Source organism: Lissotriton vulgaris, chromosome 4_1 (assembly GCF_964263255.1).
Source record: "Lissotriton vulgaris chromosome 4_1, aLisVul1.2, whole genome shotgun sequence".
NCBI classification, from domain to species: Eukaryota; Metazoa; Chordata; class Amphibia; order Caudata; family Salamandridae; genus Lissotriton; species Lissotriton vulgaris.
This window is the reverse complement of record NC_141691.1, coordinates 1,756,406,835-1,756,478,923: the sequence shown is the minus strand read 5'-3', so window position 1 is coordinate 1,756,478,923 and position 72,089 is coordinate 1,756,406,835.

The window sequence follows — 72,089 nt, the reverse complement described above, 5'->3', positions numbered from 1 at the left end:
ATAAAACATCGTACAAACAGGCACTAAAGACCTATTTTAAACATGTCTTGGAGGCAAAAAAAACTTTCGTAGCTGCCAAAATCGACCGTGCATCGAACAAAAACAAGGACATTTTTTAAATTGTCAGCGATTCCTCCTCTCTGGCAGTAGAAGCTAAGTCATTCACTCCTACTGAGGCATGGAGGAGTCGCACGGCGTCCTATTTCCATGATAAAATCGCAAGCATTCAGGAATCCTTCCTGACCACTCCCCGGGCTCAACATAACAAGGGTGCGCCTAGTCCCCCTCAAAGTCAAGCTAAGGGTCCTTCTCTGGAACAATTCCCATTGATCTCAATGGGACAAACTCTTGAAATCATGAAAGGCCTCAAATCCGGCTCTCCTTCTGATCCTTGCCCAGCGCACACATTGGCATTTATCGCGGATATCATTAATCCAGCATTTAATAAGATCTTAAATCTCTCGTTGCAGATGGGCCAGATCTCTGACAGATGGAAGAGAGCCAAAATCTTGCCCCTCTTAAAGAAACCTACCCTGGGCCCTGAACTAGCTTCTAACTACAGGCCCATATCACTGCTTTCTTTCATGTCCAAAGCCCTGGAAAAGGTGGTGAACAAGGTCACCACAGATTTTATCGTAACCATTCCTTACTCCACCAGAGTCAGTCCGGGTTCAGGGCCAACTTCAGCACTGAGACTGCACTTCTGGAAGTATCTGAAGCTATAAAGGAGGAAGTGGACAGAGGTGGCAAAGCCATACTGATCCTCTGGACTTATCAGCGGCATTTGATACCGTCCCCCACGATCGCCTCCTGCAGAGACTCCGGGAGTGCGGGTTTGGGTGTACGGTACTTAACTGGTTCACCTCCTTTTTAAAGGACCCCCAGCAAACAGTGTGGGCCCCACCTTTTACTGCCTCAATTCCACCACTTGAGGTGGGTGTGCCCCAGGGCTCTACACTGAGCCCCATCCTTTTCAATCTGTACATGACACCCCTCGCAACTCTGGCTGAGAACCACGGCGCAAAAATTGTATTGTACGCCGACGATATGCAGCTGCTCTTTACTAGCGGCAAAAACATGGACTTCAAGGGTGACATGATTAACAGCTGTCTAACAGAAATATTCTCCTGGCTCCAGCTCAACCAGCTTAAATGTAATCCTGGTAAATCAGAGATTATCTTCTTCGGGCACCGCCCCAGTAACCTCTGGCGCAGTTGGTGGCCCGCTGACATGTCCCCCCCCCAGGTGAAATCTCTTCATTGGCTCCCTGTCCGCAAAAGGATTCATTTTAAAGCCATGGTTCTGGCTTTTAAGGCTCTGCACGGTTTAGGAGCTGGGTACATTACAAAAAAAGTCCAATTTTATCATCCACACCGTGCACTCAGGTCAGCAGCGCTGCGACTGGCTCGGTCCCCCAGATACTTTCGGGCACGTATCGGGGGCCGATCTTTCCAGGTGCAAGCAGCCAGGTTGTGGAACAATCTACCAGTCGGTCTAAGATTAACTCAGGATCTCCTGGGGTTCAGGAAATCTCTAAAAAACGTGGCTGTTTCAGCTGTAAACCCCAGAGCTTGGCTTCCTCTCCGGGCTGAGGCTTCATCCTGCTTCAGCAGCGGGACACTCAATTGAGTAGCTGTGCGCTCTATAAATAAACTTTGAAACATATGTTATGTTATTATAAGCTTGTAGAGCGCTATATCACCCAGGGGTATCTAAGCGCTGTCAGCGGATACACAACATCAGTGGGTACATAAGCCAGATCACAGAGGTCCCCACGCCTCCTCAAAAAGCAGTCTTCAGCTTTTTCCTGAACAGCAATAGGTTTGTTTCCTTCCTAAGTTCCGTAGGAAGATGGTTCCATGCCAGGGGGACGGTGCTAGAGAAGGCTCTGCCGCCCTTGGATGTAAGGTTGTATAGAGGACAAAGTAGGTTACATGCCTCAGCCGACCGGAGGGACCTAGTAGGTAGGTACCTGGAGAGCCGATCTTTGATGTATTTAGGGGCTGAGCCGTAGATAGCTTTGTGTGCAATGCAGAGACTTTTAAATTTAGTTCTTTGGGCAATGGGCAGCCAATGTAAGCTGCGGAGTAGGGGCGTAGCACGAGTATGCCTAGGCTTATTAAAGATAAGCCTGGCCGCATCATTCATTACGACCTGTAGTCGGGCCAGAAAGTTGTTTGGGAGGCCATAGTAAAGGGAATTACCATAGTCCAGCCGTGCCAGAATTAAGGCGGAGACCGCCAGCCTTATTGTGGAGAAAGATAGAAATGAGGGGAGTTTCCGCAGCTGGCGAATCAGACTCACACAAATGCCCACCACAGATGATACCTGCTGAGTCATAGATAGTCGGGCATCAATTTTGATGCCAAGACTTTTAACTGCTGGCGCTGGTGCTGGAAGTGGCCCTAATTCAGCCGGCCAAAACTGGTCACACCAAGGATTGGCAGCTGTAGTGATTGCCAGGACTTCAATTTTGTCTGGATTTATTTTTAGGGAGTTATTCGACATCCAGCTGATTGTGAATTTGAGTATGTTCTGCATTCTCAAATGAGCCTGAGCAGTGTTGTCAATCTGAATCAGAATCTGTGTGTCGTCTGCATAATTGTAGACTCTACAGTTCATCCTGTTCAGGACATAACATAACATAACATAACAACATACATGTGTAAATCACTGTATAGGAAATGTTACATAAGACAAAGGACTACAATGTGTAGGAGTGACATGACAACCTTACTAGTAGGCAGTATAGTTTTATAGTGATTGGTCTGGAGAAACACAAACTCCGAATTTAGAATGTAATACCATTGTTGCGAGTTCTCTTCAATAACCACAATTGATTTCTATCCAAATGAACCCTTTTTACAACATTAGGACAATCAAAGACAAGACTCTAATGTATACCTTGCAGTTTGCGTGCAGCTCTAAGATGACAGTTAATAGCTCACTGTCCTATGTTAGGATTTTGACATATAAGTAAGGCTTCCTGTTTTCCGTTTTTACCGATTTTTACAGATAAATACAGACAGCAACCTATTTATTTTCCTGTCTGTATTTATTTTTAAATGTGGATAAAAACGGAAATTGGGTTGTTTTTTGAGTGATTCTAAATTCTGTCAGTCATGACTGCGAAGCGAATAGATATGGAGATTGACAGGCAAGGGTTTAAAAAAAAGAAAGGAATTTTAGTAAAGAGGTATAAATAGCAGCAGATATGCACATAGTTGATACAAAAATGTGTATGTTTTCGTTTAAGTGCATTGATTGTCATCTGTGGGTTTTCCTTTCCTCTCAGGTATTGAAGCATTAGTGCACATTTATTGGTTAAATACATTAGGAAACATACTAGTTTCAGCTTAATTTTTTTCACAAAACCCAAAAATAAATATGGATAAAATTAGCACAAAAAAATATAAATACATACAAACGGAAAAGTAAAAAAAAAATCATAAAACCAGTAACCCTACTTATAAGCTTCAACTAACAAAAGGATCTCACTGACAAAATCAGTAACTCACTGCTCTATTTACAGTATGTGCACTTTGTGATCTGCATTGTACATGTTTTAGCAACAGGCACATTAACCCTATGCGCAACTTTTCCATGAGTCAAAACTTCCACTTGGCAAAGCTCCGGCTCTCTCTAGGAAGAACATTAATCGCCGAAGTTATCATGACATTCTAATTGTTTCCGAAAATTGCTAGAGGCCATCATTTGCTTGAGAAGGCCAGGAAGGAGGCAGCAAATGCTTTAAAAGCCATAATATACTTGCAAACACAATTCCCCCACCCAAAGTCAGGGCCTGGTGCGATCGCACGGGTCGCACCACCTCAGAGCCGCCCTGCTCAAAGGTCCTGTGACCTCAGTGACAGAGTCACTGTTGCTCTAGGGAGTGCAGTTCATAGGCCTGCCTGCAAAACTGTAGGTGAACTTCAGCATGGATTGTGGTCGACAGGCCTTCATGGTTAACACACACTTGCCACCACTAGGGGCCACCTGCTGGTGCTAAGACACCCTGGCTTCTAAGGTCTAGCATGGAAATGTGCTCCCTCAGGAGAGTGGTTTAGTGGACTGGTCATGAAGGCTGAACCTGATCCCCTAGTACCAAATTCGGCAGCTCTGACCATAGTGCCACATCCTCTCCCCCAATAAACACCATTTTGCCTCACTGAGAGAAAAATACAACCCAATTGTGCCCTGCTATAAACACCTGGATGCGATTCAATTCAAATTACGCACCAAAGAAGAGTAATATGCTGCCTAAAGAAAAAAAGTAACAACATCCTGGGAAAAGCAAACACTCAAGGGAATGCAAGATCAAGTAAAGCATGTGAAATGTACGCAGGAACAACATGGTTACCTTAACGCTTTTAAACTCACTATTCAGAAATCAGTGAGTATGTTAGCCTGAAAAGTTAGGGACTTGACTACAGGACCCAGAAGGCACCTGTTTCAATGTCCATTGCTTCTATTTTTTTCCCCATATTTTTATATAGCACGAATTTGGCCCAAAGGTATTGGGTATCAGAGCGCTTCACATGAGCACCAGTTACTTACATAAGGACACATTAATTTTTGTTAGGGACAGGGAGATTAAGTGTATTACCCACAATCACAGGATGTTAGGCGTCATTGCAGAGACTAGAACCCGGTTCCCCAGATTTTAGGTTGACCGCAATATCCTCACAAAAGCTAAGCAGGATTGTTTAATAAGACCACATCCCTGAACACAGAGCCATTGTAAACAATTAGTTTTCCAATCCACCCATCAAGCATGTATTGCAGTACCTCCAGGAATGGAGCACATCCAGGGGTGGCTCCTCCACCAGGGTGGAGGAGCATCGGCCCCAATGCTTTCTAGCAGTGTGAGAAGCAGAAACATAAAATGGTAAAACTACCATTTTATGTTTCTACTTCTCGCACTGCAAGAAAGCAGAAGTGTTTGGTTAGGGGCGGCATGATTGCTCTAGGGCAGGGAAGGAGTGGCTTGCCCACTGTTCTGGGGCCCACCAAAACAGTCATGTGCATGCTGGCCTTTCTCCATGTAGGCTGCAATGAAGTGTACATGGAGAAAATAGCCTCCCTATTGGCGCCTGGATTGTCGGCATCCCGACCAATCACAACGCTGCCATTGCAGCGTTTTGATTGGCTATGGGGAGGGGAGGGAGGCAGCCTGCTTCCTGTTCCTGAGCACTTCCCCTCCAAGGGATAACAATGTTGTTCAAAGAAAGACAGAAAACCAAATTAGCGCTTCACTGGCAAACTCTGTAAATTGGCACTAATGTGTTTGGGTGTGAATAAAATCAATCTGGCCGCTTTGCAAAAATCTCTATCTTGCTTTATTTTGTTATATTGCACATTTTGAAACAATTCTTTCGCTCTGTCTCAAGGCTGCACTTTGGAATAGAAAAATGTCTGAAAAAGGCAACATTTCCTGCAAAAGTATTTTTCTGTTTTTGGATCCATTTCACTGAGGAACAAATAAACGAAAGGAGAGGAAAGAAGGAGTAATCAACCGTTTCTTGAAGTCATGGTTTTCAGTAAGTGAGGAGGAGTGAGACTGAAAGAGAGGGAGGAAGAGTAAGAAAGGGGGGGGGAGGCAGCTGCCAGCGGCAGAGCAGAAGTGGACACTGTCCTTGTCTTCTAGGGGCAAGAAGGAAAAGACGGAGTCCTTTTCCTCATGCAATAAACCACACTCCAAACCATATAGAGTGTAAACGGCCATTTATTAAGACAGGGTTGCAGCATACTAATTAACTTTATTCATCTTAAACAACAGATTAAATCTACATCTTAACATAAACCAGTAATATTTCACACTCTCGTGCCATTCGCAACTCACCATCTCATTTGCTTCACTCTTCCCCATTTCACACTGTGACCTTATTCCATACCCCCAATATATGCCTTTATCCGTCCTCCAATCATCCCATCATCCTCCCTTGAAGTTTCTTCAGCCACCAGGCACCCGTCCACCCTTCCCCCCTCCGAGGGATGGATCTGCCCATCGCGCAAGAAATCACTGTCCACCACTTCTTTCAAGAGCAAGAAAGGCCACTTTATTTAAGACAGATGTGTAAATCAATATCTGTTGAACACATTAATTTATTTAATAAATTCCAATCTTCACAGCATGACTAAACATCCCTACCTAGAAGTAACCCCCCCCCCACCAAGTTAAACCTAACTAAAACCAGAACAACTAACTCTTGAAGAATACCCCCTGATTTTCCCAATAAACTGCCCTTTCAGGATGGCCAACCCGCTCCAGGCTGCCCACCCCCACTAGAAAAACCGCATACTAAAAGAACCAAGACACCTGTCCTAAAGTGGCGAGGCTTGAAGGCCGGAGCAGCGCCTAAAGCACTGCAAAGTATAAAAAAACCTAGCTAGAAAAAAAGGGGGAAGGGTGGGTGGGGCACAACGAACCTCCCTTCCTTGCCTCCCACTACGCACTTCCCTTCCGCCTGCCTCCAGCCCCTTTTAAAACCTCCCCTCCAATTAACCACACCTGCCCTGTCCAGCTCGTGCTCACGCGAACGCACCCAGGGAGAGACCGGCTCGCGCCCGGCTCTCCCTGGGTCCCCCCTCGCGCAAGAAATCACTGTCCACCACTTCTTTCAAGAACAAGAAAGGCCACTTTATTTAAGACAGGTGTGTAAATCAATATCTGTTGAACACATTAATTTATTTAATAAATTCCAATCTTCACAGCATGACTAAACATCCCTACCTAGAAGTAACCCCCCCACCAAGTTAAACCTAACTAAAACCAGAACAACTAACTCTTGAAGAATACCCCCTGATTTTCCCAATAAACTGCCCTTTCAGGATGACCAACCCGCTCCAGGCTGCCCACCCCCACTAGAAAAACCGCCACCCAGGAAAACCTTTAGAGTTTTCCTGCCCCACTCAAAGACAAGGAGGAAGGGAAGGAGAACACCACAATTGCACTTCCAGTACCTTAGCTATCAAGTCACGCAATTCTAAAAGATAAAATGAAAGGCCCAATTGGGACAGGTGAACACCATCCTCACAAAATAAATGCATCTCAGAAACTTGCAAATAATGGTGAGCCAAACTGTAGATGCATAAATGTTTACAAAACAGTCTCATAGCGCGATTCACTTTTCTTCGTGCTTTCTCCATGGCTGAATAATTCTGCGCCCCAGTTCATTGTATTCGTGGCACGAACTCAGTCCAGATCACCATGGTGCTCACCCAGGCGGTCTTGATGACGTCGAGATCCATTTTCATCAACTTGAGCAAAGTCAAACCGGATAAAGAGACTAAATCGTTTTCTCCAAGGTGCAGCACCAGTAAATCAGGTGGGCCCCCCGAAACCAGAGCAGACAAGGCGGGAAAGAGGCCACCTCAACGCATGCCCCCTGTGCCATGCCAGGAAACCTCATGGGTCAGACTGCTTAAACCCAGAGATCTGCCACAAAGCTGACGTGCAGCGGCTACAGCAGCCCTTTCAACAAAAGAATGGCCAAGAATCCACACCCTCCTTTTTGCTCCAGCTACCGCATGCCAAGGACCTAGGAGAAAAACAAATGTTAGGGCAAAACAAAGGCGATCTATTTTCTTACATACTTCTCACAACATCTCGATCGCCAACGCCCAATGCGGCGAATTTGGGACCAATCCCACACCAACCTGGCGGCCTCCGTCGCCGCCCCAATCCGGAAGGAATGAGTACCAAATTGAGAAGGATCCCGCCCCAGACCCAACAAAACCTTTCGAAGAACAGCCAACAACTGAGAAACAACAATTGGACTGCCATCAGCATGACAAAAAATTGCTCCCGAGGCAAAATGAGGGGATGTCAGAAAAACCTCCCATTCCCCTACAGGGCAGCAAGAAGCCACACCGCTCCGCCCCATAAAGACCCACTTACCCCTCCCCAACTGATCAGTCTTGGACATGCGCAAACACAGACGGACCCTGTCATGCTCCACCACCACCTCACTGCTAGTCATACCCACCCTATCCCGCAAACCCAGCAGCTCAGAGGCCCGAAACGCCCCAAAAAATAACCACACAAAACACAAATGAAATTTCTGACACTCAAATGCATCATAACAGCACACATCCAATTGTGACAACAGCAGCTGAAGCAAATCAAAAGTCACCGGCTGCCGCAGCTTCTGAGCACCAGCTTGAAACCTACCCAAACCTTTCAAAACTTTCCGAACCAACACCCCCCAACAGGATTCCTCCCCCACCAAAGCTGACCGTAAAAGGATATCCCCGCCAGCTTACCCGAAATGGTCGTGTGGGAGAGGCCTTAGTCTGCCAAATGCAAAACAAAATGCAACAAAAATTGTTCATCAGACAAAACAGCCTGTGTCGGACCTACCAACTCCTCACCAACGTATGCCCATACGTACTGTGGGATCGCAGTCGGTTCTAGATCTGCCCCAGGAGCCAGTCTGTGGAATTCCAACCACTGAAATCGAGATAAAGCATCAGCGATACAATTAGTGGCTCCTGGAAAAAGTCTAGCTTTAAAGACAATATTCAGTTGTAAACACCGCAACATGAAAGCACGCAACAGCTTCAACACACGCAAATCCCGGGCCCTCTGCTTGTTAACGAGGTCAACCACTGCCATATTGTCCACGTGGAACAACACAGAACGATTCTGGAACTCATCCCCCCAGATGTACAGAGCTGCCAGCAAAGGGAACAATTCCAAAAACGCTATGCTGCGACCTTGCTCCCGCCAATGCACCGGCCAGCCAGCCGCGCACCAACGCCCTTCCCAAAAGATGCCGAAGCCGTTAGCTCCAGATGCATCCGTGAAAAGCTGCACCTGCCAGACGATGTCCTCGTCCGCAAAAAACAAGGACACACCGTTAAAATCCTGTAGGAAACGCAGCCAGATACCCAAATCGGCTCGGACAGCTGTGGTAATGTGCACCCGATGATGAGGAAGGCTGGCGCCAGACATAGAGAGGCCCAGACGTCTACAAAACGTCATACCCACCCGAACAGCTCGACACGCAAAATTCAAGTACCCCAAAAGCTTCTGAACCTTCCGAAGTTCCAATTTGCGTTCGCCCAACACCAACCTGATGAAATCAGATATCTCCCACACCTTGTCAGCAGGCAAGCGCGCCATCATAGCCAGGGTATCGATCTCAATCCCCAAAAAAGGTCAAAGATGTACACGGGCCCTCAGTCTTATCCGGCGCCAAAGGGACACCCAGCTCCGTGAACATAGCTTGGAAAATTTAGATTTTTCACAGCCTGCTGGGCAGAAAATCTGGATTTTATTAAGGACACGGAGGCTAATATTATGCAAATCTCCTTTATTACCACAGCTCAGTAGCAACAATTGAAGAATATAGAACTTCAATGAACATTCTGAGTAAGAATAAAGTTCCTTAGAAACCATCTCTCGTCCTTCTTTGTTCAGAAACTGCGAAGAAAGATCAACATGAGATAAACTTGAGATAAACTTGAGGATCCAAAACTTGAAGATCCAAAACTCCATAGATAAAATCCAGAATCAGGTTATTCTGAAAGAAAAAAGGTACACATCGTAAATTCATACAAATGGGAGGGTATGAAGAAAGAGGTGGGATAATATTAGCCTCCGTGTCCTTAATAAAATCCAGATTTTCTGCCCAGGCTGTGAAAAATCTAAATTTTATGGCACGACACAGAGGTCATATTATGCAAGTTTAAAGTGCATTAAGAACATTATCAATCACATTAGATATTGGTTTGAAATAACATGCTCTAAACATACTATCATTAGACCAATCTGCCGCCCTAAGGATGTCTTGTAATCCTCCTCCTAAACAGAAGGCTTTAGAGGCTGAAGCACCTCTTAAAGAATGAGCACCAAAAACAGAAATATCAACATCACTTTCATGCATGACATTCTTAACCCACCTGGCTAAAGTTGGGGAAGAGACTCCTTTATGAGGAGATCTATAATAATCAGTAGTTGTGATTCATTCATTCTAAGATATTTAGTTCTTTTTTCATATTCCTTTAAACATTTAACCACACAAAGTCTATCATTTTCAGGGAAAAAAGGATAGAAAATTGAAGAGGATAAGGTCTTCGTTCTTTTCTTAAGGAAGAAACAAACTCCTTCGGGTTGAAAAGCCCTACTAGAGATGTCTAAAGCCTTAACGTCAGAAGTTCTACGAAAAGACACCAGACACAATAAGACAGTAATTTTAAAAGAGATGCGTTTGAGCGATAGAGAAGAGTTATCTCCCCATGACGCTAAAGTCCTAAGAACAAGAGCGACGTCCCACAGGGTGGTATATTTAGGGCCAGGAGGGTTTAAAACCCTCATGCTTCTCATTATCTTTTTAGTAAGAAGATTTTGTCCAACTGATGTTTCGTTAATTAAAGAATGACCGGCTGAAATTGCGGATCTATAAACGTTAACAGTTCTGTAAGAAAGACCTGAAGTAAAAAGATCCGAAAGGTAGTTGATAACATTGACTAGATCAGTTGAAACGGGATCATAACGTCGTTGAAGGCACCAGCGAACCCATTTGTTCCATGCCAGTCTATAAGCTTTCCTTGTTCCGGGTGCCCAAGACTCTGAAATGAGTCTGAAAGCATTTGACGAAAGTCCAGGGACATTCCACTGTCTCCTGAAATCTTCCATGCCGTCAGAATTAGAAGGCCCTGCTCTATCAGGGGATGTGTATGACCTTCTGGATCTAGAAGGATTTCCGTGAAGGAAGGAATTAAGATTGGGAAATCTATGCTCATTTCTAGGATGATAGGAAACCATGCTTGGGATCTCCAGAGAGGGGCTATCACTACCATGCTCTGACTGTAACGTCGAGCGTGAAGAAGGAGACGAGGGAGCATTGAAAAAGGGGGGAAGGCATAAGGTGCTAGGTTTGTCCAGTCTTGTAGAAAGGCATCTACTTTCATGGCTTGAGGGTCCGGCCTCCAACTGAAGAATTGTTTCAGTTGGGTGTTTATACGGTCTGCAAATAGATCTGTTTTGAATGGACCCCATTTCGATTGGATGGACAGAAATACATCTCTGTTCAATTTCCAGTTGCTGGAATCCTTGAAATTCCTGGAACACCAATCTGCAACTCCGTTTTTCAGTCCGGGAATGTGTTCCGCTACAACTGAAATACCTTTGTTCAAACAGTAGTTCCATAGGCCTTTCGCCAAGTCTGTCAAGTCTTTGGAGTGAGGGCCGCCCAGTTTGCTGACATAGCGAACTGCAGACACATTGTCCATTCGTAAAGTTACGCAGCATTTCATTGAGTCTTGAGTAAAACAGCGAACCGCAAATGAGCCTGCTAGTAACTCTAAGCAATTGATATGCAATTCTTTTTCTTGTTGGGTCCAGCGACCCCCTGTGGATAAGTTCCCGCATCTTGCACCCCAGCCTTCTAAACTCGCATCGGATTCTATTATTAGATCTGGCAGATCTCCGAAAATGGCTCTGCCATTCCAGGCTTCTAAATTTTTGAGCCACCAGAGTAGCTCGGTTTTGGATTCTTGATCTAGTGAAATTAGTTGGGAGTACGAGCCGTTGGCTCTCAGATGTCTCGATTTCAGTCTCTGTAGAGCCCGATAATGGAGGGGACCTGGGAATATAGCTTGAATTGTGGAGGAAAGAAGGCCCAGGATTTTGGCTAGGTATCTCAGGGGAAAAACTTTCATAAGAAGTGTTTTCCTCAGTTCTTTTCTGACTTTCCTCACTTTGTCGCTGGGGAGACGGAGTTCTGTCTTTACAGTATCTACTGAGAACCCTAGGAATTGGGTCTGTTGAGAAGGAATTATACAAGACTTTTTTAGGTTTATGATAAAACCCAGGTGTTGTAGAAGACGTATCGTGAGATCTGTATGAGAGGAGACAGTCTTTCTTGATTGTGCCATTATAAGGATATCGTCGAGATAAATGATCATCCTCACTCCCCTTTGCCTCAACCAAGACGCAATGGGACGGATTACTTTGGTGAAGCACCAGGGGGATGACGAAAGGCCGAAAGGCAGGCTGCAAAACTGGTATAGATGGCCTTGCCATGTAAATTGTAGAAACCTTTGATGAGGTTCCCAAATAGGTATCGTTAGGTAGGCGTCTTTTAGGTCGAGTCTCGTCAACCAGTCTCCTTTCCTTAACACGTCCCTTAGGAGGTGAATTCCCTCCATTTTGAAGTGTTGATAAATCACCCACTGATTTAGTTCCTTCAGATTTATCACTGGTCTTTGCTCTTTGTTTTTCTTTTCTACCAGGAATATATTGCTGAGGAAACCTGGGGAAAAAGATTCGACTATTGCGCCTTTTTTTAAGAGTTCTTGGACTTCCTGAGAGACTAACATTTTGTCTTTGCCCGAGAATGTTATTTCTCTTGGGGCTTTTCTCTGAAAAGGAGTAGCTATAAAATCTATTTTGTAGCCCTTTACTGTATTGAGTACCCATGGGTCTTTTGTCACCAATTTCCAGTTTCCAGCAAATTGGAGTAGTCTCCCTCCCACCTTTGGAGGGGTATCTGAAGGGTCTGGTAAGGTTCTTACCTGTGGAAAAGGAGCGTTGTCTCCTCTCGTCTCTGAAGTTTCTTCCACGGGGTCTTTGTCTTTGGGGATAAAATTGTCCAAAGTTGTTGGAGTTGTTAAAGTTGAATCTGCCACCACCACGAGACATGAAGGGTCTTGAGTTTGAGTTTCCTCGGCCGGGAAAACGACCCGCATTCTCCCGGCCCGAGTAAAAACACAGTCTTGGAATACTCTCTTTATATCTTTTTGGGATTTTTGGATTGAGTTAAAGGCTCCTACGTATCTAGCCATATCTTTGATAAATTCCTCCCCGAAGAGGAAACCTTGGGTAGTTTGACCACCATCATTCTTTGCTAGTTCAATTAATTTAGGGTCGATTTTAAAAAGGATTCCCTTTTTTCTTTCGATAGATAAGGCGGTATTGGCATTTCCAATTAAGCATATAGCCCTTTGGACCCATTCCCTCAATTCCTTAGGGTCGACCTGTCGGTCCTCGAGATAAGCTGTCTCTGCCATCTCAAAATCTTTTGTTATAGGGCCAATAGAGTCTAGTAGGCGATCTTGGCAGGATCTGAGGCCCTTATCTAGTCCTTTTCTAGGGTCTCGAGAGGTTTTAGAGATAAAGGCCACCACTTTGGGGTCAAGTTCGGGGGTTGTAGTTATTTTATTAGGTAGGGAGGGTCTAGGGCATTCTTGCCCTGACTTCTTGCGGAATCTCTCTCCGAAGCCAGAAAGTTAAGCAATTTGCATTCGCCCAACACCAACCTGATGAAATCAGATATCTCCCACACCTTGTCAGCAGGCAAGCGCGCCATCATTGCCAGGGTATCGATCTCAATCCCCAAAAAGGTCAAAGATGTACACGGGCCATCAGTCTTATCCGGCGCCAAAGGGACACCCAGCTCCGTGGACATAGCTTGGAAAATCTCTAATGCCAACTGACACTGCCCAGACTGACCCTCACCAATGAAAAGGAAGTCATCCAGATAATGACAAACCAAGGCGTGGCCACTGATGAATGTGAAGCGCCACTGCAGAAATGTACTGAAGGTTTCGAATAGGGCACAGGACACCGAGCAACCCATTGGCAAAACCTTATCCACATAGAAACATCCCCCAAAATACATGCCCAAGAGACCAAAATCCCAGGGATGAATGGGCAGAAGCCGAAAAGCCGATTGAATGTCACTCTTCGCCAGCAAGGCACCAGGACCCGCTGCGCGAACCAGCCACAAGGCGTCATCTACAGAAGCATATGTCACACTAGAATCAGCCGGGTCAATGAAGTCGTTGATAGAGGAACCCTCAGGCCAAGACAGATGGTGGATGAGGCGAAATTCCCCAGCCGCCTTTTTGGGGACAACTCCCAGAGGAGAGACTATCAAATCAGGGAGAGGGCAGCTAAGAAAAGGACCAGCAATCCTGCCCGCCGCAAGCTCTGCATCCAACTTCCTCTGTACAACCTGGGGGCACTCTTTTGCGGACTTTAGGTTATCAGACCACCTGCCCAACCGAGGACCCTGGTACCCAATCCGGAAACCGACTCTGAAACCCCAGGATAAAGTCTTGGCAGCCTCGAAATCAGGATAGTCCACCAACCACAAGTCAAGTACCTCAAGCTTAATAGGAGTAGGAGCCCTTAGATACAAAGTGCGAAGATTGCCCCCTGCCCCCTGGACCCCTCCCTTGGTCTCCAAAACGCTGTCCCGGGAAACACTGGGTGAGGGCATGTCGTCCCCCGCACTGTGCACACTCATGTTTGTATCTGCATGACGGCCTGTTACAAGAACCCCTGTTAAAGTGCCAGCACGCCCCAGAAGTGGAGGACTGCCCTCTGCCCCAAACCCCTGCCCCAGAATGAGCGGGGCGAAATTGAAAGGGCCGATACTGCACCGGCAGGCCGCTAGCCGTGTGGGTCATAGCAGACGCCATCCACTGGAGCCACAACTCCGCATCCACCTCACCCCAGGAACACTCAGGGAAAGCACTCATCCGAGCCCGGAACTCCTCGTCGTAAGACAGCCAGGCAAAACCTCCAAAATAACTATAAGCCTTACGTATGACATCAGCATATTTGAACATTTCAACCGCCTTACTCGGATGACGCTGGCAATAAACACTAGCATAAATCAAGAACGCTGACGTCCAGTTCTCAATAGACTTTGGGACTCGAGGCCGCCGAGCCAACTCCAATTCCTCCTCCTTAGACCCTTCCTTAGCTTGCACATCTCGATGGAGGAGCCTAAACACATCAACAAATTCGCCACTCCAGATTCGAGATTTAGTTTTTTCAGACAGATGAGACTCCAAAGGCATTCCCACTCCAGAATAAGGCAATCGCTTGGGAAGGATACTATCCTCCGCAACTGGTTTTGTAGGAATCGCCGAGTCCCCCCTGGCAGAAACTTCCCCTGCAATTTGGACATTCAAACCCGCCGGCCGCTCAAGCCGCGGTGCCAGAGCGACTGGCTCCTCAATAACCCCATCACCCGTACCAATTGATCTGGTACGCTTAGCCGGGAGACTCTCCCCTGGTTTCCAAACAGACCACCAACCGTCCTTACCTCTTGGCAACTGGGCCAACTTCTGATGAAAAGCGACAGGGTCCCCTTGAGGTGGTCGACTCCCCGCTGCCTCACGTACCGCTGCGTGGTCCGCACATGACTCCTGCAAGATACGAGAAACAGGGAATTGCCCCACCCCACCCTGTTGGGCCCGTGCTGCCAAAAGCCCAACATCCTTTTCCCTTAATTCCCCTTCTTCCAAATCATCCTCCTGTACATCCAACTGTAGCACATCACCAGAAAATGAATCTTGTGCACTGCCACTTGGCAGAGCCCCGTCACCAACTCCCCCATCATAATACTGCCAGTCAATGTCATTAGAGCGCACTGTGCGCAAAGCTGCAGAAGAGAGATCCGCTCCAGATAACTTTCCCGTGACCCCACCACAGGAAACAGCCATATGGACAGCCCCCAAGCCCTTGGAACCAGCCAACAGCCGCCCAGCTGGAGCTGCAACAGGAAAACTATAGCCGCTCAAGCCAGACTGAGAGGAACCAGCGAGAATGCCCCCCCCCCAGCGGAGCCAAGGGGAACACCCACAGAAGACCCAGAACCAGGCACAAACCCTGGGCCACCACCCAAGCCGCCCACCAAACCACCCTGCAAAGCACCGGGCACCCCACGGGAGGTTGGGAAAAGCACCGGGCTGGATGCCGAGTGCGCCCCCCCAAGGCCTAAACCCAACGCACCAGTACCTTGGGACTGCGGCAAACCAGAAGGGGGCCCAACAAAATCAGGAACCGGGGCCCCGGGAACCGGGGGAGGGGGGGTAGAGGACATGTCACTTGGGAGAAACACCTCATTGGCAGAAGGAGCCCCCGACACCGAAAACCCAGACAGCGCAGAGGAAGGATCCCCAATATCTGAGCAGCCCTGTACCACAACACTGGGCATAGGAGAAGGGGCATGTCCCAACATAGGGGTGGCTGGGGACAAAAGGTAATATTGCCCATTGACCATTAAGTAAGGGGAAGCACCATCAGGCACAGCCCTCAAAGGGACAGGGAGAGCCCCCTGCACAGGAGCAGCAAAGGGTGCTTGGGGGAGGCTCTGTGAGTCGAGGCTCCTCCCCCGTTTAGCCCTGGCACACACCAAAGACTTTTTTGCTTTATCAGAAGGGGGCCCGCCTACCCGCTGCACCGGCCGTCCCACAGAACGCCCCCGCCTTCTACCGGGCGACCCACCCAAGCCAGCAGCCCCAGTGGGGGCCAAAGATACCTGCTGCTGGGCGCCCGGTAAAACTAGAGGGGGCGCAGAGGCCGCGGGACCCAGAGCTGCCACCGGCAAAACCGCCGGCATAGCCGCAGCGCCGTCCTCCTCCTCCTCCGTACATGGTGACAGGCAGGCAGTCACCGCCCTCGACACGCCTTCAGCCGCCTTGCGAGGGGGGCGGGCCAACCCCACCCACGCCTCCGCCGGCACTCCGGGACGAAGAAGGTCCTCGCGTCCCACAGCACATAGGGTCTGCACCGCCCGACGGACTTCCGCCGCCTCGTCCATATCCCTGCAGCACAGGTAAGAGCAGCAAAACGAACCTCCCTTCCTTGCCTCCCACTATGCACTTCCCTTCCGCCTGCCTCCAGCCCCTTTTAAAACCTCCCCTCCAATTAACCACACCTGCCCTGTCCAACTCGTGCTCGCGCAAACGCACCCAGGGAGAGACCGGCTCGCGCCCGGCTCTCCCTGGGTCCCCCCTCTCTGACTTACCACCCCTCCAAAGTACCGCCTCCCCTGTGACCTGTCCTAATCTGGCAACGCTGTAAACATCCCTACCCTACCCCTCACTCCTATAGCATCTAGGGTGGGTGGGCAGACAAACTTTATTCCCCAGACACCCAGACAACAGCCCAACCCCAGTGGTGTTCGGTGTCAGGAAGAGGCCAATCCTCCTCTCCTGACACTTATATAGACTACTTGGAACCCTCTCCTTCCCCTACCTACCCCTATCCCTGTCCTGTCATTCCGGTCCGTGCACAACGCACCCTGGGGGAGACTGGTCTGCAACCCTCACTCCCCCTGGGGACCAGCAACCTCTGCCCGCCCCGCCCATCCCCAAACAGCCACCGAGCCTTATCTATAGGCCATGGCTATTTCTGCTGTCCTGGGACGCGTGTTTAAAATAAAAAAGTTGGGGGAACGGAATCTATTAATTCAAAGAAGTAGGTTTGGGCACGCCGTGCCCTGACGATCCCGCCCACTACGACCACTGTTTGGCCCCCTGCACTTTCCCTAATTGAGCAATGATATACTGATCTGTGCTTTTCCAAACAAATCAAGAAAATTCCATGTGTCAAGCAAGTATCAAAGAACGGTGGTATTTGAACGTATGAAACCAGTAGCAAGTGCTATCAAATTGTTGGACTCGTTCAAATGACAAGTGTGTGTTCAGCATTACACCAATCAAAGAGACGCTTTGGGCATAATTTAGATATATTATATTCCTATGCTTTTAATAACCTTTACATTGCAGCGAATGAGGCGAAATGAAGGTTTCTTCTTTGTCGACGGTGCACTTTGTTAATGGATTTTGAAATCCCGGTTTATAATCAGGCGGAGAATCAGGCAGAGACGTGTACGCTTAATTTGAACCCAGGTGCTCCCATTAAAAGGTGTAATCTGTAGAACATGTTCCTGGCTTTCACAAGGATTCCCCCACTGAAGGCTTTCAGAGACCCCTTTGTTTTTAACGGACACGAACACGAGGCTGGGAAGAAAGCTGCCCCGCTGCAATTGGCTAGCACCCAGGCAGATATGCAAATTGAACTTGTCTCACTCCGACGCATCTGTAGCAGCAGCAGACGCATTCTTATTCTCGGAATAGCAGCACCATCCATGAAACATCATGCTCAGCCCAATATTCTTGAAAACGTTCAAAATATTTCCCTATCGTTCTAGAATATTTCCTGCAAGAAACCAGTTGCAGTCGCAAGCAGCAGGTCACCGCATTTTGCTTGCAGCACGTCTGTGTGTCTCTGCTACAAGATAATCAGCAGGTGTAAAAACGTGGGGGCGTCTGTCACAGATTGTTTCCAGGGAAATGCGAATGCGAATACAGCTCTTTTCCCCCCTCCTTTTTGTACAGATCCAGGGTACCTAGCTGTCATTTGCAAACGAGTATATCTCTTTAGCGACAGTCCCTTGCTGCGCTCCTGAAAAATGTTTAAGGCTCCGCTCTCGCCAAAGAGTTTCACTGCTTACTTTCTCCACGCACCTTACTTTCCTTCTGGTTTCTCATAGTCAGGGACGTTTTAAGGATTTGGGGGCCCTGGGTCAAATGTATTTTGGGGGACCCTGATTGGAACAGCTTTTATTTTATGATCCAGTTTCAGTTCTTTCTTGCCTTCTTTGGTCAAATTCTAAACGTGAGTACATCTGATATTCAGGGGCAGTGACATGTGTTTTCAGTATTATAACACAGCAGCAGCTCACTAATATTATTGCAAATAATCTCTGTGCCACCCTCCCATTTCTCATATCTGATGTCCTGTATTGATCTGAAAGAAACTTTTTCTATGGATCTTGCATGGAACATAAACCCATTTTGTCTGCAAAATGTCTGTAATAAACTCGCACACATAAAAAAAACAAGCATTTGCAATGCAATAGGTCTCGCATTAGGAACGTTTGAGCTATTGGCATTGTAAATGACCATTTTTTTAATTTATGTGTTGGTTTTGAAAATAGATACATTAATAGCATTGTCATTTACAATGCCAATAGCTTAAACTTTCGCAAATGTGACACCTATTGCATTTGTAATGCAATAAGTGTTGAGAGTGAGTGAGTGAGTGTGTTTTTTGTGTTTTAGTATGCTATGCTATGTTTTGATGTGTTTTGCTATGCTATGCTATGTTTTGTTATGCTATGCTATATTTTGTTATGCTATGTTTTGTTGTGTTTTGTTATGCTATGCTATGTTTTGTTATGCTATGTTTTGTTTTGTTAAGCTATGCTATGTTTTGTTGTGCTTTGTAAGTAAGTAAGTAAGTATTTTTATTGTTTTTAGGTTAATTAAAACCATTACAAAAGTACATTGAAAGCTCATGCATTCAGATAAAAGATTGTAAGAAAGATATATTATTTTTTTTGTTGTGCTTTGTTATGCTATGCTATGTATTATGTTATGCTATGTTTTATTTTGTTATGCTGTGTTTTGTTATGCTATGCTATGTTTTGTTTTGCTATGGGATGTTTTGTTATGCTATGTTTTGTTGTGTTTTGTTATGCTGTGCTATGTTTTGTTATGCTATGCTATGTTTTGTTGTGTCATGCTATGCTTTGCTTTATTTTGTTATGCTATGCTATGTTTCCTTATGCTATGTTTTGTTATGCTATGCTATGTTTTCTTATGCTATGTTTTGTTATGCTATGCTATGTTTTGTTGTGTTTTGTTATGATATGCCATGCTAGGTTTTGTTTTGTTATGCTAGGTTTTGTTTTGTTATGCTAGGTTTTGTTGTGTTTTCTTATGCTATGCCATGCTTTGTTTTGCTGTGCTTTGTTTTGCTATGCTATGTTATTCTGTGCTATGTTTTGTTGTGCTATGTTTTGTTGTGCTATGCTACGCTCTGTTATGATGCGATATGCTATGCCTTGTAATGCTACGCTATGTTTTGTTGTGTTTTGCTATGCTATGCTATGCTTTGTTATGCTATGCTATATTTTGTTATGCTATGTTTTGTTTTGTTTTGTTATGCTCTGTTTTGTTGTGTTTTGTTATGCTATGCTATGTTTTGTTGTGTTATGCTATGCTTTGCTTGATTTTGTTATGCTATGCTATGTTTTGTTATGCTATGTTTTGTTATGCTAGGCTATGTTTTGTTGTGTTTTGTTATGATATGCCATGCTACGCTTTGTTTTGTTATGCTAGGTTTTGTTTTGTTATGCTAGGTTTTGTTGTGTTTTGTTATGCTATGCTATGTTTTGTTATGCTATGCTTTGTTTTGTTTTGCTATGCTATGCTATGCTATGCTATGTTTTGTTGTGCTATGTTTTGTTGTGCTATGCTACGCTCTGTTTTGTTGCGATATGCTATGCTTTGTTATGCTATGCTATGTTTTGTTATGCTATGTTTTGTTGTGTTTTGTTATGATATGCCATGCTTTGTTTTGTTATGCTATGTTTTGTTGTGTTTTGTTATGCTATGCTATGTTTTGTTTTGTTATGCTATGCTATGTTTTGTTTTGTTATGCTGTGCATTGTTATGCTATGCTATGTTTTGTTGTGCTATTCTATGTTTTGTTATGCTATGTTTCGTGGTGTTTTGTTATGCTATGCTATGTTTTGTTATGTTATGCTATGCTATGTTTTGTTGTGTTATGCTGTGCTTTGCTTTATTTTGTTATGGTATGCTATGTTGTTTTATGCTATGCTATGTTTTGTTATGCTTTGCTATGTTTTGTTTTGTTATGCTATGCTATGTTTTATGTTATGCCATGTTTTGTTTTGTTATGCTGTGCTTTGCTATGCTATGTTCTGTTTTGGTATGCTATGTTTTGTTATGCTATGTTTCATTGTGTTTTGTTATGCTATGCTATGTTTTGTTGTGCTATGCTATCTTTTGTTGTGGTATGCTATGCTTTGCTTTATTTTGTTATGCTATGCTATGTTTTGTTATGCTATGCTATGCTATGTTTTGTTGTGTTTTGTTATGATATGCCATGCTATGTTTTGTTTTGTTGTGCTAGGTTTTGTTTTGTTATGCTATGTTTTGTTGTGTTTTGTTATGCTATGCTATGTTTTGTTATGCTATGCTTTGTTTTTCTATGCTATGTTGTGCTATGCTATGTTTTGTTGTGCTATGTTTTGTTGTGTTTTGTTATGCTATGCTACACTCTGTTTTGTTGTGATATGCTATGCTTTGTTATGCTATGCTATGTTTTGCTATGCTATGTTTTGTTGTGTTTTGTTATGATGTGCCATGCTGTGCTTTGTTTTGTTATGCTATGCTATGTTTTCTTTTGTTATGCTCTGTTTTATTGTGTTTTATTATGCTATGTTTTGTTATGCTATGCTTTGTTTTGCTATGCTATGCTTGGTTTTGCCAGGCTATGTTATGCTATGCTATGTTTTGTTGTGCTATTTTTGTTGTGTTTTGCTATGCTATGCTTTGTTATTCTATTCTATGTTTTGTTATGCTATGTTTTGTTGTGTTATGTTAAGCTATGCTTTCTTATGCTATTTTGTCTTGTTATGCTATGTTATGCTTTGTTTTGTTAGGCTGTGATATGCTTTGTTTTGTTATGCTATGCTATGTTATGCTATGTTTTGTTATGCTATGTTTTGTTATGCTATGCTACCTTCCTCAGAATTTCTCAGTCTTGAGTAGTATTTAACAAATAGAAGGTTAACTACCCCGGGCAGGTTTTTCATACAAAATTCAAGTCTTGGTTGACATAAGGGAAGCTGTTTGAAAGACCAAAAACATATCTGACAGCAAGCAATAGTATTTTTTTTAAATGTTTATGCAATTTTGCTCCATAAACAGGAGAATCATAGGTAGTCACCGTTAGGCATTTTGCTCTGAAAAGTTAAGGAATAAATGTTACAGTTGGGCTGTTTAACTTGGTACACAGTTGCCTAAGTTGAAGTTGCAGATACTGAGCCCTATTTCTCATGGCCTAAAGTTGGTACCTTTTCTTCATATTGCTATTTTGTCCAACACCCATATATTGGTAAGAGTCTATTTGGTCGATCATTTAATCGCCAATCCTACATAAGTAAATGGTCCTGGTCTTACAAATTTCTCAATCTTTTTTTTCCAAGTAAAGCAGTGGTCTTGCGGTAGCCTATCAGTGGGAGGGCTTTCCCAAATCTAGTGCCTGTCAAAGGTACCTAAAAAAAGCACATTTTGAGATAAAAATAACATCGTTTCTTTCTGCAGTACCAGACACCCAATGTCCATCCACTGAATTAATCGAGGGTAATTTCGGAGGATGAAACCTGGAGTAAGGCCATTGAGAAATACAAGTACTAGGCCTTGGAATGCTATTATCTCAAAGCTAAGATTAGAACTCAATTATATAGAGTTCAGGAAACTCTTAAAAATTTAACTTTTTGGGCTTGTTTTTAACCTATATCAACACAGAACAATGGTAGGATCAAAAGAACATTAAGATGGTTAAATATACGTCTATCTGGACATTGATCTCTTTGTATACTTTTGTATTTCTCACATCACTGCTGAGATTTCTGAAATATCCCAAAGGAAATAGCCATACTACTTTATATCACCTCTTAATAAATAGATCAATACATCACTGTGTGTACTCATTTTAATGTGATGTCTGGAGAGATGCATGTGTAAAATGAAGGTAACACGTTCAAATCCTAGTAAAATAGCTCAGACAGTTATGCACTTGCTCCAATTTGGTCAATGCAACTTGCGAAGCATAACTGTGGATACTTGCAGCTTTAACTCAATCTCTCTTTCTTGTAAGGGTGATAAACATGGGTGCCACTGAGTTAGGTGATTTGAATTCCCCCTAAAATTATTTGAGGAGTCTGCTGAATGTGTCTTTTGATAGTGAAGTTCCACACATATCCATACTTACTAATTCAATACCGACAAAGCTTGAGGAAGTAAACCACTCTCAGGATTCAACTTTTGGCTGACTTGTTTTAAAATGAAACAAAAACTGTATTTTATTTCCCCCCTCCCCCTCCACCTCCCCCCAAATGAACAATGTCAGTTTCTAGCAGCGCTCCCTGTCAGGACATAATTCTGAAAAAAGTATCCCCCCATATGCTTCTGCTGTGCTCGGCATATGTTAATGTACTCCAGTGTTGCTACATGTGTCCGAAGACTGTTTTAAGATGAGTATCAAGGGCTGGAACATATCCCTTGTTCTGGCATGAGAATACCCACTAGAATTGAAAACCAGATTTTCCCCACCCTATTTCAGAAGTGCCTTTGGTTCCTCCTGACAATCTGTGTTTCCTGATTGGCATTCCAAAAGTCTCTTTGGCTTCACTGGCCTGTGTTTTGCTCTCAGAATTTGAATTGTGAGGACTGTCCCTGCACAAGGCGTAACTTAGCACTGGAGGGCATCAACGCCATTGCATTATTGTTGTTTTAGATAGTCTTTGATTATTATAATTGAAATGTTTTGTACAATGAAGTATTCATTGTGAAGCATTTTTATAATGGATGCATCGGGATTCACTAGGAATGTAAATCTTTATGTTATGTTATGTTAACATTATTTATACAGCGCACAGCTGCCCCAGCAAAGGGGCGTCCTGGCGCTTGAACAAGTACTAAAACATAACACGCAGGAAGAAGGAAAAGACGGCTAACCAAGTACAGAGAACAGGAAAGTTTTGATAGTACGCCTAAAGACGGACAGATTATCCAGAGCTCGAATGTGCACTGGGAGAGAATTCCATAACCCAGCGGCAAGCACTCGGTAGGAGCGGCCACCCATCCTGCTGAGTTTAAAACGGGGGCAGACCACGAGATGAAGAGCCTCCGATCTCAAGGACCTCGAAGGAACATACGGGGTGAGCAAGTTAGCAAGCGCAGGCGGCGAGGAGAGCTTCATAATTTTAAAGGCCAAACAAAGCGCCTTAAACTTAATTCTTTGCCTAACCGGCAGCCAGTGAAGGGCAGAAATAGTGCTGGAAACAGAGCAATGCCTGGGAAGACCAACAATGGCCCGCGCCGTGGCATTCTGTACCTTTTGTAGCCTAGATGCCTCAGCCTGGTTTGCCCCCAGCATCAGTGCGCTACCGTAGTCCAGCCGAGATAGAACCGAGGCTTGGACCACGAGCTGCCGGGTGGGGGGGTAAAAAAACTTGAGGATTGGTCTTAAGACTCGCAGAATTCCGTAGCAGGTGGCTGCAACCTTCTTCGTATGGCCCGTAAAGGTAAGTGCCGGATCCAGCCAGACCCCTAAGTTCTTTACTTCGGAAGCTGGGACGGGAGTGACGCCCAATTCTGGAGGCCACCACTGATCTCCCCAAAGCTCCGCATGTTTCCCCAAAACCATAACTTCGTTTTTTTTGGCATTCAGTTGTAAACAATTGGTTTTTAACCAATTTGCCACTGCTACAAGTCCTGCTCGGAATCTGGGGGCATCCACTTCAGGGTCTCCACTCAGTGTCACCGCCAGCTGCGTGTCGTCTGCGTATGAGGTCATCGTCAAACCCCACTGTTTGACGATCGCAGCTAGCGGTTTCACGTAGAGGTTGTACAAGGTCGGGCTCAACGAGGAGCCCTGTGGGACCCCCAGGTCTAAAGGATGGAAGGTGGACTGGCAGGGTGGTATAGCCACCTTAAAGAGTCGATCAGAGAGGAAAGAGCGGAACCACTGAAGAGCAGTCCCTGCTACTCCAGCTTCCTCTAGGCGCTGAATCAAAATACGGTGGGACACGTATCGAATGCGGCGCTCAGATCTAATAAAAAGAGCACCGCCGTCCGCCCAGAGTTGAGCACCAGACGCAGATGCTCGGTCATGTAGAGCAGAGCGGTCTCGGTGCTGTGTCCCGGCCGGAAGCCATTCTGACTCGGGTCTAATATATGGTTATGAGCCAGATGATCAGTCAGGATGGAATTGACATGAGCCTCGGTGACTTTGGCAGTCCAGGGAAGAAGAGATATGGGGCGGTAGTTCTCAGGCAGGAGCGGGTCTGCATTTGCCTTCTTTAAAACTGGGGTGACTACCGCCTGCTTCCATGCGGAGGGGACCATTCCGGTAGACAACGACAGGTTGATCAAGGTAAGTATCGGGACCCGACACAGGGGGGAAAGCATCTTAATTTGAGCTGGCTTCAGCGGATCCAGAGGGGAGCCTGATTTAATCCTAAGGCTCAGCTTGTCAAAAGCCTCCATAGACAAGTCAGGCACGGAGGTCAAAGTCTCATAGCCCGAGAAGTTCGGGTCTGTTAGCTCTGGATCAAGCAGAGACAAGTCAAATCCTCGGTAGATAGCCTGCACTTTCTCCAAAAATAAGGAGGCTAGACTCTCGCAATGAGAGTCGGTGCAGATTTCTGCCGAAGTGGCTCTTTTATTCATAAGGTCTTTAAGGACCTTGAAAATTAATTTAGAGGGGTTGGTACTGGTTTGGAATTCCTTAGCATAGAATGCGGCACGAGTTCTGCAAATTGCCCTATGATAGGTCTTCAGTTTGGCAAAATAAGAGGATTTCAGGCTGAGGTCATAAGACTTCCTCCATTCCCTCTCAGCTTTCCGGCAGATTTTTTTAAGCTCGGCAAGAGAGTCGTTATACCCCGGGCTGGGTACCTTGGAATGACATTTCGACCAGCGCATAGGTATAAGGGAGTCAAGGGCATCCGAAATCCATTTGCAAAACAGTTCGTAGCCTCGTTCCACATCCAAAAAAGAGCTCAGGGGTTTCTGCTCCAGAAACCTGTAAAACTCCTCAAGTTTGAGCTTGTGCCAGTGTCTTTTAAGAATCAGCCTATCTACAGATTTGAATGGCATATTATCAATGGGGCAGAAGACTTCCACCAGCAAAAGGTCGGTCCAGCCAACCGGGATCGGGTTGGACACCTTCACCCTGTCCAGAGTGGTAAAGAAGGGATCAAGAATGTGTCCCCCAGTATGAGTAGGAAGTGTTACAAGATGGACAAGTTGCAGTGCTTCAAGATCTGCAAGCAAAGTGTCTATGGCTGTGGACGACACGCGGTCAAAATGAATGTTAAGGTCGCCAGTGATGTTGAAGTTCGCACAGCTAGGTGCTAGAGAACTTACCATGTCGGCAAGGGCGGTCTTGAAGGCTGTGTCGTTGCCTGGATGGCGGTAGATAAGAATACCGCTCAGCGTAAAGTGATGACTGAAGGACACTTTAAAAAGGGCGCTCTCACAGGCTGGCAACCCAAGGACTTTCCATTCCACTGGGAAGCACGATTTATCCGCCATGGCGATGCCACCTCCTCCTTTAAGTCTTGTTAATCAATTCCAGCTGCACATTCCCCTTTAAGAAATGTTTTAAAAAATGTGTTAAAAAGAGCAAAATGGCGACCACTCTTTGTTGTGAGAAAGGGCGCATGGGCAGCCGAAACGTGTTACCTGAACATGCCACAATAAAAGACGTCTTGTGAATGCGAGTGTGCTGGAGCCTATTTCAGATGAATGGGACAGGCATTGGAGTATAGTTGTTCAAATTGCTGGCACAGGAATCTGGCACGCTCTCTCGATTAGGTGCACCACGGTCACTGGCATTTGAGAAGTGTACAGAGTTACATGTCACGGAGCCCCCACTAGTAAAAATCACGAAGATCGGCTGAGCTGCCGTCATCTGGATGTCGGAGAGCGCTCAGAATTACGGTAAGCCCTGCCGCATTAGTGGAGGCAGTGAGGAGAGAGGAGAGCAAAAATGTCCTGCATATCGGGACACGGAGAACGCTTGAGGCGTTGTGGCAACAAGAATCATGGATTAGCTGAGGGAGAGGGAGGCTGCCGCTGAAAATCTATTCAGCACAGAGGAGGTACCTGATGACACCGGCAACCAAGCCTCATGGAGAAGGAGTGATCAGCTCGCTGAGGCTAAACGTTTAATGAGACAGTTGGAAAAGCTACAGAGGAAGGAAATATCCAAAAGGTGGGAGAGTCAGTCTCTCCAGTAGTATCTGTAGGTGGGACGTGCTCCGAGGGTCCTCCATATACTTATAGCACCTACCTACAAAAATCACAATCTGGACAATCTCCGTGAGTGGGCTGATGACAATGCAGAGTTGTCCAAGAGGATGGTGGCAATACTCATCAAGTATGCTGTGAAAGATTGGGAGGCGCTTGTGAAAGAAATAGAAGTGCTCAGGGAAGAACTAAGCAAACAATCTGACCACACGGCAGTTGGAAAAATGGAAACTGATACGAAAGCACAGCTGATTAAGTAAGAACAGACGATTAAGAATCGGAAAGCAACAAAACTTAATCGTGACAAACTCGATTATCAACAAGGGGCAAATCTTTACTTTCTGTTAAAGATTCGATAGTATTCGAAGACAATCTTAAAAACAAGTCGTTCTCACGCAATTCTTTCTGTGCCAAGGAGCCTGCTCACAGTGCCCGGCAGGTGGCAGCACAGCACTTTAATGGCGAGGACTGAGGCACAGAGTTCCGCTGCGATCTTCAGCAGCAGTCAAAAACATGCTTTTGGGCCCTCTGTTGTGCCTCAGCTGATGGATCGTCTCGGAAGGAACCCTGCTGAGTTCCCAACAAATTGACAGTTCTGCTGCCTGGAAAAACAAGCTCTCGGCATTGCGTGGTGGGGGCGGGTTGCGGCTTCCTTTGAAGTCTGATGGTGTGCGATGTGCACGCACCTGGCTCACATGCACTGTAGGCAATCCGCCTAGAAAATCTTTTGGGTACATTTCTTAAAGCCCTACATAATATCTCGCCAACAAGCATTGCTAAAGCAATGCCTTAGGCTCGACCTAAAAATGATAGAAAAACGGTATTTACACCAATCTGTTTAAAAATTATTCAAGGTCATTAGGGCAAGACTCTGCAGAGCATAGTTGGCTCTATCAGGGAACCCCCTGAAAGAGTTGCGCCTTAGGCCAGAGCCCACTTTGCCCATGCCTTATAACGTCTCTGCCCCTAGTGCCGTGAATTAAACAACTTCTTATATATATCTGAACAGAGATGTTGTCAGTGGTTGCAAAGCATGGTTGGGGTTTTGAAATATTAGAAAATACATTTCTGCTCTATATAGATGTAGAGCTTCATCATCCATTTTGGTAGGGGGATGTAACCGCAGGTGTGATAAACCATCTGGATGCATCCTAAGCCCTAATGCAAGAATGCACAGTCCAGGATCCCTTAACCACTAGGCTGTGCTTCAAAGTCCACTAGGCAAAAGTGCCTGCAGAGCCCCTATCCTCTGAAATATGCCCTGTAATCTTCTAAAAGAATTTACCTACAGTATTCCAGAAGTGCCATATAATTCATAACAGCAATGTAGAGGGTATACTATTCACACAAGGACCCTATAGCATATTACACAGGAATCGTAGCTGCAGTGTCACATCTCCTACTGAAGAAATGTAACTGTGTAGTGTAGTTCCTATATCCCTAATAGGCTCTGTGCATTGGCTATAAATCTGACATAGGACTGAGGTCAGTATGTCTCCATCGAGTATATTAAACTTAATTGTGTGTGCCAGCTAACTCAGAGGTCACTAGAAACGTTCTCGAATGAACAAGAAGGGATTAGTCTCTGACAACCGCATAAACATGACAACTTTGTTTCCCTTAGAGTCTGAACAATATCTTCAGAGTTGTGGAAACAATAGATAACTATTTCACTCAGTCAATCGTGCATGCTTCGTTTCTACAGAGCTGCACAGAAATAGAGAGAAGGGCGTTTTAATAAAAAGGGTTTATTGAACAGTCTTCTTTCTCATGCAAGAGATCGTTCCTTACTGGAAGATCTTTTTAGGTCTCTACCCCTCACTTTCAATCCCAAACCTATCCTATTGAACAGGGAGTCCCCCAGGGCTCGGCGTTAAGCCCCACCTTGTTCAATCTCTATGTGCAACCGCTGGCTGCGGTCGCCAAGCAATGGGGTATGGTCTCATATGCTGACGACACGCAGCTAGCGGTTGCCCTCTCGGAGAGCCCAAGCCAGGAGGCCTCCAGGTTCAAGGAGGGTTTGGCCGCAGTGGCAGGATGGATGACAGCAAATTATTTACAGCTGAATGCCAATACAACTGAAGTCCTGATTGTCGGCAAGAACAGTGAACTGTGGTGGGACCCATGGTGGCCAACGATCTTGGGCAAGACACCTATACCTATAACTGAGGTAAAAAATTTAGGGGTCTGGATAGACCCTGCGCTTAGTTTCACTACCCACACTAAAAAAGTGGCGGCCACCTGCTTCGGTATTTTACGTGGCAATAAATCTATTTTAAAATTCTTTGATGCTCCTACCAGGCAGATGATGATTCAGTCTACTATATTGTCCCGTCTGGATTATGCTAGCTCCTTTCTTCTGGGGGCGAATCAAGACCAAAGTCATCCAGATGCAGCACATTCAGAATGCAGCTGCTAGGGCCTTAGTGGACCTTCCGAGGTTTTGCTCGGCCAAGGAGACCATCCGGAAGCTGCACTGGCATCCAATGGCTCAAAGGATACAATTTAAGACGCTGTGTCTTTCCTTTAAAATTCTAAAACAGGCCACCCCCACTATTCCGTATAACCTGTTGACCCCTTATGTTCCATCCCGTAGCCTGTGGTATGAGGGGCAGGGCCTGGTCACTGTGCCCCGTTTTAAACGTTGTAGAGCTGGAGGCCACTCTTTCCGCTATCTGGCGGAAAAATTGTGGAGCTCGTTGCCGACCCACATCCGAGCGCTCAATTACCTTCTTTTATTTAGGAAGGCGATTAAGACCTATCTGTACCCACGCAGGATATAACTGTTTTACTCCGCTTCTGCTGCTCGCTACCTTCTGATGGCCGCTTCGTCTTCTCTGCTAAAGCGCCGGGACGCCCCTTTGCTGAGGCAGCTGTGCGCTACAGAAATTGATCTAACATAACGTAACATAACATGAACTGCAAAAACAACATTTGATGGACAGAATGCAGAACAATGTCATACATTCACCCCAATACAGAGATCTGGGCCTAAATCCATCGTTTTTTTTGCACTCCACACCACCCCAGTTCAGACACGGCCATGTGCAAATCAGCCTTGACCCTGTGTCTCATGGGAACAGTCCAGCCCGAACTGCCAAGCCATGTCTTTCCTGGACCGGAATCAAGCATCCTATTACCGGTTTCTGGCTATCAGCCGTCTTCAGCCAGGATAGCTTGACTCCAGTGGTGTGGAGAGCATGGGACTCACGTCTGAGCATACCCATCCCACTCGGGGTGACAAATGCAAAAACAACAGTTGATTGACAGAATGCAGAAGAATGTTATACATTCACCCCAGTTCAGAGATCTGTGCCTAAATCCATCGTTTTTTTTGCACTCCACACCACCCCAGTTCAGACATGGCCATATGCAAATCAGCCTTGACCCTGTGCCTCATGGGAACAGTCCAGCCCAAACTGCCAAGCCATGTCTTTCCGGGACCGGAATCAAGCATCCTAGGACCGGTTTCTGGCTATCAGCCGTCTTCAGCCAAAATAGCTTGACTCCAGTGGTGTGGAGAGCATGGGACTCACGTCTGAGCATACCCATCCCACTCGGGGTGACAAATGCAAAAATAACAGTTGATGGACAGAATGCAGAACAATGTCATACATTCACCCCAGTACAGAGATCTGGTCCTAAATCCATCATTTTTTTTGCACTCCACACCACCCCAGTTCAGACATGGCTATATGCAAATCAGCCTTGACCCTGTGCCTCATGAGAACAGTCCAGCCTGAACTGCCAAGCCATGTCTTTCCTGGACCGGAATCAAGCATCCTTGGACTGGTTTCTGGCTATCAGCCGTCTTCAGCCAGGATAGCTTGACTCCAGTGGTGTGGAGAGCATGGGACTCACGTCTAAGCATACCCATCCCACTCGGGGTGACAAATGCAAAAACAACAGTTGATGGACAGAATGCAGAACAATGTCATACATTCCCCCCAGAGATATGAACTGCTTCAATCGTAAGACAGAATGCGAAGTATAATGCGTACAGCGTAAACAGTAATATAAAATAATACTGTAATAGCATGGTCTGTTGCTATGACATATATAAAAAATATATACATATATAACACAGGCTAAAATACTCAACTGGTGCTTCTAAAATACGCCTACCCCAATGTACCTAACCTAGGTCTACTACGGATGCAGACAGTGTTTTCCGCACACACCCGTGCTGCCGTAGAGTAAAGCTCCACTACCAGGATGCACCCGTCCTTTACCAGCACCAGCGTTTGTTTTGCTCTCACCCCTACCCGAAGCGAGGATCGCCTCCTTCGGTGTCTCTTTTACCGCACCAAGCTCCACGCTGGCGCGCTTCCACACGAGGCAGCCCCAGTACAGCCCTGATGAGTCACCACCCGTACACGGTATGACGAAACACGTGTCAGCTTTGTGCTCTTGTTTGTACTGATTTTCTACGCAGAACCATTAAAAATGATCGTTCAAAAACACACTGTTGAAGTACATTACTCTTCTTTAAGAACCAATTCTTTCTGGTTCTCATCTGAGAACTACGTAACTTTATCGTGTGCACAGGACACTTGTTACACTAGTACGGAGGAAGAAGTAGGTGCTGGTTTAGCATAGGTTTCGTTTTGCCAAGCATTGCCAAAGGTTTCTCTAGGTTCTAATCAGCTCCATACCTTAGAATGGGAGAGGTTGGTATCTCTTTACCGGGACTCGATTTCCCAACACCGCACAAGGGGAGACAGAAACACTGGAGCTGGATTCTCGGCAGGAGGATGACAACGTCTGGTCAGTGCATTAGCTGGAGAGTTGGCTTCCTTTGGCACTTGCTGTTGGAGCTGCGTCGTGCAAGTAGGTAGTCGAACTGCAACGAACCACACTGTGCTTTGCCATAGCAAGTGAAGGTATATTTATACCTTGAAGGTGTTTAGGAATGCCAGTCTTGACGTAAGAACATCATGAATGAACCTCTAAGAAATAGATGTTCATGCATAATAATGTGTTTCTTGGAAAAATCAATATTCAAGCAAGGGGATGTCCCTAACAGCTTAAAAGTCTGGTTTTCCAGGAAATCGTGGTGACGTAGATGAACTGATGTAAGTAGCCATGCCTGTATTTGGTTAGCATGGGCTATGCCTAGTTAAGGACTGGGTTTCTATGCCTATATAAGGGCAATGTGAATTGTACCTATATAAGGGCATGAATTGAGAAATTCATACAGAATCTAAATCAATACACAACACCCACTCCTCTTTCGTATGTACGATGTTACTACATTGTAAACATGATAACATATCTAAAATGTATCTACACACGAAGTGCGTAAAGCATGTTACAAACACATTGAAAATAATGTATTCAAACTATTGCCTTGGTGCTGTACACATTAAGGCAAGTATTCATTCATATCATATTTTCGACATTTCGAAATGCAAACATGAATGAATCATAAACATATACATTTATGAAATGGCTCGTAAATATAGAAGAAAAAAGGCTGAAACCATTTCATGTCAGATTAGATAAACGTGTTTGTTTGTGGACAAAGTCATATATTGTCTCAGGAAGTATTTAAAGAATTCTTGTTCTCTATGAATAGTTCTACTATAAGTCAATTACTTTGTGCCAAAAAAGGAAAAATACAACTTGAAGAAAAAAATTAATCATAGGAAAAAGTTTTGTAAAAAATAAAGGTCAAATTCAAAGTCTCTCAGAACGCTGTGTGCCAAAATCAAAAGTCAGTGTTAGGGCTGGGAGAAAACATGAAATCCTCTATTTATGTTGACAAAAAGTCATGTACCATTTTAGACGAAAGTTGGATTACCTCGTTTAGAAGACCAACTGCACATACACATGAAGCATCACCTTCAGCATTGGTCGCATCAGCAATAATCGAATTGGATGGTAACTGCGTGCCTATTATTTCCTCTCGTACCTCAGCATCCGCATTTTGCGTCTGTGAGATCTCAATGAATGCCGTCATCAGAATTGTTAGCCGCTGGGGACAACACAGAGCATGGGCCGTTACGGGGTCCAGCAAAGTATCAACATCCGTTGGCATGACTGATGGAAGTGTCAGACAGGAATCTAGCATGCATTCTTCACCGCATAGCAGGCAGCATAGAACAGGTAAGATGCAATCTTGCCAGATTGATCTGAATGACAGAAATCATGTGGTATTTAATTCTCGTAGACGAGGTAAACCCAGAAGAACGATGCGCTCACAACACTTCATCTCCAATAAAGCTCGCTCTATGGTGCTTGGAGTGGCGTTGGAGATTTGGCTTGCCATATCGTAGCAGTAGGAGAAAAAATAGTATCCCTGCAAAAAGTCTAAAAAGCAGTGGCAGTCCGCCAAACACAGAGTGCACGAAGTTGGGAAATATTCCCTTGGACTGCTTGAAAAGTTGCTAACAGTCCATAAAATATGTTCTTAAATAGATGTACAATACTTCTCGTATCAGACATATTTAAGATACGACTTAACATTTCTGAGAAATGTATAAGGCAGTTTGTATTCAAAAAGGCATGTATCTCGGCAGAAGTCCTTGCGACTTGTAGATCATAGGTTTCTTTGGCCTAGGTCAGTGGGACAGTTTTTTGCAAAGGAATGACTTTCATTCTGCTTAGAGTATCAATTCGTTTAGAAGAGATGTTCAATGCAGGCCATAGAGGCGACTCCCTGACTGTCTTGGTTTTTGGAAACAATACTTGCATACATCAAGTGACCCTGGATAATACAGTTACTAGATATGGTATACCTGGCAACATTCCACAACAGCTGTGATCGTTCAACAAGAGGTAACTCCCATTCAAAAGTTGTCCAAAAAGTGGATCAATCACTGCAGCTGGTGAACATTGCAGGTGTCAGGATAAGTTGTTAGAGGAACCATCACAGGCACATGTAAATTAATACCCTGACAAAGGAGAGAACTGCTTAGTGCATTATCACAGTTTGAACTGCTAAGAAACACCTTACGCCCCATACTCCAACATCTATGTGTGTATGGTAAATCCCAGGATGTCTTGATGTATTCTTTACCCAACCTTTCATATTTGCCAGCTGGTATAAGTTTTAGGCAATACTAAAAATGGAAAATTGTAACAGGCAGAGTGATTGTTCCTTGTATAATCCATTCAGTAGCTGGTTTTTCTGCCACTGTGAATGGTAACCTTTCCAGTTTTTCAATGCTCAGCACCGTATAGTCTGCCCCCCTTTGTGCCAGTTTGATCTGTTTATCAGTGAGATTGAATTCTGAAAACAGTGACGTAGTATTGATTAAACGCCAAGGCACATAGCCTGAACGAAGGTTTTGTAACGTCCAGCCTAATAGCATGATAGTACGTAGTTGCGACTGACCATGTTGCAACATGAAGTCCTGTTCCATGATGTCTATGGCAGAAGACACTATGCTGTCCAATAAATATATCCTGGACGACAGAGTCCTTAACCCATTGTCAATTACAGAGAGAGATTTCTCTAAGTTATTGCTTGCGTAATCTTCCATATTTCGCTATATGCAGCATATATACCGGCATATATGAAATGATTTTGACGCAGTTTTCTTGGTCCTAGCAAGAATTCCCTTAGGTCTGCGCCATCTTTAAGTAAAGATTAGTGTTGCTTTACATCCTTAAGTGTAGATCTTTGTAGCCAATCAAGGCAGGGCTTCCCTACACTGTATGTTGTTACTATTCCAGAATGCTGTCTTTGAACATATCTTGTGTCTGTCCTATTGATTTTAAACCCTTGTGTTTTGTTCAGGAATCTATCTTGACAGTTGTTTGTGTCTGGGGGCCAGATCAACCATTTATTCAAATCTGGATCTGTTCTGTTGTGATGCAAAATAGTATGTACATCGACCTCCCCCTCTGAAGTGTTGTCGCTCTCAGTTGTAGGTGTTTGGTATGGACGGATTGTTCATGTCTTTGATCTTGGCTAACCCAAGGCAAGACGTCTGTTGGACAGTGTCATTCAAAAACATCATTTGCTCAGGGATGATACAGGCTCTAAACATAGCTTCTACACCCTGTACCTGCCAATCTTTCGGACCCCAGACAGTTTTTGTCTCAAAGTTGTCTTTCCAAAAGTCGAAACCTATTCTAGACAGTTGTGTAAAAAAGGCTGCAGAATAAATCTGTTTGGTAATGGTCAACATACTTTTCCTTCCTGTTCTGTTCACATTTTTAAAGTAAAATGTTTCTGGATTGGATAGATTGAACCCTGAAAAGTATGGAAATTTCATAGCAAATGTTTTTGAGCTACCCTTTTGTGGCGTAGGACAATGTTCCCATTGGGTATACATTAATACATTTCTAGGACTTGCAGATTTGTGCAAGAAATGATGACCATAATGGTTATAACAATACATTTGTTCATAGTCTGAAAAACCTTCTCAATATTCATGATTTGTGAATACTGCAGACATTTCTAAATCTGACATCATAATATTGACAGTCTCGAAGTCCCAATTATCATAAAAGGTACTTGATGAAACAAAGTCATTCAATGAAATCTTGAATAAGTGTGGAATCTTCGGGGGCGGAGCTAGCCAAGCTACGGAATGGCGGCGCCTTGAGCGAACTCCTCCGGGAGACCAGATTATGCATCCTCATCCTACAAGCGCAACACCGTGCAGACCTCTAAAAACCACTGGAACCAATCACAAAACGTGTCCTCCACCTCCGTTACAATTTTGGGGGCGTTCGGTAGTGGAAAACGTCGACAAACAACACTTCTCCAACAGCGGCCCGAGAGGCGTTAGGCCCGACTGAGCACCGACCCACAGTGAGGATCCTGGCCCGACGCACAGCACGCACGCCGGATCGCGTCTGACCGGCCTGCCGGGGAGACACAGGAAGCAGAAGTTGAGCTGGCGAATTTCAACAACCTGCTCTGACGGAGCTACAACCCGCACATGGCAGAGCTGCTGCAATAAAACAGCGATCAGGTAGTGGAGATTAACACCGGCAGGGCGGAAAGGCATAAGAAGCTGAGAGCGCGAAATACAAGGACGCCGAACGACAGGGGGCCCAACCCTGCAGCAACTGCCCAGATCAGACAGCAGTGAGCACCTGCAATAGGACGGCTGAGTAGACACAACGCCTGGACCTGCTGACCCCATCTTGTATGACATCGGTCTCGATGCGATGAGCGGCGGAAGCAGTACATAATAAGCCCCAGGAACGAGGCCATAAGAGGCGGCGAGAAATACGGGCCATCAGAGTATACTGAGAAGAGATTGCAACTGCGATCAGCATATACTACCGCAGGTGGTCAGTGGGGTGTACGATTGCTGAAAAACTGAGGAGAATTGCCTCTCTGCGCGGAAGACAGTGACAGAGCAGCCATACCGAGCGTCCATTTTGAGAGTCGCATAGACCCCCAGGTGAGGAGCAAACATAGGTGGGTGGCTGTGCGTTGAGCATTGTGAGGAGCGGCCCTCATATCGAAACACTGCCATGCTAGGCCCTAGTGAAAACGGGCTGCTGACGGCTCTGCGCTGTCCACTACTGGCGATACGCTACACTCCAGACCAGGGGGCAGGAATTACCAGCACTGATAGTTGGGATCCCGAGGCCTATTGAGAGGAGCTTGAAGACCAAAGACTTTATAGTTAGAACAGTCCCCTTACCAAGCACCGTAGGTGGTCAGGCATACGCGCACCTCCTTCTGGCCACGAAATTCGACCTTCCACCTGCTGAGTCACAGACAGCCTTGCTCTTTGCGGAGAAATGGGGAAACCGGATAAGAACCAACCAAAAATCAACTTTGACCACTCCAGGAAACAGGCGGAGCAGCCCGGAGAAGAGCACCAAGTTAGCCCACCCACTACCTCCTCGACAAGTGGGGCTGCAGCAGATAATATCCAATATATGTTCCAAACCATTCAAACTGCGTTGACTAACATAGACGGTAAAATAGATACCCTCACACACAGAGTGGACCGTATGTCTGAGAGATTGGACAGGCACACTGAAAGAATAGATATGGCTGAACGCAGTTTATCAGACGTAGAGGACACTAACAACCAGGTGGTAGCTAAACAATCCGGGATAGAGAAACAGTTAGCCGCAATATCCGCGGAAGCCGAGGATTTAGAAGCCAGGTCCAGAAGAAGTAACATCCGCCTAATGGGTATTGCAGAAACCACAAATACAGGCCCTATGGAAAAGTACGTGGAACAGCTTCTAATCACGCTAATGGGCAGAGACACTTTTTCTGACGTCTTCCTGGTTGAGAGGGCGCACCGCTCTCTCGCTCCCAAACCTCCAGTAGGTTCAAGACCGAGACCTGTTATAGCCAAAATCTTGAACTATAGGGACAGAGATGCGGCACTCCGTAAACCACGAGAGATAGGCGCTTTACGACATGAGGGTATGGAGATCGTGATTTACCCGGACTTTACGCAAACAGTGCAGGAAGCACGGAAAAAATATGGCCAGGCGAACCAGAAACTTCGGGACCTACAGATCCCCTACGCCATGCTATATCTGGCCAGACTCAAAATCACAGACGATTGTGCTACCAAGATATTAAACGAACCGAAGGACGCTATGAAATATCTGCAACAGCGGAGGCTGAAAGGAGAATGTAGAAGATCACTGAGGGACCAACACACAGAGCAAGAGGCCTTGTCAGACGTGGAATGATATTCTTCTTCAGAAATGAACAATTGGTAAAAGGAATGAGGGGCTCTAGCTCTCACACTTGCCTTAACATCCTGGGACCCTCGTGGGGGCTAGGGCGGCTGCCCCCCCTGAGAGCCATAAAGGTCGACGAACTATCTACTGCCTTACCACCGTAAACACTACAGATGCAGCATCTTGACTGGAGAGCAGAAGAGCCACGCAGATAAGTGTACACTGAGGGGAATGTCTTTATTTGAAGAACCTGGGTAAACCTGAGATAATGTACTGGATACGATTGTGTTTTCACATATTTTATTAAGATTTGGTGAATAATCTAGTAGACGATATGAGGTCAGTATCGGATGCGATGTACAATCATGACTTCAGGGGATCTCCCCCTTTGCTCTAGTCAGCGAAGGGTCAGTGCAAGGCAGCTCCCGCCCACTTGTGCACACCACACTTGATTACTTTCTTGGGGTTTGTTACTTGCTAAATGGGGGGAGGGAGTTGGGGATATGGGAAGGGTAATGGGAAATGTCTCCATTGGTACAGATCGGACGGAGTGGGAGGGGGAGGGACAGGGGGGGATATTCAGAAAATCACCGGACAGCTGCAGCTGGGAACATGTAACATGTTCATGCTCCTCATTTACGAATCTCATGTTAACACGTATGTTTCATTTGAATGCATTGTTATGATAGATGGCGTCAGAATTACGCCAAGTTAGAACAATAACTTTACTGACCTGGAATGTCCGGGCCTACACAACCCTAAAAAAATACGCAAAGTAATTGCCTATCTCGACAGACACAAAATAGATGTGGCATGTCTCCAGGAAACGCATCTAACGCGCCAGCGAGAGACAAGAATAGGATATAGGTGGGCACAATACCAGCTGGCATCCACTTACTCAAATTATGCACGAGGGGTTCTGGTGCTGGTGAAGCGCACTACACCGTTCACACTTACATATGCTGGAACTGATGCTCAGGGAAGATATGCCATTCTGCGGGGGTCATTTGCGGGCACAGATCTCACAATTATTTCTGTATATTGACCTAATGTAGATGACCTGCTCTTCTTTGATGATATTTGGTCCAAAATCAGGGAAATTCAGCCCACAGCCCTTGTATGGGGCGGGGACTTTAATACATGCTTAGACCCAGCACTGATCAAAAATACATCACGTAAACTGCTTATGGGTATGAGTAGGGATAGTAGGGATAGCTAGCTCTAGTTTAACTGGGGAATGATCCGATAACGTTTTCGGCAAGTGTTCCACTTTCGTGGCCCAAGTACTACATCCAATTCTTTTTAAACATCATCATTGTCCCAACCAGAAAATGTATTTGAAAAGCATATGTCTATTTATTATTTTTTATAAATTTTCTGGTTGGGACAATGATGATGTTTAAAAAGAATTGGAGTTAGTACCTAAATGTATATTATTTTCTAGGGGAGGTTCACTTGTTCTTGATTCTAGACCCAGCACTGGACAGATCATCGGGTACGGATAGATATGGTCGGCGAGCAGCTACCTCCTTGTTAGAAGGCATAAAGGACTGGTCATTAGTCGATGTGTGGAGGGAGAGACACCCTGGGCACAAGGAAGGAACATGTACCTCAATGACACATAATACATGGTCGCAAATAGATTATTGGCTGACCACACTGGAGATTAGTACTTGGGCCACGAAAGTGGAGCACTTGCCGAAAACGTTATCGGATCATTCCCCTGTTAGACACGAGCTAGCTATTCCTACTATCCCTACTCATACCCATAAGCAGTTTACATGGTGACTCCAACCCTCTGTCTTTAAAGACCAAGTCTTTCGTAGTGAATTGCGACAAGCAATAGTGGAATTCTTTCAAATTAATGAGGGGTCTGTTGAAAGCACTAGGACTCTGTGAGAAGCCTTTAAAGTCACTATACGGGGCCACTGCATCAGCAAACATGCGGTATCCTGAAGGATGTCCAACAACAATTCTGCATGTTAGAACGAGACCTTAAGACCCTAGAATTAGAATACGCTGATACATTGAATACGTCCCTACTAGCAGATATAAGGAGTAAGGTGGACGCATACCATGAGTTCACGGACTCAGTAATAAAATACCTTTCAAAACGGCACACAGCTAGAACGTACTGAAAGAGGGCAAGCCCGGTAGGGCCCTGTCCAGTAAAATAATGCCTTTACACGCAGCAGCACATGTAACACAAATCGCGAATGCACAGGGCGAACTGATGTATGACACCCCCAGTATTCTAGATAACTTTCTGACATACTACTCTACACTATATACCATGCAAACGGTAAATTCCTCGTCGGCCATACATGAATATTTGGATGATTTCGGACTGGCATGGCTCTCCGACACACATAGGGAATATCTAGGTCATCATATCACTGAAGACGAATTCAGGAAAGCGATTAACTCGCTTCCAAATAATAAGGCCCCGGGAATTGATGGGCTGCCGGGAGAATTCTACAAGGAATTCAGGGACTTGTTGATACCACACCTGGCTCAGATGTACGAAGAAGCGTACGAGGAAGGACTTCTTCCAGCGACACTACGAGAAGCGCTTCTAATAGCTCTCCCTAAGCCGGGTAAAGATCCTCAAAAGTGCAAGTCCTATCGGCCCTTGTCACTCATAAATATAGATGTAAAAATCTTGGCGAAGATAATAGCGGCTAGGATACAACCACTATTGGGCTCACTGGTCCTCCCAGATCAGGCGGGCTTTATACCCACTAGATCCACGACACAGATCATACGCACTTTGCTCTATACCACAGCCTTAACCCAGATTTACCCGCTGCAGCTGCACTGTTAGACGCGGCTAAGGCGTTTGACTCCATGGAGTGAAATTTCATGATCAAGGTCCTGGCACGTATGGGGTTCCCACCCCCATTTATGAGATGCATAGCCCTACTATATAATGAACCCAGAGCCAGAGTGCGTGTAAATGGCATGACATCGGCATCGTTTGAGATCAGTAGGGGAACACGTCAGGGGTGTCCTCTATCCCCTATCCTATCTGCGCTCACTCTAGAGCCCCTAGCATGTAAAATCAGACAACGAAAACTGCACTGCAATTCAACCTTCGCCCCGTAGGCATTTCGCTATACCGTGACGATATGGTGCTATTGTAAGGAAACGCTAAACACATATACAGAAGATATACCCAGAGCATCCAGACCCAAAGACTTTTGGCAACCACTGGTAGATTTTTGACAACGAAATGAACACGACTCATGAATACTATGCAGACTATGAAGCACTGCTGGGGAGGAGGACTGTTACAACAGGAGGCATCACTGGTATACTAACATAGAACTGACGGGGTGCATTGTAATAGAATGGTTCAGGAGAGATAAAAATGTATGCTTATTTGATAGTACCTGTACTTCTACAAAACTAATGTTAAGTGCCAAATAGTTATTTGTGCTTGCATTGTTTGACCGCGCTGATTATGGAAGATTTTGTCGATGTGATTTTATGAATGTATGCATATCTTTATACTATGAGGTATATATTTTTGCCCTGTAATGCTGTCTGGTGAATAATAAAAACAAATTAAAAAAAAGTGTAGAATCTTCAACAGCTCCGACGGGCCAAAAATGTCATATTCTGTTTTGTCCCAGGCTATATCATCAGGTATAGGCACGGCTGTGATGTTTACTGCTGCCAAGTCTCCTCGTTCACGATGGGATGATTTGCGTGGCTTGAGGAATAAGTTGAGGTTCTTACTTGCTGTGTCCATTTTGACATATCTTCAATTTATCAGCATACCCAGGGTTATTACTAGAGTCAACCAAAGTAGAAGAAAAAATATTCCCAACACAATCCAAAGTTCATTCCATGGTGAAACCAGAAAAGTCTTTTCCAGGTGATGAAAAAGTTCAGTTGCTTGTTCTTTGAAAGTTCTTTTCGCTGGCGTTGTTTCAGGTTCGCTGGGATCCTCAGAAAGCGTATCAAAGTTAATGAAATTGCCAGAGGCAGTTTTGACAATAGTTGGGATAGCATCCGGATTTGTTGAAATCACTGGAGCCACTTGATCACTTGTCGTGACGAACTGTTATTTGGGTCTCAAGAGGAACAAGTTCCATAGCTTTATTGCTTAGTCCTTCTTTTCTCACTGCAGTTTCTCCAATGGTGATTAGTCTCTCAGTTTGAACCTCTTGGAGTGTAGCTAGAAGAGTGCGTCTGCTACTTGGTTGGAGTCCAGATGGCCTACTGCTTAGTATTGGCCACATAGTGTGGTTTGATCAGGTCTATAGACACAAACCTGTTCTCTTTTTTAACAGAAACGGGCGGCAGCAAAACTGTTCTTGATCTGTGGATTGCTAGGACAGGTACTGGTTGTCTGTAAGAAGGCCCACATTCTTTCTTGTCCTCGATCTTTTATCTGACTAGATCACCAAGCTTTGGGATCCAGAAAGGCCTTGCTGGGACGGTTGGTTTTCCCCAGTAGTGGTTGGCTTCAGGAACACGTTGCTTTGTTTCGTTTTTAGTTCATTTAAGTACTGTAAAACAGCCAAGCGATCTTTGATATCAAATTTCTTTTGCTCCACCACTGATGTGTGACAATAAAGGTCCAAGACCAACATTCTTGTCCCATAAAGGGCCTCATACAGAGTTATAGCCCCTAGAGAAATTCTTGGCAAGTTGTTAAGACTACGTTGGACACTTATTAGATGTTTGACCCACCCGTCACCCGAATCTAATACCCTAGCTGTTATAGATTGATTTATGTCCCGGTTTTTTCTCTCCACAACCGAATTTCCCTCAGAATGGAATGGACTAGAATACCGCAATGCAACGCCCAAACTGGCCATGGCCTCTTTGTAAGCTCGAGGGCTAAACGCAGGACCCTGGTCAGAATGTAGCGTGCCAATTGCTTATGTGCCGATAAAGACTCGCAAATCTTTTATAACAGTTTGAGCCTCAGCCGAGCATTGAGGCCACATCCAAAGGAACCTTGAACACAAATCCACTGCGACCATGAGATATTTATAGTTGCCATCCCTTTGTAAGGGACCGCAGTGGTCCAGGTAAACACACGCTAATGGTTTATCTGAGATTAACAGGGGCGTCTCCGCAGGACATTTCACAGTAGAGACTTTCATCTTTTGACATATTTTACAATCCAAAACATAGTTACTGGTTTGTTTCCTAATGCCTGGCCACCAGTACCGTTGTTTGAATAATGATACAGTGGCGGAAAAACCTGCATGAGCAGAGGCGAGCCCTTCATGTGCTGCAAGGTTTAGTCCTAATCTATGTTCCATGTTTGGAATTACCCTATCCCCCACCCCAGAGATTCAAGCAAACTGAACATTGTTTGTATCAGTTATATATGAGTATTTAAGTGGAAACCCTTTAGGTAACACTGCACCGCTGCCTTTGCTTGTAGCATTGACAGCCAGCATTATTTCACTGTGTATTTTTGTTTTTAAACGAGTGATTGCAGCTACGGAAGCCGTTTGCACAGCTGCCTTTGCGAATTTATCAGCCAATGAATTCCCTTCAGCGTGAACGCCATCACGTTGATGACTCAGCGTGTGTATCACGTGAGTGTTTTGTAGTCCTTCTTGTAACTGAACTACTTGTTCCCAAAGCGTTTTATGCTTGATTGTGCCACCTTTTGCATCTTTGAAACCGTTTTGAAGCCAATTCTGTAAATATGCATGATAAGATTGGACACAATAGAAAGAATTGCAAACTATGAGTGTGGGGAATTTGCGGTCGGTATTTTCAAGTGCCATTTGGAATGCTTGTAGTTCACCTCGCTGAGCTGTACAATCTCCTAGAGATTGCGTTTTTGTGACCATAGGTCTGAATTTGCCATCGCGCATATGACCTTTAACGATCACGCCTGCAGCACTATAAGCTTGTTTACCCCCTGTAGCGGGTTTTCCTGATCCGTCAGTATACATTATACATTCATACTGGTCTAGAGGCAGAATTTCAGTAGACAGAACACATTCTTGTTCGTGTGGTAGAAATGCTTGTGTTTTCAAATAAGGATCAAAAATGTATTCAACATAAGTTGCAGTAAGAGAGTAAACCCATTGTATCCATCTCGGATGTAAAGCTTTAGCATTTGGAATGCTTGCTTTTGTCACTGCCTTTAAGGCAGGTACGTGAGTTACGACTATAATGCGTTTCCCTTGTGCTAGAGCTCTTTCTCTTGCTACAGCACTTTGAACAGCTGTCAGAATTTTTTCTGTAGAACTGAATTTCATTTCTGCTTGTGTGTACAAATGGGATTTGTATGCTATTGGTACCTTTTCACCTTTGTTAAAAGTTAAGTAGGTGAATCCACATTGACCCGGAATTATTCGGATCACTAGATTGCGCATGTTTACTCGTGTTTGTAAATGTTTGGTTGCTAACATGTCTGTTTGGAATGAACACAAAATTTCTGTGTGTTCTTTTTCCAATGACTGGTTTTGAAATCAGGGTTGATTAATTTGTAGAGAGGTTTAACCCTTTCTGCGTAGTTCAGAATGTAAGTTCTTCCGAAATTCAGGAAACGTAGAATCGACTGTAAGTTTTTCAGCATTTTTGGAGGTTGGAGCAGCGCACACTTTTCTAAAAAGTTGGCTGCCAGGCTTTCCCCTTCACTTGATAGTTCATATCCTAGAAAGAGGATGTTGAGATGGGCAATTCTCGATTTTTTTAAAATGGAATTGATAGCCTTCAGAGGAGAAACCAAGTATAATGGTGTTCACCCTGTACAAGTGCCTATCCAGGTCATCGTCTGTCAGATATAAATCATCGACATATGATAATGCCTCGTCATGATAAGTTTGTAGTAACTCTGTTACCCTTGCTGAGACTAACCCAGGACTATTCTTGAATCCTTAAGGGAGACGACAGAAGTGACGCTGTGTCCCCATTATTGAGAAAGCGGTCAAATACCTACTTTCTGTTGCAATGTTTTGAGAAAAGAAACCATTTGATATGTCTAATATGGTTTTATATTTTTTATGCACATCCTTTTGCACCGGTAGTGCAAAAGGATATGGACATATGATTGGTTGACACACTGACTATAACTACCCCCTACTAAATACGGCCAGCAACAAGCGCCATCCCAAGAGTGTTCCCAGTTCTATCATCGTCTTCAGTTATAGGAATTTTGTGATTGTGTCAGGGGTTCTAATCGCTATCTGAATGGATCAATGGTGAGGTTAGCTCAGAAAGACAGAACAGGTAGTATGGAATTCCTAGAAGACCCAGCTTTGGAATGGAAGCTGTGATGAAAAAAATAAAAGACAGAGACAAAAGGGAGTCATCTAAGATGATTAACAAGTCTCAATTGCCTCGGAAAGCATGGAATGCCAAAGGGAGGGAGACGAGGCAGGAGCTTGCTGATGAGTTCTTTCTGTGGGTAAAGGCGGTAAGATCCATCCAGCGCAATAAAATATGCAGTTAGGTGGTTTGAGACACTTTAGATTGTTTCTTCTGTTTGAAAGTGGGCTCTTTTGGAAGTACTTGTTCAGGATGTTAAAAAGGGGGCAAAGATACACTGTCCACTCCCCATAAGACCAGATCCCGGGAACTCAGATGTTAATCGAGGGGCATAGATACACCGTCCACTCCCCATAAGTCCAGAGCCCGAACTCGGGAACCCAGAGAGAAACCACCAGCTAATTTTAAAACTCATGCTGTATGTAGGTGCTGGGTATGCCGGGTGATGGGTGGATAGCTCACTTGTTTAAAAGTAATAGGCGGGGCGTGGCCAAGATGGCGGGGTGAGCGGACGCTTCTTTCCGCAGCTCCTCCGGCCTGACTAGGCCCGAGCCCTTTTTCGTTAGCTTCTCTCCCCCCGCTGAAGCTCAGCGGCTGAGAGATGGGCGGCAGAGATCCTGGGGCACACATTGATGCTACTTTGGCCCCGATCGCCCCGGTGGAAGCACGCTAAAAGACCGATTGCCGGACGGAGGAGCGCCTTGGAGGCGGAGCAGAACGGAGCGCTGTCCGGATGCCTCGGCTGGGGCCTGGTGCTGATGTCTAGCGATCTGGAGTGAAGCTCGCCCCGGTGCTCGACGGGGATCGTCAGAGGGGCAGCGGCTGTGTGACTTCGCTGAGCGAGGACCCTGCCGTGTGATCGTGGTGGTGCTTGGACTTGCGGTGGTGGCCTCTCATGTGGCACGGGCCCCGGCCCCTTGGCCAGTGGGCGACAATGCTTAAGATCGGAGCCAGGTCTACCGCTTCTCCTCTCTGGCTGGACGGCCCTGGATAGAACTTTCCTCTGTATACCTGACTAGAGTGGCCCTGGTGGCATCGCCGGGCCTGGTCGATCTACCCGGCCCCACCCAACCGCCATCTTGTCTTCACGGCGACGGTGACGCAGCCCTCCTTCAGTGTCGCTTAAGGTCGTCTCCTACACCTCTGCTTTTGCACAGCTCTCCCTTTCAGCGGGACGCACCAGCCGGGGTTCCCCTAGCGCGGGTCCCTGTTGAAATCTTGGCTGGGCACCGAACGGCTCTCTGTGACTAGACTGGCCCGCCATTTTGTCACCTGTGGCGCAGGTCCCCTATCTGGCCGGGAGTTCCTTCTCGAGGGACTCTACCGAACGTTGGGGGCTCATCGAGGGCCGAGCCTACTGCAGGTGGCCGAAGCCAGTGTTCCTGCTTCAGTTGAGTGCGGCAGCGTACGGGACACGAATGTCCGGGAAAGGAGGATCGAGGAAGGGGGATCGCACCCTGCCGGACATGCTTAGCAGGGCCCAGCAACAGCGGGACAGGGCGCAACCGTCTCCGGGCTCTTCCCGGGCCGCTGCGGACCCGACCGGGGGTGAGCCCCCCGTCACGAGGTCCTTCATGGAGGAACTGTTCAGCTCGCTTAAAGCAGACTTCCAGATGCTGAAGCAGGAGGTGGCCAGTGAAGTACGCGAGGTCCGCAGGGAGGTGGAGGGCCTTGGTGAGCGGATGGCGACGGTGGAGGTGGCGGCCCAACGTCGGGACAACGAAATTGTTCATTTGGCTGCCAGTGAGGCAGAGAGTGGCTTTTAAGGCGCTATGCATTGCGCACCTGGCCTTCTGGAAAACAGGACCAGCAATCTTTGACAACTTTGTCATCCCCTACCATCCAAACAGGAACCTCCGGTCCACGGAGGCTTTCCTAGCAGTTGTTCCTAGAGTAAAGCGAGCCAGGACCGGGGGTAGGCTATTCTCCTGGAACACTGCTAAGCTTTGGAACGCTCTCCCCCTTCCACTTCGGTCCAACCCAGATCTGCTCTCGTTCCGGAAAAAGCTGAAAACGTTACTGTTTGCCAAATCCTTTGAGTGCTAACTCTTCTGCTCCGTCTCTTCTCTGCTTGAACTCAGCGCTTGGACGCCCGTGGGCAGCAACCGCGCTTAATAAATTTATTTACATTTACATTTACATTTGCAACAGGACGTTCTCCGTCTCAGGGAGCAACATGTTGAACTCCAAGCCCATAACAAGGACCTGGAGAACAGGTCGAGGAGGAATAATATACGGGTACGGGGTGTACCGTCTGCAGATGAGGGGACAGACCTGGTGGGCTACTTGCAGGACTTGTTCCGGGAAATTCTGGGAGAGGCCGCGGACTTCCCGATCCGCATCGACAGGGCCCACAGAGTCGGCCGACAGCGACAGTCAGCGGCACCTCCGCCGGACATCTTGGCCTACCTCCCTGACTTTCCGATGAAGGAGCGCATCATGTCCGAGGCCCGCAGGAAACAACCATTGACGTTCCGAGAGCGACCTGTGGCGCTGTATCAGGACCTGTCTGCCATCACGTTGCAGAAGCGCAGGTCCTTCAAGATTGCAACCGACTTCCTGCGCGAGCACGAGACGCCGTACTCCTGGGGGCATCCCTTTCGTTTGATATTCCGTTGGAACGGGGTACTGCACCAGCTGCGCTCCTTGCAGGATGTTTGCGGCGTCTTGGGGCTCACGGCTACCGAAGAGGATGGAGCAACACCGACCTGGAGGCGCTCGGATAGAGGAGGACGACGGCGGTCGGCGAGAAGGAGATCGGCGGCGAGCGCTGGGCGGCCTGACTCGCCCACCATCAGAGCGGACATGGCCAGTGCCCTGAGAGAAGCGGCCAGGGACTCGGCCGCCTCGAACGGTGTGGCCTTGATGGCCTAGATTCACTCCGGGGGGAGATTGACATAGCTTCTTCGTTGCCAGGTTTGGGGGTCGGAGGGAGGGTCGGGGGGAGCGGGGAAGGCGAGTGGCCGGACGTCCACTTTTGGTACTTTCTGCAGACTTGTCCGTTTTGGGACTTGACTGGGACAATGGGTTGTTTGTGTTTGAGTTGGAATTTGGCTGGTTGCCATTGGTTCGTTTGGGGTGGGGTCGGGAGTTGTTCAGGGGTTGGGAAGGAACCGTCCGATATTTCCTGTGTTAACGCTTGGTCCTATTTTGCTTATCCTACGCTGCTGCCCTGCGCCCCTCCCCCGCCGGCTGCCTGCCCGCGACATAGCGTCTCCGGACTCTGAGAGATATGTCGTCCTTGAAGGTGGTAACCCTTAATGTTAAGGGTCTGAATAACCCTGTAAGGCGTAGGGCGATTTTGTCTCTGCTGGAGGGGACTCAAGCTGATATATGCCTCCTGCAAGAAACCCACTTGTTGTCCCGCGACTGTCACAGAATGCGCTCTGCCAAGTTCCCCACCCAGTTTTTCTCATCTGCTGCGTCCAAGACTGCGGGGGTGGCTATTCTGTTGGCGAGCTCCTTCAGGGGGGAAGTGTTGTATAAATTTGCTGAACACAAGGGGAGGCTTTTGGCATACCGCCTCCGCCTAGGTGGCACATCGTTTACTGTTGGCTCCTTATATAGCCCGAATGATCATCAAGAACGCTTTTTAGATTCGGTGCTGGTGGATGTAACTGCCTCCCCCGATCGTCATGTTATGCTAGGGGGTGACTTAAATATAGTTTTCGATTCTGCTTTAGATAGGTCAGTGCAGCGATTCCCGCAGACTGGGGAACTTTCCCTGGCTGGGAAGGCCCGAATCACCGACATGGATTTGCATGACCTTTGGCGCACCCTCCACCCTACAGATAGGGATTATTCCTATTACTCGCATGCGCACCGGACCTACGCACGGTTGGACTACTTTTTGGTTAGTGGACCGATGCGTGCCGCTGCTACGGCGGCGGACATTGGGGTCCTGACATTGTCTGATCATGCGCCGGTCGTGGGTACGTTTGCGTGGCCGGCGACCTCCCCCTCTCGGGGGGTGTGGTGCCTTAGGGACACCCTTCTTCACAAAAAAACAGTTGTAAAACATATTGAGGAGGCCATACGGGAATACCAGGCACACAACAGTAACTCAGACACCTCATTGGTGACACAGTGGGCGGCGCTGAAGGCGGTCCTCAGGGGGGAATTTATCTCCATCTCCTCGGCAGAAAACAGGGAACGGCAGCGGAAGAGGGAGGAGATGACTTCCCAGGTCCGGGAGCTCAAACAGGTCCACCGCCGTACGGGTGCCCCAAGGGTTTGGAGGCAGTTGAAGGCTGCCAGGAATCTCCTGTCGGCGCTGGACATGGACAGGGCGGAATACGCAGCGTTACGTCTGAAACATGCATTCTACACAGGGGGGGATAGGTGTGGCAAACTCTTGGCACACAGGCTCCGTGTCGCGCAACAGCGTAATGTGGTGAAGGAACGCTTGGGTACAGACGGGGTGGCTGTTTCTGGTGATGCGGCGGTCGCAGAAACTTTTTGTAGTTTCTATGAGGCGCTGTACGCCGGGGAGCCCCCCTCGTCGCGGGAAGCCGTGGAATATCTGGAATCTGTGACCCTTCCGGTGCTAGACCCCGCTCAGGCGGAATATCTTGAGAGAGATATCCACGTTGAGGAGGTGATTTCCGCGATAGCCAGACTTAAGCACGGGAAAGCCCCGGGCCCGGACGGTTACACGTCCCTGTTTTACAAAACCTTTTGCCCGGTTGTGGCCCCTATCCTCGCCCAGCTGTTTAACTCCTTTTCCGAATCAGGAGCCATCCCACCAGATCTCCTGAGAGCGACGGTCTCAGTGATCCCGAAGCCTGGGAAGGATCGGGCCTTATGTGGCTCATATAGGCCCATCTCGCTACTGAATGTCGACCTCAAGTTGTACACGGGGATTCTGGCATCCAGGCTGGCCCTGCACCTCCCGGGTCTGGTCGAGGCCGACCAGGCTGGCTTTGTGCCCGGCAGACAGACTGTCGACAATACTAAGCGAGTGACGCACATTCTGGAGAAGGCTTCGCGGATCTCAGGTGAGCGGATGCTGCTGGCGGTGGATGCCGAGAAAGCCTTCGACAGAGTACACTGGCCTTACCTCGAGCAGGTGCTCAAGAAACTGGGCATCGGTGATGAATTCTGCTCGATGGTTTTCAATTGTTACAGGTACCCTTCAGCGACGGTGAGGGTCAATGGGTGCAGCTCCCGTAGTTTTGCAATCGAGCGCGGCACTAGGCAGGGGTGCCCACTTTCCCCACTCCTCTTTGCTCTTTACATGGAGCCGTTTGCCCAGAGGATCCGCCAAAACCCGGATGCAATCGGGATCAAGATGGGGCAATATGTTCACACGGTCAGTCTTTATGCGGATGATGTCCTGCTGACCCTGGACGATCCCAGGAGATCCCTTCCCGCCTTCATCCGCGAGTTGGATGCTTTTTCACGAGTGGCTGGCTTCAAAATGAACATGGGCAAGTCGGTGGCTCTAGATGTGTCTCTGGCTGTGGATACTAGATGGGACCTTCAGCAGCTCTGTCCCATGCAGTGGTCATCTTCCCTGGTGCCATACCTGGGGATTCTGCTGGCGCCGACGCTGCCAGAGATGGTAACGGCTAACTACACCTCTCTTAGTAAGAAGATCAAGGAGGAGCTTGGCCGCTGGAGCAAGGGCCTATTGTCTTGGCTTGGCAGGATTGCTGCGGTCAAGATGACGGTTCTGCCCCAGATCCTATACCTTTTCCGAGCCTTGCCGCTCCAGCCTCCAGTGGGTTGGATCAGGCAGACGCAAGCTGACATCGCACGCTTTGTCTGGCAAGGCCGCAAGCCGCGGATGAAGAGGGTTCTCTCCACGCTTGCCCCGGAGGCGGGGGGCCTTGGTATTCCGGACCTCCGGAAATATTTTCAGGCGGCGCAGTTGCGCTACCTTGTGGAGTGGAGCAGGTGGGAATCCGATAAGCACTGGCTCTTTCAGGACCAGGCGGTGGCAGGGCGTACCCTCCAGGAAGTTCCATTCTTGAGTTCACCGCCCCCCAACCTTTACGCTTCCTTTGTCACGCTGGTTCCCCTGAGGGTGTGGGACACAGTTTGCGAGGCTCGGGAACTTACCACGTTCCCCTCGCCGTTTACGCCCATAGCGGGTAATCCTGATTTCTCCCCGGGGATGGAGCCGGGGGCTTTCTCCCATTGGAGGGCGGCGGGCTGTCGGGCGCTCTTTCAGATTTATGGTTCGGAGGGGGTGGTCCCCTTTCAGCATCTTCAACAGGAGTTCCACCTGCCGGAGTCGGATAGACTGCGATATATGCAGGTCCGGCACTGGGCGCTTCAACCCCAGGTGCGGGACACAGCTGATCGTCAGATAACACCATACGAGCGGTGGCTGGTGACCCGCGCCTCCGATGCTAAACTGATCACTGATCTCTACAAGTTCTTACAGCCCCCTCCGTTTCACTACTATAATCCGGGCAGGGAACGATGGCACAGGGAATTAGGTAGGACACTTAGCCATAAGGAGTGGGACCAGATTGCACACCGTGCGAGACACTCAGCATATCACACTGGCCTCACTGAGACATTCACCAAGGTGTCCACATACTGGTATTACACCCCAGAGAGACTGCACGAGATGAACAGGCATATCGAGAAGGAGTGCTGGAGAGGTTGTGGTCAGGTGGGGACCCTTTCACATATTCTTTGGGATTGTCCCTTGTTGGCTGCGTATTGGAAGGAGGTTCTTGATGAGGTTGATATGCATTTTGAAATTGAATTACAGCGATTTCCGGCGTATGTATTGCTGGGCCTTCCTAATGGCCTGATGTATCCGCTGAAGTCCCGCAGGGGCAGGCAAATCGCGATAGCGCTGGGCTCAGCGGTTCAGAACATCCTAATCCACTGGCGCACCACCACGGTCCCCTCCATCACTGGCTGGTTGCACAGGCTCTGGCATGTGCTGGGTATGGAAAAATTGTCACTCACGGTAGCGGGGGAGATAGACCAATTTGATGAGCTGTGGCAACCCTTTTGTGCGCTTTTAACTACGGAATTTATGGAACTCACCTGTACGAGGTACCTCAGGCTTCTAAGGTTGACGCCACCGGTGATTCCAGCAGACTAGGAGGGGTAGCGGGGCTGGGTTCATGGAGGGGGGGGTGCGGTAGGGGTGCAGGTAGTGTTCTTAGACAGGGGGGGTGGGGGGGAGTTGGGGTGAGTTGGGGTGTTTGGGGGGGGGTTTAGGGGATGGTGGGTTGGGTTTCCTTGTGTTACTGTTTATTATTCTCTGCTCAGACTGATGGTGTTGACTATGCTCAGATTGAAGGTATTGCTTATATTTAGCTCTTTTCAATTGCTGTTGCTTCCTTTTCCACAGCGGACTGGTCCACCGTCACACACGTAGTATCATGCTCATTTCCTTTGCTTAACTGTATGTAACCCTAACCTCCTGTTCCCTCTCCCTATGTTTTTGTCTTAATAAAATGCTTTAAACCTAAAAGTAATAGGCAATTTTTTGCCCTACAATTAATAACCATTAGGTTTTATATTTCCAGAGTTATGTTATGTTAATCTGATTTGTATAGCGCATGGCTACCCCAGCAACGGGGCGTCCCAGCGCTTGCAGACGTGCCTAATGACGAGAACAGCATGAACAGTGAAGACAGAGTGCCAAACCCGAAGGTACCCTAGATGGAGGAAAACAAACAGGTTTTAATTTGTTTTCAAAAGAGCAGGTGGTTTGTGGTAGCACGTGCTCTTAAGGGGATAGAGTTCCAAAGTTTCGGGGCCAGAAACATGAATGAACGGACCCCGGCTCTGCTCCTTTGGATCTTGATGGTATGGGCAAGGTGAAGGACCGCAGAGCGAAGAGCACGCATAGGGACATAGAAGGAACAGAGTCCCTGCAGGATTTGGGGGCCAAGACAATAAAGAGTTATATGAATTAAACAAAGGGTTTTGAATTGAATGCGTTGTTTTACAGGCAGCCAGTGTAAATGACGCAAAATCTGAGAGGTGTAACAGTGTTTTGGTAGTGCGAACAGAATGCGGGCGGCGGCATTCTGAGCCCTTTAAAGTCTGTTTGTAGCTGTCAGGTTAGAACCGAGCATGAGGACATTACAATAGTCTAAGTGGGATAGGACCAAGGCTTGGACAATCATCTGGCGGGTGAGGGAGTTCAACGAAGCCCAGGATGGGCTTGAGGGAGCGTTGGCGACCGTAGCAAGTGCCTGCCACTCTTTTTGCATGGGACTCTAGGGCGAGTAAATTGTCCATAATCACACCCAAATTTTTGACTTCCTTCTTGGCAGTAGGTGGTGGACCCAGTGTAGGGGGCCACCAATGCTCATCCCACTTTTGTGTGTCGCTACCAATTAAAAGTACCTCGGTTTTGGATGAGTTCAACTGCAGACAGTTCTCTGTCATCCAGCTTGAAATGGCCAGGATATCTTCTTGGAATTTGGCTCGGTCCACTACGGTGTCATTAGAAAAGGTGAAGATAAGTTGCGTGTCGTCCGCGCATGAAATTAATTTGATCTTACGTTCTTTGGCCAACATGGCCAGAGGGCGGACATACACGTTAAACAACGTGGGACTGAGAGCAGACCCCTGCGGGACACCACAACCAAGCGGAAACCTGCTGTATGAGTACGGCGGAGCATGGACCTGGAAGGAACGGTCAGATAGAAATGACGCGAACCAATCCAGAGCTCCATCTCCGACTCCGATCTCCCAAAGTCTCCTGAGTAGGATCCCATGGGAGACCGATTCGAACGCCGCACTCAGATCCAGCAGGACCAGAGCCGAAGTGTCGCCCAGATCCTGTGTCGCCCTTAGTTGTTCCTCGGCGGCCAACAGGGCAGATTCCGTGCTGTGTTTCACCCGGAATCCATTTTGAGATTCATCCAGAATCCCGTTGGTCTCCAAGTAGCTGGTCAAGGTGGAATTCACGTGTGCTTCCGCCACCTTGGCCAGGTACGGGAGCAGGGAGATAGGTCTGAAGCTTTCTAGCCTGGAAGGGTCGAGAGGGGTTTTTTTTAACAGAGGGACAACCTTGGCATGTTTCCAAGAGTTGGGGATTGTAGCTAACTGGAATGATCTGTTGATCAACTCCCGCCCTCCATCAGGATAGAGTCCTGGAATAGTCTGAATATTTCTGGTTTAACAGGATCTTCCGGAGACCCCGACTTAACTTTTAAGGCCAGAAGTTCCATGTCGGCCTGCGTGATGGGCGGGAGAGTTAGAAGTGAGATGGGGAGGTCTGGTGAGTCTATGGCTGGGCTAGGAGTCGAGATAAGCCTGCCAGGATTAAATGAGTTGTAAATCCCTTGGACTTTATTAACAAAGAAACAGGCTATCTCTTCGCACTGCAAGTTAGATGTTATCGTGCTGCTGATTCCCTCCGGTGACTTAGTCATATCCTTCACTAGAGAGAAGATAGTTTTAGAGCGATTTGTACTGGAGCTGATCAGATCAGTGTAGTAACTGGCTTTGCTCTTTTTTATAAGTCTATGGTAAGCCTTGGTGGCAGATCTGAAGTTGGTTTTAGCCAGGGGATAGTAAGATCGCCTCCAGATACGCTCTAGTAGCTTGCATTGTTTTTTTTTAATTGCGAGTGCCTCGGAGTACCAAGGGTGGGACTGCTCGCGCTTAGGCCTCAACAATTTCTTGGGGATGAAGTGATCCAATGACTTATTGATCCACTCTCTGTACGCTATGTCGGCCTCCTCCAGGTTGCCAGACCAGTCTGCAGGGGGGGGGGGGAGCTTTTCCCTAGAGCTGGCTGGGATCTTAATGGAGATATGGACCGGGAAATTATCCGACCAGCGGAGGGGGCTAGGATCAAAGACTGTAATTCCCTGAATGTTCGAGAACACTGTGTCTAGCAGGTGGCCCGCCAGATGAGAAGGCCCTTCAACCAACTCAGTTAGCTGGCAAAGTCTGTAGTAGATATTTGACATATATTTTCCTTCCATCATTTTCTTCTCCTCACACTCTTTCTCCTTTCTTTCCTTTTTTGACCTAATATTCAATAACCAGGGGGCATTGCAGTTGGTTACCCCTATGATTTCTGTTTAGTAGCTGTCCTAATCATAGGCAGAGCAGGAGTTTAGGTATTCACACTTCCTTGTCCATCTCCTGCTCAGCTTGGCAGTGCCGCCAATTACTCTCACAAAACGTCAAATGAATGACACATTATATTGAACTAAAGAAAGTCATCTCTTACCTAGTCACCTAATCTCCGGATATAGCTCTAAAACAGGAGACACATCTCTCACAACTAGAATCGAAAAAGGTAAAATGGGATTGGGTTGGTAGAGTCTTCAACAGTAGCATATCAGGTGTCCAGGCAGGCTCTATCGTGACAGCCATCTCACGAGATCTATCAAAAAAAGTTGACTGGCGATTGTATTAAAAAAAGTCACTACAGTATAGTGTGCAGAAAACACAGGAGACATTCTTGCTAAATTCAAAACTCTGAGTACTACATTCATAGTGGGATCCATATATGCACTCAATTTAGGCAGAGCCAACTTATCTTCTCTCTCTAGCCTTTGCATAAAATTTGGGACTACAATAGTGGTGGTGGGTGGATATTGGAAAGGATCCTTATATAGAACCCTTTGGGTCTTGTAGACATGGCCCATGTGAGATACTGCACAATACTAGAAGATGTTACAAAGGATAAGGCACCTTTCTTCAAGATATGAAGGATCAAAGTATAAAACTCTGCAGATAAAGAGACTTCAACATGCCGCTTGCGCACTTACCTTGACTGAAATGAGAATCCGCCTCATCGCCTCAATCGCTGTGGGCGGCCGGGAAGGCCACCATGAGGGATGCAACGATGAGGGGCTCGACCCAGAGGAAACATGAAATCTCAGGAAGACCACTCTAGGTTGAAATCAGAGATTAGGACATTGATGAGAAAATATATCAGACAGCCTAGGCCCCAATTACTCTGACAAATAGAAAAAGCAACGTTAGACTTAAACTCTCATTTTACTTCACAGTCGGAATGCACCTTGACATGTCTGAAATGGAACACTATGAGCAGGGAGGTAAGGCAGGCCAAGTACAGGTGGTGCAGCTGGGCTCAGAGAGGCAGGTGCAGCCATTCTACCAAACATAGATGGAAGGGGCTCCTTAGTCACACACAAGTAGAGCTATTAGATACCTGTGCCCACTTCCTCTGTGAGTTGTATTGATGAAAAGGCCCAGATGATGCTCAAGATGAATCAGCATTTCAGGGAAGGTTGTTAGAGGGAGTAATAACCATTGAAAAAATCTGAATTATCTCAGAACTATCATACAATGAAGCCCCAGATGATGATGGAGTTCCCAATGAGTTTTACAAAGTGAACAAACTGACCATAGCCCCCTTGCTATACACAGTGAGGAACCTGGTGGTGGAAGCGGTTGGATGAGGTCATTTCTTAGGTAAGCACCCGTGGGTTTCTCTGCTATTTGCCCCGTTCTGCTGATATAGTGGCACAACGCTACGGAGAGCTCACAATGATGCTTCTAAATCCTGTTAGTCTTCTTGTTTTTCTGTTCTTCTGTTTTTACATTATGCTGAGTAGCATAATCCTTGATTTTAGCGCATTGAGCCTAAGGCGTGGACCATTGTTTTAACGGGTTTTGAGATATCATTACTTCAAGTTGTCATCTCCAATGCTTTTGGAATATATTAGGGGCATATCAGTACTGACTGACTAAAACTCAAGTGACATCATCCCTGTTTCAACTCATCTCCAATGCTTTTGGGGTGAATACATGAAGGGCATATCAGTACTGACTGAATAATGCTGCTGTGAGCTACTTCAACTGTTCACATCTGGCGTCTCTACTATTACGCCCACAATGGGCTTTTGAGCCTAGTATAACTGCAGTATCCTCATGCATACCGAGAGGGAGATTCATGTACATAATTTCATTCTGAAAGCTGCTGTGATCTCTACTTTGACATGCTGTCCATGCCGCCTGCAAGACAGCTCTCTTCTTTTTCTACTTTCCTAATGTCCAAGTACCTCAGAGATTTATTCTCCATTTCCCACTCCCTCCTACTATTTGTTTTAGGATAGAGAGTTCCCTGAGCCTCACGTCAGGACACTGGAGTTGAGGCACCATACCCAACGGTGGTGGGTAAGCCTTGTTTGGATTTCTTTTCCATGCACACTTGTAGTTGGGTAACAATAAACATCCGTTACCTGACTTATTCTGTGAACTTACCGATGAAGCTTTAATTGAGAACAGTTACTTTATTTTGTGTGAACATGTTGTGTTACCCTTTTATATGTTAATAACATTTGCACTGACTCTCATTATCGCTGCTCCATTTCGACTTTAAGATATTTATATCCTGCCACCATTTGTGTTAAAAAGGTCTACGCATGATTGTTCAATATCGGACTAAATTTATACTTAGGAATAACCCAGGTCACACCTACCATTTGTTGGTATGCCGTATGGAGGATTTGCAATAGTTGTGAAGAACTAAACGTTTTACCCACAGGGAACACAGTTTTTAGTCCATTTGTGAAGATGTGTGCAGGTTGCAGGAAGCCCCTAGAAAGGGATAACCGTGGCATTTGGTGTTTCTCTTTTGTGTGCATTAAACCAATGCATGGGAATGAGCGAAAGCATAAGGCAGAGGATGCCTGGAACAAGATGACCCCTGTTGGCCTGGTATGCTCTAAGTGAGAGATAGTGTGCCCTCATCCTGTACTTCAGTTGGACGGCTTATTGCTTTTTGGGTGTGATGCTGGATTACTGAAAAGAAAGATTCTGGTCCTTTGTTTAGCTGTCCTGTTGTCTCGGTGTCCTCTGTATTGACCCATGTCTTCAATACATATTATGTTCTGTGCAGTGTCTGTCAATTAAAGTGTGTTCCCATTTCCCCTTTGCCCATTACTTGTTGTGGATATGTGTGAAGGAAGGAGATCTGTGCTGGCTGTTCTTGTTGTGCAGTATGTGTCCATCTGGCGTTTTTCTGTTATTTGTTTTGTGGTGGGTAAATGATACTTGTGTAGCATTTTTATGTCTGTCGAGTGTTCTATGTGCTCCTGCTCAGCAGTGCAGTATGTATGTAGGTGGCTGTTGTGATGAACTGAGTTACTGCAGTTGACAAAGGAGGCTGAGTAGGGTACACTCTTACACCTAGTGTTGTGTTTGTTGGTGTTACTTCTGACTTGTATAATTCCTGAATAATGAATCATGCATATGTATAGAGAGAGTCCTGCCTATACCTGTGTTCTGTGGCCAGGTGGCTTCTAGCAAGGTCCATCCTTTCTGTTTTTTGTGCAATTTTATTAGATAGCGCACATTTGAACCTAAGGTATTGGAGTGCTTAACATGGTAACATTCTTTTGTTACCAGAAGACAATAGGGCTGGTATTACCCCCGAATGTTAGTCATGCTCCATAAACAATGGTTCTTTAATACATTTACTATAATATTGTTCTCATGTTAATACATTTTCGGGCTCTATTTAGTCAAAATGTTTACAGATTTTCTATTCCAATATAACACATAGTTTTGAACAGTTCTCTCCTAAACCTTTGTTATTTTATCGTTTTATTGTACTTGCATTTAAAGTTATTCTGTCTTGTTGGAAAGATGTTTCTAAACTTTGTATGTTAACGTGGTGGAATGTTATATGTGATGAACATAGAATGCATACGGTGTTTTCATTGACGTTACATCAGAAGATTAAATTTGATTTATGCTGGTTACCTTTCACCACCCTTCTTTCCCGACACTATTCAGTACCTTAATTTAATCTTTCTCTCTTCTCCTCCCTTCCTCACCTCTTCTCTATTTTCCATTTGATTTTACTCCTCTTTTACTTCTTTTTCCCTTCTCGCTCCTCTTTCTTTTTTATACAAAATAATAATCTTTTTAGTACATCATCTTGTCTTTTGAGATTGCAATACTTGTTGATGTATGCATTTCTTCACAAATTATATTTCTTTTTGGTATTGCTCTTTGAATCCTCAATAAAAATAATTTTTTTAAACAACAAAAAAAAACAAATGAGATTGCACATTTTCAATCATCTTTCAAAATGTGGAGTACATTTTTCACATCCCAGAATGGCCTTGTGATTCCATCTTTAACCTAAACAACTATAGATTTGTTGACACTCTATTCTGTCAACAGGAGAGGACTTCTAACTATCCCCCCATCGTGGAGATTTGCGACCTGAATCCTAAATGTACTGTAGGCAGTGATGACGTTTCAGTATAAGTGAACACCAAGTATCACTTTCTGGGGTCACACATTTAAATACTGGGGCCATTCTGAGAACCCAAAGCCTAATTTACCTTAAGTTCCTTTTCTGTTGGAAAGTGACTCTGTTTTACCACTTGTATATTTGACTTGTAAAGGGGCAAGGTTGTTTCTGCTGCACTTCACAGTCATTCTAAACCATCCAAATTACATCTTCACACATAGAACAATACACTATGACCATGTTTCTTAACATTTTAAAACATTTTTACAGCGGGTCGATAGGTCTCCTTTGCTTAACTGTGAATTCAACCTGACTCCTTCAAGAGATAATTGTTCAATTATGTGAAAATGCCTTAACATTTTGGTGTTGTGTATAAAGCTACCCCCTGGTCTTTCCCTCACAGTGTCTTGCTAACATGCAAAGCTACAAGAGGACCTCAGGCTTTAACATGCTAAGCTCAGCCGTAAATCTTTACTAGCTCCCTATACCTCCTGCGGCCTACTTTCCCTGAGGACAACAGAGGCCTCTCCAGTGCCTAATTTGTTTAAATAAATAAGTGCCGGGGCCCTTGTCAAGAGTCCACTTCCGATTGCACCGCCCATTGCCGCTCTCAGTTCTGCCAATTATGGTAAAAACAAAACTACTATACATTACACTACTACAACTGTGACAATTCGGACTATTCCAGGCCCTGAAAACCTATAAGAATGGCAGGTATTAGTTATTTGTAATGTATATTGAATTAATAAACAACTGTTGTTGTGTTAATCTCAAAATTAGACAGACAGCGCCACCATTTAGCAGACTGTTGTAAGTGCCAGTGTCGAGCCACAGACACCACCGGCTCAAATTAAGCACTGGGCATTTCCCTCTCTCAGAGACTCTTGGTAATTCGAATATATATACAATTTTCATATAAAACAAACCCTACTTTATAACACCAGGTTGATAATGGCGGGTACACTTACTGGGCTCGACTGGAATAACTCAGCCATCATCCAATCATCCTTCACTCATTGACCCTGCATCCAGTTAGCAATGTGGATGCCGGTTGAAGCAGTTGCACCTATTGGGATCCTATAAGCCAACTCAAAGGCGTATGGGTCCTTATACGATAGTAAATCTACGAGTACTTTTACACTTACATTCTTCATTAAGTGTACTACCTTTTCAAAAATGTAGACTTACATGTCCCCACCCCCACCACAAAACAGATGGTGGAGTCAGTCAAAAAAATCATATGCAACAGTAAAGTTACTACCAGTAGTGACTTTACGGCCATATTTAATAATTTGCACACTTGGCAGACACCTTTGCAATCAGGGCAGAGATCTCCCTATAGTAAACCAGTGACATTTTTTAAAGAGTTAATTAATGTTTAAAAAATATATAAAATATGTGTACGTGAATGGTAGTGTAAATTAATTTTGTATATGTACTTTTAATATAGAATCACTTTTAAAAATGCTACAGCCGTATTAACCAAATGTGAAAATTTAAAATGTAAGAAAATTCAAATAAATCAAAATTATTTTTTAAAGATTTATGTTAAATAAAATAATGCCCACCTAAAGTAAAATGCTTACATTTTTTAATAATGTATTGCAAGTTACTAAAAGTTAAGTTGAATTAATTGTATTAAAATATTTTAATAACAAATATGTATTTATAATTTACACTTTATTTCATATAGATGTATTTTTTACAAACTTTTTAAGAATTAATTATTTATTTCCTGTGAGTCTTTATTTAAAGTCCCTACATCATTATTTTCTATCAGAGGTTGTTTCATTATCTATGAATGGCCATGTGTTATGCTGAATTTACTCCAGCTGTGAGCTGCATCACATTTACAACAGTTTTTGGTCCTTTTTGGCTGTAATGAATATAGAAGTAAAGTCTTTCAATAGCAATGGGCTTACTCTTTTGTGGGTGGGTGCATGTCCCTCCCTAAACCCTCTGTACCGTTCCTTAATTCCTCTTTACTTCTCCCAAAACCCCTCTCCTTTAGCAGTAATTATTCCCTATTTCATAGCCACTCCTCCTGTCCCTCCCACATTTACTACTAAAACATATAGCTAGGAGTGCAGAGGTTTCCACAGACGGAGCAGGGATATTTCCACGCACAAACGATAAGGGAGGCTTAGGCGTAGACCGCCCCACAGAGGTTATTAAATAGCATTTTGTAATATGTACTACAAAATGCAGTTTATGAATAGGCCACCTATGAGTCTGGGGTCACACTCTCCCCAATGGTGATTCAGTACCCTGGGGAGGCTGGCCTCGGTCAGACATGACTTCATGAGCCTGGCATCCCTCTCAGACTATAGTTGAGAAGACCCTGGGTAGCACCATAAATCACCAGAAACACCCACTGAGTAATACAGGAGTAAAATAAATAAAGAAGGCCCCAGACCTGCCGCATAAATGAAAAACTAACACCCACTATTGGGCTAGAAATATGTGGTATATTCTGATGGAGGATTCGCTGATTTACCAATGAGCAAGTGAGATATTTTGTATAATGCGTGCAGCCTAGCACTCTCTACCTAGGCTTAATAACGCCCACTCGAAAACTTAAGAAAAACACATGAAAAAAGAAAGAATAGCACAATATAACACAGCAAAGATTTTCTTTTTAAGCTGACTTTTGTGAGATGATAGCATGATGGCATATTTGTCTCACCATCGAAGCATAGAATATCCACATTTGAAATCCCTTGTAATGTTCTTCTTTGGGTGAACACATCACAAAGGAGCTCTAAAGCAGAAACTTGACTTATTACTACAGGGGCTGCTTTACATTTATACAGGCAGACCTTGTAGCTATAATCCAAATGCCACTCTTCAGTAAGACAGAGGTTTACTGCCCGGGAGAATATCATGTGTGAGCCCCTCATCTACATGATCATTCCTCCTCAATGTTGACAGTTGTGCATGGTCTGGCTCATCCACACCTAAGGCAGAAGCTATGTGAAGGCTGCTCTTGGGAAGAAGAACCTCTAGTGCTGGTGCATCGTTGATATCTTTGCAAATCCTCATTGCTGGGAACGCAAAACCAGTGATTTCCGACGACAACTGTATACCACCCACACACGTTGACCACGCACCATCTCAGAAGAGACATGTAGCCGAAACATGTTGGGCAACGCTTGTCCCAAACAAACTGGTTGTTGCTGTCTGATGTAAAAAAGTGGGCTTTGGGGGAAATTATGAGTGCCTTAAGAAAGAGAGATGGGCCCTTTTACACCAAAGGAGTAGGGCGCCAAATAGACCAAAGTCTCAAAAACAATTAGCTTTGGGTAGCTACGATCACATCACATTCATACTCGAAAGAGAATTTTTTTTATCACCAAAAAATAAACAACGTGAATCCCACAAATCCCAGAAATTCAATATGGGTCAATTGAACATTACATATGTATTTTCCATTCATTAAAATATATGTTATACAACAGAATAAATTCCACAATTTTTAAAAAAGCAATTAAAAAAATCGTACAAATGTCAGTACATTGTCCAAATATTACAAGCCACATGAAAATAATTATTTAAGCAGAAACCAAATAATACATTGCGGGGGAACAAGCAAGAACGTTATTTCTAGTCATAAAAGCACCACACCAATCTGACACAAATCACTTATTACACAGATGGATGACTTTTTCTTTTATCATTTGTTTAGTCTAACACTGTAGAGTGAGATCTAGGGTGGGCTTTATCCTGAGAGCATCTGTATTATTTGGTTTCTGCTTAAATAGTCGTTTTATGTGGACCTAGTTTCCATAGGAAATCTGCAACATTCTATTTGGAATAACTTTGGCGCTGGTTGATGAATGTGCGTGAAATTCTCAAAGAAGATGGCCTGCTCCGCTCCTTCCCTGAAAGTTTGGGGGTGATTTGTGAAGCAAGGGCCGAGAAAAAAGGGGGGTCCTAAAACGTGTTTTCCCTATGCAAATTTCCATAGGGACCTTTAAGACGGGGTCTGCTCTGAGCTGGGTGCGCAACCTTTCCTTATTCCTTTAAAAAAATAGCCCCTATCAGAACTTTCTAATATTCCTGGGAATCGTATCCCCGGGTCTTATAAAAAATGTTGGGGACCGTGAGGGGAGCCACTCCACGGTCTGGCCGGCTTCTCGCGTTCTTCGGGAGCCGGCATTGCTTTTACACATGTTGAGATGCTAATTTGCATGTGGAAATGCAATCTTGTTTGGATTTTGAAAGTGAGAACAGATTTCACTGCTCTGTCTTTCAAAATGCAAACTAAGTTTGCTATGGGAGGGCGGGAGCCGCAAGACTTCCGCCTTCTCAAAGTAAACAACAGTGTCCCGGGGGTAGGCACCCTGGGACACTGCAGGAACCGGCTCTGGGCGTGGCGGTTTCCAGGGTTCTCGAGGGCACCAGGCAGAGGGCCACGCAGCCCCCCTCAAACAATACAGAAATTTCGGGGGTGGTTGTTCCCGGGATTTGAGGGGCGTCATTGAGGCCCATACACTTTTAATTTTGTAGGGGGAGGGGCCTTGGACGCGAAAGTGGCGCAAGGGGGTTGTAAATCTGGTATACACTGTTTTGTTTTACTTTGCTTTCCTTTCTGTCTTGTAGAGGATCCAGGGTAAATGTAACGGTTTTTGTACAGCCAGTACCTTTCAACCCTACCTCCAAACCGCTTTCTGCTTGTTACCATAGTACTTCAAATTATAAATATTATTTCTATTGGGGACCGCTAACCCCTAAAAAAAAAGACGGATATACTTTTTTTTAATGAACTTTTATTAAAACAACAATAAATAACTGGAAACTTGACTTAAAGATAACAACACAATAAAGAACTAGAAACATAACTTTAATAAAAACAATATAATAAACAAAATGTAATGTCGACTCCAGTAGACGTACAGTAGGTAATCTGCTAAACAAAAAAGAAAATTAGTGTTTAAAATTAGATCGATGTGACTAAATGAGGTCAAAAATTACAAGTCAAGGTAACACTAGGATTTTACGTGTGCAGTGTGCCTAGTACATTTCACTTGTGTTATAGGCCCGCGTTGAAGCGGCATTTGTATGGAAGTGCCTACTGCGTTAGTGATGCAAAAGTGGCGCAACGGGATTGTAAATAAGTTCTTTTATTTCTAATGCATTTAATCGGAGGCATTGTATATCTAGGCCGCTCTGCTTACCTTTTATAAACACTGTGACCAGCAGAATTCACAACTTCAACTTAGCTTCGGTTCTACACTTCAGAGTAGACAGCAGCGTCCTTAACTTTAAAAGAGGAAGAGAAATGATGTGAGATAGAGAAAGAGAGAGAGAGAAAGCGACATTAAAACTGTGAGAGAAAGTTATAGATGGAGCAGGTAATACTGAAGAAAATACTCAAAGCTCACCTTTTGCCTCCGTTATGTGTCCACGGATGTGGTGCTTCAGAGTGCACCCTTTAGTTTAGTGATCTGAAAGATAGTATAAAGAGTTAGTAATAGCGTAGTCCATACAACTGCACACGTATATTTTTGCTTTATTTTGTTGTACACTCAGGATACTATATTACAACAAGTTCCACTGTAAGGAGGTGTCTGTGTGCTGTTTTTGTTCCAACGTAGTATATCCCATGCACTCCCACTGCATAGCGGTGAGTTCTCAATATTGAGTACCTAGACTGTTGCACCCCATTGACTCGCAGAGTCTGGAAGTGAGTGTTTTTCTTGAGAAGTCAGAGGCAGATTTACAAGATCCTTGCGCCATTTTTCCAATGTTAAAAGTGACACAAAAGTGGCGCAAGAAGCTTTTAGATCTGTTCCTCAGATTGTTGTGGTAGACAGTCAAAATATCGAGTTGTTAATGTCGATGTACCATAATATCGAGTCCAAAATATCGATGGTAAGAAATTTCGAAATCAAAAATATTGTGGTAGAAAATATCGATTAATGTGTGTGTAAAAAATATCGAAGACATGAATTTCGAAATCAGTAATATCGATGCTGAAAATATCGATTGTCAAAAATATCGATATGTAAAAGTGATGTTTTAAAGTATGTTAAGTAATGATCTAGTTAAATGTTGTGTATATATAAGGTAATTTTTACATATAATTTTATTATTTTTAGTTAGAAGTGTAGGAGCGGGATGTAGAGTTTATAGGGGATAAGGGTGGGTAGTGTATTAAAAAAGTATAGTGTAAATATGGAATAATAAATTTTGCATTTGAAGTAAAATTTTAAATTTGCGAAATTTAATTCAAATTATTTAAAAAAGCGAAATTTTAAATAAATTTATTGAGTATTGTTAAATTATTTTTTATTTGCTTTTGGATATATATTATTAAATTGTGTTAATATATCTAAATATTTCATTTTTTACTAAATAATTGTATATTAATGTTAGGAGCGGGATGTAGAGTTTATAGGGGATAAGGGTGGGTAGTGTTTTAAAAAAGTATAGTGAAATTGTACAATTTTAAATTTCGCATTTCCTTTAGATTTCAAAATTTCGATAGTTGAAAAAAAAATTTGTAGTAGTCGAAATTTGTTTGAAATTTAGGGAGTACATAAAACATTATGATTAATTTTTGTGCATGTACAAAAAAGAATTATAAATATTAAAATATTACATTATATTTTTATAATATTTGTACAATAAATTTAGGAGCGGGATGTAGAGTTTATAGGGGATAAGGGTGGGTAGTGTTTTAAAAATATATAGGGTAAATATATAAAATAAAAATTCGCAATTTCATATAAATTTGCGAAATTTCTAAAATTTAAATTAATATTTCGAATTATGCGAAATGATATCGATTTTAATCGAATATAGTAATTATTTTTTAAGTTTGCTGTTGTGTATGTACTAAAATAGATTTGTAATTAAAATATTTTTATATATTTTCTAAAAATATTTGTCTAATTATTTTATGAGTGGGATGTATAGTTTCAAGGGGATAAGGGTGGGTAGTGTATAAACAAAGTATACTCTAATCATAGAAGTAAAAATTTCGCATTGTATTTAATTTTAGTTTCGAATCGAAATTTTATATACATATTATTTAAATACGAAATTATGAACACTATTATGTTGTTGTTCTAAATTGAGGTATTTTGTGTATGTAGTAAAAAGAATAAAAAATATATAATGTAGTAGATATTAAATAAATACATGTATCATATTTTTAGGAGTGGGATGTAGACTTTATAGTGGATCAGGGTGGGTAGTTTTATCAAAGGTACATTTTGTGCGTTTAGGGTCTGTTTTTTGTGTATGTGCGAAGGGGTATTTTAAGTGTTCAGGGTCAGTTTTTGGTTTGTGGGTGAAGGCGTTTTGTAAGATTTAAGGTTCAGTTTTTAGTTTGTGGGTAATGGGGTATTTTTAGGTTTCAGGGTCAGTTTTTAGTTTGTGGGTGAAGGTGTTTTGTAAGGTTTCAGGGTCAGTTTTTAGTTTGTGGGTAAAGGAGTTTTGTAAGGTTTCAGGGTCAGTTTTTAGTTTGTGGGTAAAGGGGTATTTTTAGGTTTCAGGGTCAGTTTTTAGTTTGTGGGTGAAGGAGTTTTGTAATGTTTCAGTGTTAGTTTTTAGTTTGTGGGTGAAGGAGTTTTGTAAGGTTTCTGGGTCAGTTTTTAGTTTGTGGGTAAAGGTGTTTTGTAAGGTTTCAAGGTCAGTTTTTAGTTTGTGGGTAAAGGGATTTTGTGAGGTTTCAGAGTCAGTTTTTAGTTTGTGGGTAAAGGGGTATTTTTAGGTTTCTGGGTCAGTTTTTAGTGTGTGGGTAAAGGGGTATTTTTAGGTTTCAGGGTCAGTTTTTGGTTTGTGTGTAAAGGGGTATTTTTAGGTTTCTGGGTCAGTTTTTAGTTTGTGGGTGAAGGGTTTTGTCAGGTTTCAGGGTCTGTTTTTAGTTTGTGGGTGAAGGGGTATTTTTAGGTTTCAGGGTCAGTTTTTAGTTTGTGGGTAAAGGTGTTTTGTAAGGTTTCAGGGTCAGTTTTTAGTTTGTGGGTAAAGGGGTTTTGTGAGGTTTCAGAGTCAGTTTTCAGTTTGTGGGTAAAGGGGTATTTTTAGTTTTCTACGTCAGTTTTTAGTTTGTGGGTAAAGGAGTTTTGTGAGGTTTCAGAGTCAGTTTTCAGTTTGTGGGTAAAGGGGTATTTTTAGGTTTCTGGGTCAGTTTTTAGTTTGTTGGTGAAGGGTTTTTGTCAGGTTTCAGGGTCTGTTTTTAGTTTGTGGGTGAAGGGGTATTTTTAGGTTTCAGGGTCAGTTTTTAGTTATAGGGGTACAGGGAACACATAAATTAAGATTCTATTTAAATTAAATTTATTATATTAAATTTAAATTAATGATATTACATTATTCATTTTTTAACATTTGATTTTTTATAGTAATTAATTATTATTTTATGTCCTGCAGTTACTTAAATTAATTGTTAATTGTAGTTGGAAGAGTAAATTTAATATGTTCTGTGTCCTGCACTTACTCTAATTAAATGGTGATTGCAGTTCTAATAGTAAATTAATCACGGTTTTTGAGAAGCAATTACCTAAAGTAAATTTATTTATTTATTTATTTTATTTTGCGGGTTTGTAGAGCGCTTGAATAGACTCCCGAGGGAGTATCTCCGCGCTATTTGACTGCTGAACCTGCAGGAGATCGAATTCCAATGGTTATTGGAGTCGGAATATTTAAAAATGTAATTATGTGTCTTTCAAATATTGATATTATATGTATATGGGTGTATGAATAATAATTGTTATAACTTCAGTGTATAGTATGTTATTTATTTACATGTGGTGTATAGAAATAGATAGAACATTACAGTTATAATACATTTGCAAAAATACTTAAAAATGATTTTGTCATAGGTAATACAAAATAATGACACCAGTTTTCTTTCCTGTAAATTTTTTTATTCAACACTTGAAATATACGATCACATATACATTTTATTAAGCTTTCTTTGGTATACATATAAACAAAAATGGAGGACAATGTTCTTTTAATAATCACATTTTACAGTAATTTTCTTGACAAGTACTTTAAATTTGTAGAGAAAAAAAGGTTAGTTCACATAATGCAATGTATGATATTATACATACATAATACAATTATTGTTTCTTAATAAAACATCAAACATGTGTAATGAAAAACATAAGTCAAAATTTTTTAATACATATAGTGATATACTGATGATGATATTAACATATGAACACTTTTAAATTTATAATATAATATAAATATCCTAATTAGAACATGTACATCATCATCAATGATTCTTTTAACATTACAATATTCTTATGTATGATTATTATTATTAATACATACGTTTTAATAATAACAATTTTCACATATTAGTCATATTGTAAAAAATTAAATCTGATAAACAAATACAATATTACACATTTTGTTATATAATAATTTTAATAAATATTACATTAAATATTTTTATATTTTCATACTTAATGTAATAAATATTAAAAGTATGTAATATATAATTAATATACAGGCAAAAACATTTTCTATTCACAATATACTATACAATTTTTTTAACATTACACATAATTTCGAGCCATATATATAACAATAATGGACATTTATAGTAGTACTTTTCACAGTTACATATAATTTGGATCGTTTATTTTATAACCACTCTTTGTCTTTTTGCGTTATTTTGGTAAAGGGAAAGTCGCGGTTGCAAGCAGGTTCACGTTTGAGTAGGTACGATTCTACTTTTATCTTTTTAAAGTATTGTAACTAAAAATTAAAGGTTATATTTTGTTATTTTGGGGTTGGTAATTAAAGTATGACTATTTACATATAATGGAGTGGAATCAATACGTATTTTCGTTCACGACTTTTTGAGCCATTTAAAATAGTTGGAGTTAATGAGTATGTGGTATAATTTAATTAAATTAAAAATAAATAGGAATGTTATGTTTATATATTATGGGATACTCGTTAGTGTTATGTCGGTGGGATTGTTTAGCTGTTTTTTTTTCTCGTATTTTGAAACAGCTATTTCCGTTTCCGATTATTTTTTTTTTGGGGAAAGGAAGTGTGTTTCAGTTGTTAGAACGGAGATGATTTACATTCTTCCTTTATATTTTGAGTTCTGTGAAATATTTTTCACACTTTAAGATAACAGTCGTTATTTTAAATGGCATTTAAATAGTCGTTTAATTTGGATGATGGATAGTTTTTGCAGAGTTAAAGAAAACATAATTAATGATTTGTTGGATTAAGTCTTTGATATTTACACATTGTATTGTCGGTAAAGGATTATCTTTATGATGTTCTATTTAAAGGTAAGTTATAAATTTATGTTATTTTATTTGGATGGAAGCAGTTTTTAAAAACAAATATTGTGATATAATAATATATTTATTTAGTCTTTTTAGAATAGTGTTAAAAAATAAATTAGACTAAATAAATATTTTTTTATTATATTAAAATATGTGTTTTTTTAGATTAAGGATATTGTTTGATCTCTATCAATTACTTTAGTTATAGCAATTAGTTCAATGTTTTGGCTATCATTTTTAAATATTCCAGTCCTCTTGTTGTAGGATATAGTTGGACTTGCTGTTGAAGATATAAATACATTTGAGCAGTTTGTCTAGAGAGTTTTGGTTTCAGTTGTATGACAGATTGCTGCATACGTTATGTTATGTTATGTTATGTTATTTGTACACTTCTATAGCGCACGGCCACTCCACTGGAGTATCCCGGCGCTTTAACGAAGACTCCCAACCGAAGATGGGGAAAAACATAACACCAAAAAGGGCATACAAACACAAAAACAGCATCAAGATTATGGGAAGAGCCAAGTCTTAAGGGCCTTGCGGAAAGACAGAAGACTAGAAGTCTGTCTTAAAGAGATTGGAAGATCATTCCAGGCATGAGGGGCTAAGTGACGAAAAGACCGTCCTCCTGCTCTTGCCCGTTTGATAGTGGGAACACTCATTTTTGATAAGGACGAGGATCTAAGAGATCTGGGAGGGGTATACCAAGACAGTCATTTGGAGATATATTTGGGGCCTATGCCATGCAAGGCCTTGAAAGTCGTGGTCAATGTTTTAAATAAAATCCTTTTTGCCACTGGGAGCCAATGCAATGTGGCGAGAAGATCCGTGGCTCTGGCTTTCCTTGGAAGACCAAAAATGGCTCGGGCTGCAGAATTCTGGGCGATTTGCAGACGCCTGACCAGATATTTGGGAAGTCCCAGAAACAAAATGTTTGCATAATCCAGCCTGGAGCAGATCAGTGCCTGGACAATAATCTTTCTGTGCTGGATAGAGACTAGGGGGAGAAATTTGCGAAGCATCCGCAGGATGCCGAAGCATTTCCCAGTGAGAGATGAAATATTTTCATACGTAGTTCCTGAAAGCTTTGCTCTTTTTGTATAGCTGTGACTAGCTTGTGTAATGTGGGTGTTGTACGTCCAGTAGAAGAGAGGAAGGCATTGTGCCAACCTTCAACAGCATTGTTCGTTTTTGCCTCTTGGTTGAGTGTTGGTAGATAGACATTCCACCAGGGAATTGCAAATTTTGGCTGGCGTCTGTGGCCTGACCTATGTAGTCTTCCTACCCAGTTGTCCTCAAAGTAATCTAAAAGTGGGGCGAGTCTTTGCTCATTTTGGGTGTAGAAAGGACTTTCAATTAACAAATTGTAATGTTCGGCCACATCAGTTACTGGTACATATGCCAGCGCAATGAGATGTTTGATTTGGCATGCAAAAGTTATATTTGTTGCATACTCAACACTAAGGGCAGATTTTTGTAAATGTCTCCAGAGACATTGATTGAAATGAAAATAACATCCTTGAATGGATGTGTGTGGGTAAGTTTTCAAAATAGAATTAATCATAGCTTGCTGGAAGTCTATGATGATTTTCATTGGGAAGTAGTCAGAAGTTTGTTCCTTTATTTTTTGTAAGATTTCTGAGTAAGTTGTGGCTTGTTTGTTTGGTAATAAACAATATATGAAGGGGATACAGGTATTATGATATTGCCCATGAATTGTGTATAACTGGTAGAAAGGTTTTGGGCATATAGAAAAAGTACCATCCATCATCCAAGTAGTACTTTCAGTTAATTTTTTTATATTGTTATTAGTTGCAAACATGATTATTCTTTTGTCCTTGCTATGATTATCATAAAATATAAATGGCTCGTCATTATGAGTAATTACAAGCTCTGGCGGAATTATGACTTCTTCAAAAGTTTTAGGAGTTGGTATATTGGGTCTACTTGCTTTTTTTGTTCTTGCTATTGTTCTTTTAATGGTAGCAATAGATGGTAGCTGACCTCTTGCTTCTTTGAGAACTTTAGGGAGTAATTCTTTCAGAATTACGTTGGTAGGTAGTTCTGATCTGGTACTTAATTTCTTGATATTTTCAAGAGTGGATCTCACTTCTATTTCCGAGATGTTTGGTGGGTGATTATGTTCAGTGGTATTTATAACACTAGTTTCCCTTGTTGTAGCACGGCCATAGCATTTATTGGAGTAATATTTTGTACACTTCCAATTCACTTTAAGGTCTTTTTGTTTCTCCTGAGTATAAATGTAGCCCATATAGCATAACAAAAATTTGCCTTTCTGAGATATAATAAATGTTGCATCATCAGTCATTCTTGAGTTCTGGTATCTAGAAAAGTTAATATACAAATATTAATACAATCAGAAATGTATAAAAGATTATAAATAAAGCTAGTATTCTTCTAGTAATTTACTTACCACCAGTAATGTTCTATTTATCGAAAGTAGATGCTTGTTTAATTAGATGTTGTTCTTCTATTGCCACGGTCTGTTGAGAAATAATTAAGTATGTTATAGGAAAAGTTACAATTTGTTTTTTGGTAACTTTTGTTTTACGTTATAAAGTCTCTAAAAATAGTTTTGTTTAATTGAATTTAAAAAGATAAATTTCCAAGATTATACTAACAGATGCATAAAAAGAGTCATTTTTATTTCTAGTACATTCTATAGAGTTTATAAAGACTAGTTATGTTTTATTTATGAACTTACCAAGAGAATTATAGTAGTAGCAGAATGTTTGTTCTTTGATGTGAATTATCTGTTTTCTGTACCTTTGAGTTCTGTTTAGAGAGAAAGTTGATGAAAATTACTAAAGCGTTTATATGTGATATAAATAATACACATTTGTTATAAAGCATTGTTACTTAATTGCTAAAAAGAACCGGGGATGATACATGTATTATGAGTAAAAGCACAAAAAAACATATATAAGAACAGGAAGATTATACTAACAGATGCATAAAAAGAGTCATTTTATTTCTAGTATATTCCATAGAGTTTATAAAGACTAGTTATGTTTTATTTATGAACTTACCAAGAGAATTATAGTAGTAGCAGAATGTTTGTTCTTTGATGTGAATTATCTCTTTTT